Here is a 72,089-nt window from a genome sequence, read left to right as displayed (position 1 = left end):
ACTAGAGAATGATTCTTTCGTGGATACCATAGAGGCCAATGATTGATAGTTGATACTGTATTCCTGAGCTGTAAATTTTAGTAGTAGATTTTGTGAAGCTCTCACTGATCTTTCCACTCATTCATTTTTGTTCCTTTTTCCTTTTTTTCTTTTTTTTGTTTTTGGTGTGGGGGGGAGGGGTTGTTTGGGTGACTGGTTTTGTAGAGGAAAGCCAGGGAAGCATGTAAATTAGTTTGCTCTTTTGTTTTGAACAGAAGAAATCTTTTTCTTGCCTTACGAAATTCTTCTCAAAAGTATAAGAAAAGGTGTCCTTGTGCTGTCATTATTTTCAAATTTTACGATGTAACAAAATCCATCGTAGTGTGTACCTAATTCCACTCAGGTACCAAAAGTGATTGTAGGAGACTTGAGGGTTGTTGATGCTTTACCTTTATCAATTGACGAGTCATGCATTTCTCAATGTACTGCGCAATCTCCCTCTTCATGTTATTCCATCAAAATGTCTCTTTCAAGTCCTGGTACATCTTAGTACTACTAGGATGAATGGAATACAAGTTTTTGTGTGCTTCCTTCAATAACATTTGTTTCTCCACGTCATCATCAGGCAAACCAAGTCTTGTCATATATGCCTTAGGGTGCCTTAGGGACCCATCTGTTGCAACATTGAAATTTGCTCGCTTTCTTTCTTGAATTTCCTTCTTCACCTTGTTCAAGAATGGATCACTTCTTTGTTTCTCTATAGCCGTTCCTTCGATCATAAATTCCAGATCAAACTTCCGAGCTTCTTCTATAAGTTGGTCGCTTACAACCAAGGAAGCGAGAGATGCGGTTTGGGATTTTTGGCTTAACGCATCCGCCACTACGTTGGCCTTACCGGGGTGGTACTAGATCTCATAGCCATATTTCTTCACCAATTCCAACCACCGTGTGTGTCTCATATTCAAGAAATACTTCAGACTGTTGTGATCGCTGAAGATTTCACTCGTTTTACCATTGAGATAATGTCACCATATCTTCAACGCGAAGACTACCGCAGCTAACTCTAGGTCATGAGTGGGGTAGTTCTTTTCATGTTCCTTCAACTGCCTTGAGGCATAGACGACCACTTTATCTCTCTGCATTAACACACCACCCAATCCTGTTCGGAATGCGTCAGTGTAGACCACCATTCCTCCGGTGCCATCTGGAAGGGTCAAAACTGGCGTCATCACCAATCGATTCCTTAATTCTTGGAAGCTTTTCTCGCAAGCATCGTTCCACTCAAACTTTGCACCTTTCTTTGTTAGTTTTGTCATAGGCGTCGAGATGCGCGAGAAATTCTCAATAAACCAATGGTAGTATCCAGCTAAACCCAAGAAGCTTTGGATCTCAGTGGCATTCTTCGGAGTCTCCCACTTGAGAACCGCCTTTACCTTGTCTGGGTCTACTTTGATGTCATCTTTAGTGACACTGTGCCCAAAAAACCCAATTTGGTGGAGCCAAAAATTGCACTTGCTGAACTTGGTTAACAGCTGGTGCTCCCACAATCGCTGCAACACGAAAGTAAGGTGTCAAGCATGCTCCTCTTCGCTCTTAGAATACACCAAGATGTCGTCGATGAATACAATGAGGAACTTGTCCAACACATCACGGAACACTCTATTCATCATGTCCATGGATGCTGTCGGGGCGTTAGTTAACCCGAACAATAGTACAAGAAATTCATAATATCCGTACCGAGTTCTAACCGTCTTATGAATGTCACCGCTCTTGATCTTCAATTGGTGGTATCTGGACCTAAGATCAATCTTGGAGAAAAATTTTTCTCCCTGCAGTTGATCAAATAGGTCATCGATGCGTGGTAACGGGTATCGGTTCTTGATCGTCAGTTTATTCAGTTCTCGATAGTCGATGCACAGTCGTATACTACCATCCTTCTTCTTCACGAATAGCACGGGTGCTCCCCAGGGAGACACGCTAGGTCGTATGAATCCTTTCTTCAACAGATCTTGTAATTGGACCTGTAACTCTTTCAACTCAATGGGTGTCATTCGGTATGGTGCCTTGGATACTGGTGCCATACCAAGAATCAGATCGATTGCGAATTCCATCTCACAATCAGGCGGTAGATGGGTCAGATCTTCCAAAGGCTTTATCTTTGCCTCGGTATCCATTACCATGGCCAAATAGCCTTGACATCCATCATCCAGCAACTTTCATGCCTGGAGGGCGGATAAAGTTATTCTTTTGGGCTTCCTCATCGATTCACTTTGGTAGGTGAAAATCGAGCCATCATCTAACTTGAATGTAATCTTCTTCTCCGCACACATGACGTTCACTCCATAGGAGGATAGCCAATCCATGCCTAGTATCATGTCGAAATCCTTCATGTTGAACTTAATCAGTTGTGCGGTTAAGTTCTTCCCACAAATTTCCACCAGACAGGGGTCGTAGACTTCCTTCAGGCTTACGACACTACCAGTTGGTGTACTGATTACTAAATCATGCCCGATGTCCCTTGGTTGAACAGTCATCCTACTTGAAAAAGTGTTGGAAATAAAGGAGTAGGATGCACCCGAGTGGAATAATACCCGCGCAGGGACGGACGAGACAATCAGGGTACCTAGGGTTTGTAGTAACATTAAGGATGCAATTAAGTTTCTTGTATCCACAGGTTATTCCCTACAATTTAGTCATGTTCAATGGACTTACCTGTCAACACTTCGGGATTTGCCTCTGCTTCCTCATTAGTTAACGCGAACACCTTTCCTCTAGTCCGATTGTCCCATGGCTAGAAAGGTCGAGCGTGGGACTGGTTTGGCGAGTAAGTGTTGTATCTGTGGTGTATGCATTCCCTAGCCATATGTCCTACCTTGTGGCACATGTAACGTCTGTTGGACAACACAATCGGTGATGAGGCCTTGCTCACTTGGCTCATTGCAGGTCGGGCTGGCGAAGCCACAGTTGTCGTTTGACTTGCAGTTGACTGGGCAGGCCAGTTATAAGTGGAGCAAAAAGGGTTCTGGTCCATATCTGGTCTCCGATACAGAGTCGGGTTAGGGCTCAAACTAGTTCCTCGAAAAACCTTATTCGGCCAACAAAAAGCTTTCTCTTTCTCTTTCTCTTTCAATCTGTCTTCCATGGTCTTCGCCTTGTTGACCATTTGTGCGTAGTCCCGAATATCCATGATGGACAAGATGGACCCGATCTCTAGTTTGAGTCCTTTCTCAAATTTCTTCGTCTTACTAGCTTCCCCTTTCAGGTGTTCTGGAGCAAAATGGAATAAATCTTTGAACTGTTGCTGGTAGTCCAACACGGACTTGGTTCTTTGCACGAGTGCAGAGAATTCAGCTTCCTTCTTGTCCCTAAAGCTCTTAGGGAAGTAGTTCTTAAAGAGAATTTCTTTGAATTGCTCCCAGGTGGGATTTGGATGAGTTGCTTCAAGATTGGGCTTGGTTGCCTTCCACTATGTCTCTGCCTCATTTTGTAGCTGATATCCAGCACATGTCAATTTCTGCACATCCGTACATTCAAGTACGTCAAATGCCTTTTCCAAGGCGCCAATCCACCGTTCCGGTTGCATTGCCTTAGAATTTAACTTGGAAAATGGGGGCGGCTAGAGTTTCTTGAATCTCTCTATCGCCTTAGCTGTAGAGTTTTCCGCTATGTGTTGAGGCATAGGTGGTGAGAATTGTATCGGCCGGTTGGGTGGTGGTGGTGGCACTGCTCGCCCTTGCATCATGGTCGCAAATTGTGTAGACATTTGGCCCAACAATTCCTATTGTTGCTGTATGGTCCGCATCATGGTGGTCATGGAGGCGTTCACCTCTCCAACTGTCATACCTGGCTGAGGTACAGCAGTAGTAGCTTGGGCAGCCATTGGTACCCTCAGCGAAGTAACTGACACTTCAAAATTCTGAGCTTCGGCTCCGCCCGGTAGCTCAACTTTTGAAACAAATCGAGGGCGTCTTCCACGACGACCACCTCGGTTGGATCTAGTGTTGACCATGATTGATGTTCTGAGAGAAGCTATATGTTTAATATTTCCCCACACATATATCGGGAACAATATATAATTCCTAACTATCACATGTACATTATCGATTCCACAGTTCCAATGTCATAATGTTATCATCCCAATGAGGTATGTTATTTATTGAATGCTTTTGTTGAGTGTTTTATGTTCGTGGAGTGTTTTATACCATGATATGTTATGCATGATGTTATGTTGAAGATTTATATTAAGCAGCAATTTCTTATGTACCTAGCATGCAAGTCTCTCCAACTTCGTCCTGGTGATAAGAGCCTGTACGTAAAGGTATCCTATATCACCCCTAACCTCGTCTGCTAGGGAAAGGTAGATGGCACGACCTTCCAGTCCACTAGTATCTGCAAGTACCAAGAAGACAATCAGTTGGTTCTCGGCCCGGGACTGTATCTCTCGTATCCAAGCTAGTGTCTTCCTCACTCGTCTAATGTAGAGCATGTTGCTGGGGTCTCCAAGCCCGAACAACACAATCAGGTCCTGCCATAGAGAATTTCTAAGTATCAAGTTACTATGGCTACTTAACTTAAAAATTATGTTAAGCACTATAGGTAAATAAAGTAGCATAGACAGACAATTAAATGGGTCAGCTCGAGGTTGCACACAGTGGGTTCACACACTTCTTAGGTAAGAATAGGTGCAGTGCTTGGGGTTTTTGTTTTACTCTGTAACCTATTGGGTTTAGTTGGGCTAGGTTATGGGTAGAGTATGGCCTACTTGCAAGCACAATGTCCTAGGTAATGCCTAACTTCCCAAGACTCTACAACCACAGATCATCATATGCCTACGTATCTATGTTTGAGTTTTGCACAACATCACTCACACAGTGGTTCATACATACATGTATATAAACATATAGTATTTAAATATAATAATTATACTCAAATTAAGCCTTATAAAGAGAGAAATTTAGTCCCTCAGATCACTTACTTCCTCATCTTATTCTAGTATACACCTATTTAATTTTGCCTATTATTGATTTATTTATTCATTATTGATTATTTATGATTATTATATTTTATATATATATATATATATATATATATATATATATATATATATATATATATATATATATTATTCACATAATCATTCAAATGATGTAGTTATGTTATTCATGCCATTTTAGTGTAAAAACCATAAGTCCATACATCAATAGTTCAAATCCTGCTGAAAATCCATTCTCTGGGCGTTTCACTGGGCGTTTGGCTCCATCGCCCAAAGAATCGGGGCACATGTTATATCAATCCGAGAGCTCACAAATTCATTCCATTTTTCATTCTAAGTGTTCCAAACCCCTAGGGTAGAGCTCCAAAGGCCTATTTAACTTATTCCACACCAAATCCAAGTGTTTCCGCAAGTCTTTCGCGCATCCACGTGAGTCTAGGGTAAGATTTCTTCACATTTTCTTCATCTTGGATTGCTGTCCACATTTTCCTTTTATTTTAGTTAGAATTTCCGATTCCAAGCCCTAAGTCATTTTTGTTTTCCTTTCTTGCTTGCAGCAATTATGTCCACAAGTGGTAGACACAGTACAGTGAGGAAGGCAGTGACCCGCAAAAGCTTGCGGTCTGATCCTGTGCCTTCTTTGCCTTCGGCAGTACCCGCTGCATCGCCCAAAGATGATTCCTCGTCCGAGGAACCGGAGTTTGACCACTTTTGGTTTTCCAGGTACGATCATTCGCAAGACTGGGAGAAGTTCAAATCCAAGAACATTGTGAATGGAAGGGTGGTGCAAGTTGGTGACTTCCATCAGTATGGGCTCTATGGCAAGTTTAATGCCCTAGGCTGGGCATCGATGTTGTCACCCACGCTGCCATGCTACCCGAACCTGGTTCGGTACTTCCACTATAACCTTGTACCAGCCTCTAGGGTGCAAGGGTTTGGTCTGGAGAGCAGGGTGAAGGGGGTAGATATGAAGTTTATCACTGCCATTCTAGTAGAGATACTGGGATTGCCCGACACAGGCGACAGGTGTTACTATAAGCCTCGGGTAGATATTTCTGACATGTTTTCTCCAGAGACCAAGAGGACGGTCTTCAGAGCTTTGACTGGGATGGATGGGATTCCAAGGTATGAGGCAGATAACCTACAGCTAGGATCATCAGTAGGTGCATTTCTTATAACATCTATCCAAAGGGGGCAGAAACCGGGGTAGTATTTCTATGCTCCAGGCATATATCACATATTGTCTACTAGGGGCTGGTAAGAGGGGTCCAGTGATCAACCTCCTATACTTATTGATGCAGGTGATGCTTTACCACGCACAGAACCCATCAGATGGGAACCTGCCCTATGGGACCTAACTCTTTTGTTCCAGTATTTTGGGGTTACACTGGTTGGAGAGTATGAGGATGGTGATAGGTCGAAACCCATCAGCAAGACCTCCATCCAGAAGATGAAGATGCAGGGGGAGCTTGAGAGTGATCCTGAGTTTGAGGAGGAGATGAAGATGGAGCAGGAGGTAGTAGAGCGGGCAGGTTTGGATGAGAAAGAGGGTGATCCAGTGGACACTGGTACACAGTTTGTAGATTTACCTCCCAATGGGCCGATCGGTGCTTCTAGTTCTCAAGTGCCAGAGTCTTATGGGTGGTCTGATATGATGGCATAGTTTCGAGGTCTCCACACCCAGCTGGCGCAGATATCATCGCGGATGGATCAGGGCTTCACTTCCCTGGAGGGGAGAGTAGGTTCTGTTGAGCAGCGCCTAGACTTCTTGGACTCCTACTATTGTGTTGACTCTCGACAGACTCAGCCTCCGCCGAGCGATATTCCTCCTGAGGAGTAGCCTTCCAGCATCAGTTCCTTACCTAGGATCTAGTCCCCTTACTTTAGCCTGACTTGATGTAGTTTTTTTTTTTTTTCCCTCTGCAGATGTAATTGGAAGTAGTACTTCCATTTGAATTTTATGTAATGGCTTCTGCCACAGCTAATCTTTATTAAAGTTTTAAGTGTGTGTTCTATCTTTTATTTACATTTGCCCACTGTAATTTTTAATTATTATATTTTTTATTTTCTTGCAATTTATTAATCCTATTCCACTGTCTGTGAATGTAGAAAGAGCTTCTCACTTTGATACCAAGCTCTGTCACACCCCAAACCACCCCCTGGGAGGATTAGGTAGGTGACCCGAATTGCATGACAACAATCTGCCAAATCCCACGGATCTAGAAGCAGTTATTCCATTCACAGACACACACATCCACCATAGTACATAATGTAAAACTCAGAGTGCGGCAAAAAATTATATTTACATTGAAGCATTTAAAAAGAGTAGCAGTACAGGAAATGAAAATATATACAGTACTATGTTTGTTCATTCCCTCTCCCACTCCCACAAGGAAAACAGTAGTACCTATCTCTACCATATACAACTCTTAAACAAAAGAAATTTATACAGGGCAGGATAACCCGAGCCACAAAAAAAGAAAGCTGTAAAGTAAAACGAGGAAAAACTTCGACAAAAATAAAAGCAGTCCCCAAGACAAAAAGAGTCAGCAGCAACACCCTTCATGGGTCATCCTCAGCCATCATAGAAAACACTCGCACCATCGCTATGACCTCCGTCCGGGTCCATACCAATACAATCATAACCACTATAGCTCGCCTCCAGGTGATAAGTTTCCCTGCCATAGTAACATCCACCTGTAGGATCATCTAACAGAAAAACATATATAACAGAGTGTGAGCTCCACCGAGCCCGTGAATGAAATACATCACCATGCATGCACATGCAATCACAACCATATGAGTCCTACATGAGGTGTAGTTCATTTTATTTATTAGCCACCTAACATCACAACTAAGGCGGGTTAGTGCTACTATAATCCCCAATACATGTATCCCTGGTGTAGGCTTTTAACCCCTTCCCACGATACACCCATTGAGTTGTCGGAGAGGACCGATCAGCTCCCGCATCAGTCACCAAGGTCAGCCCGACCAACGCTCTGGGATTAACCTGTGAGGCATCCATCCTTTTTATCACTTTTCTTTTCTCTGGCTTACAGCCCATAATCACCTTTTCGGTGCAATAACATTTCCTTCATTTCTTTTCTTTTCTTTACTTTTCTTTTCTCATTCATATGGTCACTCCCATAGGCATCCAACACCTTAACCCCTATTGGCAAGGGTATGTAGCACGGGTGATGAAACTCTAGCCCAATGCATCTATATGGCATCGTATGAGTCGGGTGGTGTCAATCGCATCCCATTCTACGGGCTACCACTGGCCTCATTTCCAAGCCGGCTATGACATCTAGTCTAACAATCCACATACAGCATTCAATGTTCATTCACAGATTCCAGCAGTCAACATATCTTTGTTTCAGATTTCAAAATTTATGCAATAAGTAAACAGTATAATATCATTATATTATAATTCATTTCAGCATATTAGTTATGTTACATTTACATACACGATGTAATTTCACTCACCTTGGGCTGGTCCTACTGGTTCAGTTGTTGGTTCAGTTTCGGCCGGCGTTTGACTGTGCACCTCGAGGACGGGATTGATTCGTAATTTATTAAATAAAAAATATGTGTCAAATTATATTTCAAGCTATTTTGATAACCTAGTGTTGGTCTAGGCTCACTGGTTTGACTCGATGTTTAGTCTAGTGTTACTTGGAATTTTCTGGGTCTTGCACTGGGCTTTCGGGTCCATGTCCCGGTGCAACATCCAGAGATGTGGAATAGGATCTGATTTGGTACATAGCAGTAGAATCAATTGTACATGGTCTAGATAGTCATATAAAATAGTACCCAGGTCAGCAGTTTAGCTGGATCAACCCTGGCATGGTTACAGGCCCTGTGGGGCCCACTTGGGTACCCAAGGTATGAATATCAGCAACATATATGAAGAGGGGTATTTTGGTCATTTACCACTCCCACACATAGTACATAGCCCATTGGTAAAGGCCCACAGAGACTAGACATCAATACAGCCCAAAATAAATCTCTGGGCGTTTCACTAGGTGATTGGGCCAATCGCCCAGAGCCTGTTTGAGACGAGTTCTGGGCTATTTTCTTGGATTTTGTTGCATGGGCAGCCATAGGATCGACCATGAATGCATGTATGATGGTCATGGACCATGTTTAAGGTACAATCCACTGGTCCCGATGGTTTTTGGCTTGGTTCACCCATTTGGAAACCAGAAGCTGTCCAGACAACTCAGAGAACAGCAGCCCAGGCTGTGTTCCAGCTCAGAGCCATGATTTGGGCTGCATGCAAGGCTCATTCCACGTATACTTTCATGGTAGGATGTTGTTCCAACATTAACCTAAGCAAGGATCAGCATGCATGTGCAAATCCATGCCTAGACTGCCTGTTCTGGGTGTAACTGGGCAGTGTAGTCTGGCACAGAGACTGGTTTCAGTCTCAACTGTATATCAGTAATAAAATCACATATAAAATGCTCAGATCTTACATGCAACAGCTTTACATGTTAGATATGAGGCACCCCAAAGCAGTTCCAAGGTGTTCTGGGCTTTACTTAGCCAAAAACACCATCTCAGAGAAGGGATCCACAAGGAAATACTAAGAACATTAGCATCAGGTGGTAAAGTTCATTACTTGAGGATGAATGGGCTGCAAGAATAGAGGGTAGGCAGCATCTCAGTGATCCTCCTTCTCTTCTTCTTCCTCTCTCTTTTCTTCCTCTCTTTCTCTCCTTTTCTGTTTTCAGCTGGGGCAGTAAACGAATTATGTACTACCCCCCTTCTATTTATAATGCTGGCCCCTACTGGGGTCTGTTTGGTTTTGGGCCCCTCCTTCCAGAATGCATTTTTAACTGCATTCTGGACCATTCTAGCTATTAGGTGCGGTCCACGTGGCTCCAGAGGTGGGTAAAGGTTCCTAAAATTCCCATCTACCCCTAGAAGGTGTTCATGGTCTGTATGGGTGGTCCCCACATGTCTGGAGTCCAAAATACACAATTTAGCCACTCTGGGTGATTCGGCCAATCGCCCAGTGCATCACCCAGAGAATACAACAATGTGTATAGGCCCTGTGCTTGCACAGGTGCTTGGCCCAGGGCTTGGGCTTTGCACCAACACCTCACCCAAGGTCTAATACACGTTTGTACAGGTGTGGGCCCCACATTTATGGATAAGAGAGAGAATACTTGGGTTTTATGCAGTACATCATGTTGTGGGCAGTGCAACTGCATAGGTCTACAATCTATCTTCTGGCAGGTATGTAGGAGGACATCCTCAGGGGTTCAACCACTGGAGTGATGCTCCACAGTGTGTTTGGGTGACTGGTTAGAGGTCCGTGTCCTTCATCCAAAATTTCAGTTAGTTAGGGGCAGGCTTGACAATGTAAGCCCTGTTTAACTGGTAAGGCCCACCAAAAGCCTTTTCGAAAGGCAATTCGGGCAACCCAGACCCTAGAGCTTGTCCATTCGGACATCTGCAGACCAATGAATATGAAAGCATGTCATGGTGCTTCTTATTTTCTTACCTTCATAGATGATGATTCACGATATGGTTATATTTTTTTGATCGCTCATCGCTACGAAACATTAGATTGCTTCAAACGCTTTGTAGGAGAGGTTGAGAATCAACAAGGCAAGAGCTTAAAAACTCTACATACTGACCGAGAATGCGAATATTTGTTAGATCAATTCAAAGAACTGTGTGAGGAAAAAGGAATCACCAGACAATTAACTATTCCTTACACTTCGTAGCAAAATGGTGTAGCAGAGCGTAGGAATATGACACTTTTAGATATGGTTAGATCGATGATGGCGCAGGCCAACCTCCCAATATCTTTTTGGGGGGATGTTCTTTTGACCGCTGCCTACATCCTTAATCGCGTGCCATCACAATCAGTTCCTTCCACTCCCTATGAATAGTGGAAAGATGCAAAGCCCACTTTAGGCCATATGCGACCATGGGGATGTGCGGGATATGTTCATGACACCTCCCATAAGTTTGGGAAATTTGGCCCTAGAGATAAAAAGAGTATCTTTATAAGATATTCCGATAGCTCAAAAGGCTATGTAATGTACGGTGGATATCAAAATGGAGGAATGACCGAGACTGATTCCCGCGATGTTGATTTTCTTGAGACCGATTTTTCTAGTATTAGAGACACTGGCAGAGATCTTGATCTTTTTGAGATAGAGACTGATGAAAATAGTTCACTTACTCTTAACAAAGGTGGGGAATTAATAATTCATCATGAGATCATCAGAGAGGGTGAGAGTGATCATCAGAGATCAGTGGGAGCGCGCCACTTAGTGAAAGCGTACAACCCGAAGGATAAGATCCCTTTGTGTGGCAAGCTGCTATGGAAGATGAGTTGAGTTCTATGAGTAAGAACCAAGTCTGGGAGTTAGTTGACCTTCTGCCTTGTTACAAAGCCATTGAAAACAAATGGGTCTTGAAGATAAAGTGCAAGGTAGATGGTTCAATTGACAAGTATAAGGCACGCCTTGTGGCGAAGGGATATACCCAAAGAGAGGGTGTAGACTACAATGAGACGTTCTCCCCTGTGGTGAGAATGGCCTCTATACGCCTCATTCTAGCCATTGTCACAAAGTTGGATTTGAAACTCTACCAAATGAAAGTTAAAACTGCTTTTCTTAATGGAGAACTGGACAAAGAGATCTTTATGGCTCAACCTGTGGGTTTTTGCAAAGGAGGGACAAGAGCGTAAAGTATGTCATCTCAAATGTTCCATCTATGGCCTTAAGCAACGTCCAGGCATTGGTACATTAGATTTCATCATGCCATTACTTCTATAGATTTTGAAATGATTGAAGAAGACCACTACGTGTATGTTAACGGTCCAAGGAAGGTTTCCTTATCCTATTCTTATATGTTGATGACACCTTCATTTGGAGCCTTGAAACAACTCTCGCTAGGTTTTGAATCACAGAAAACTTTGGAGAAAGATCTTGATCTTCACATACTTCCCGCTCCTCCTAAAAGACAAGGGTCGAGTTGATCATAGAGCACAGTTGCGTGTTTGTGATCTACGACCACCTTGGGTAAGGCTTTTCTTGTTGCGTTAGCATGCTTTGACGCGGTAGCATAGTAGTTTGATTGCTCCAGAGCCCCTACTCGAGTAAGGCATGTGACTCTCAACATTGAGACCGTGTTGGCTGGTACCGAGGAAGATGGAAAGCGTAAGTAAGCTTTTGAGTTATAGCCAGGTAACAGGAGTAGAAACCAATTAAGCCGACCATTAATGACTAGTTCGAACACCAGGAGCGGTTTGATTCCTTATTTGATAAGACCGCTCTTAGAAACATGAAAAAAACCAAACTGACTCTTGCCTGAGAGCAGTTTACAATCTAACAATTATGCCTCCCCTGACAGAAAAGAATGGAGTCCACTGAAGGAGCAGTCTTGATTGACCAAGCTGCGGACCTACCCTAACTCTTGGCTGGCTTGGGGAACTACAAACTACTAGTTTAGCCTATCTGGCTTACCTAGCTTGTTAAAACAACCTGATTGTAGACCACTAAGATGTTGTTACTCATCCATTCCCGAGGCTGGAGCCTTTGATTAGTAGGGGAGTAGGCGCTTTGCCAAACGCACGTCCTGATTCGAGGTTTCAACAAGCAAGCCACTTCAGAAAGGCCATTCCATGAGGCCTTGGAAGCTGGTTGAGAATGACATTGAGTTGATTGTCGCCACTAGAGAGTGGTTGTTTTCTACTTTTGAGATGAAGGACATGGGTGAGGCCAACTTTGTCGCACAAGGAGACTTCTTAGTTTGTCTCAAGAGACTTACATAATGAAAGTCCTTGAGTAATTCCATGTTAACAACTCGAAACCCATAGACACTCCAATGGACAAGGTATGTACTTTCAACCTAGACCAATGCCCTAAGACTAATGAAGAGAGAAAACAAATGTCCAAAATACCCTATGCAGTAGCAGTAGGTAGTCTGATGTATGCGATGATGTGCATACGTCCAGATATATGCTTTACTGTTGGCATGATTAGCATTACCAAAGCAACCCAGGACCAGTCCATTGGTAGGCAGTAAAGAGAATCCTTTGATACCTATGTGAAACTACAGACCTCTCGCTCACCTTCAGTGGTTCAGACTTAAGACTGAAAGGCTATAGTAATGCTGATTGGGCTAATGATAGAGACGAGCGCAAATACACTTCAGGGTATGCATTTGTCCTAGTAGGCGGAGCTGCTACTTGGAGTAGCAAGAAACAGATCTACATCACCTATCCACGATGGAGTCGGAGTACATCGCATGTTCGGCAGCAGTTTAGGAGGCTATTTGGCTTAGAAGGTTCTTGTAGAGACTAGTGTTTCTAATCACTCAGACAATGCTCTGCTTATACATTATGACATCACGGCAACGCTTGCATTTTTTAAGGACCCTAAGTTTCATGGTAAAGCTAAACACATTGATATTCGGTATTACTACATTCGAGACATGGTCGTGCAAGGTGAAGTCGTTCTGCATCATATCTCCACTGGTAATATGTTGGATGATTCTTTGACAAAACCCATTGCCAGAGATGTTTTCCTAGTTTATGTTAGGAACTTGGGACTCAGGCGGATTTGATGTGTATTTTTTGGAACACTTTTATGGATGGACATTTATTTGTATTACTCTTACATTTATTAATGCGAATATATTTGTTTGAGCAATGTTATGTGTTTACATTCATTATTGTAAAGATGTCACCAGGCATTGAATCGACCCACTCACACGGGTGATTCGCCTCAACGCTTGAGAATAGAGAGCGAGATGAGCCCATGAGCATATGTGCTTGACTGCACCTTAGTCAGAGCTAAGATGAGACATTATCAGGTCCAACTTAGAAGATACCACACTTCTATGTAGCCTGTGGAAAGCCGGATGTGAGGTTTCAGGTAAAAACCATTAGGGTGACTACACTAGAAACTTAGGTTAGGTGCTTGGCGGAGTGACTAAACTAAGATCTGTATGGCGTTTATATTTTTGAAGAGTGACATGCTCACCTCAGTGGGACTTACACCATAGCATACATATCATACTATATGTGCTTATACCGACCGATTGTGAGTGATTGAATGGATCCCTGCTTCATCACTGTGTGAGCCACGTGGATTATATTAATACCACAGTACCCTTATCACCTGAGACAATGTCATGAAGAAGACATCCAATGATGCTACTTTGACATTCTCCTTAGGATCATGAATGATACGGTCTAACGGGAAACGATTGGGAAAGCTGTTTTAGATAATTGGATTGACATGAGGGGCTTAGGGAAAATCATCTGACATTACACCTTTGTTTTTGTGACTCACTACCCGGGCGATTTGTCGTATTTGTGATCGACGTAGTCATGTGTACATTACATACGAAGGATTAGCACTGCTCATCATGAGGGATCGAGAGTGCTAGATCTGGTGTAATTAGATCATTTGGGGTATTTTGAGATTGTTTGTGAGTGATGTACTATGCTGGTTAGATGGAAGCTTGATATAGTACTCCTATCCTGTATTATTTCGATAGGTCGCATGCCCCATTTCCTGTATGAAGAGTTAAACAATTGGGGGAGACTTGGATGCATAGTTAAACTAATGCGCCCCATGTGGGCAAGTGGGAGATGTAAATCAAGCACGGGCCAGAGCCAGTCCAAACCGCCCACAAGGGGCAAGCCGGACCCGACTCGACCCGCTAGGCATGGAGAGAACCAATCACTTAAGTGGATGGGTATCTTCCCCCCTCTTTGGTCGATTCCCAGTGGGAGTCTAAATATGGTCAGGGGTCTTAGGATTTTGGCTTTAGATAGAAAGCCTATAACCCTAAGACCACATCATCTGAGAAACCAAGTTCTCCATCTCTCCAGTGTTTTGTGTTCTCTTTGGGATTCCATCTCTTCCCAGGGATTTGTGGTTTAGAATTCTTTGAGGAGAAACCTATCAAGATAGTGGTGCTTTGTTTGTGTGCTCGTAACCATAAGCTTGGCTTTTGATCCTTCTTCCACTACCTTTTCGTACACATTCAAGTGTGATCCAAACCTTGGTTTATTTGGATCTTAATTTATGTGAACTAACACTCAGAATGCATGACGTTACATGTGTTCAATTTTGAAACTAATTTCATTCTTACTCTTTAATGAACACATGTTATTTTGATGGGAAAATAGTATTTCATGTTAAAAATAAAACACGACCTTCTTCTTCTCCTTATGACCTCACCATCACTACCACCACCGTCGCCACCACCACCACCAATGGCCCATTGCCATCACCATCACCATCGTCACTGTCATCGCCGCCACCATCACCCCACAACCAACACCACTGCCGCCACTACTACCACCACCACTCCGTCACCCCCACCACCCCATCACCATTGCTGCTGCCACCACCACCATCACCACCCGCTTTCCTTCCCCACCTTGCCTTGCCTCCACACCACCACCATCACCCTCTCCCAAAGAAATATAGACAATTTATTCTCAAAAATTGAACTTCCAAATGGATTTCTTATTCTTGAAATATTTCAAATTGATGCAACCAAAACAATTTCAACTTCTTGACCAGAAGTCTATATGATGACTATTTTATGAAATTAATCCGCAATTGAAAAATAGAAATCACACCAAATCTGGCTTTCTCTACAAAAGATAAATAACCTGTTTACCAAAAAAAAAAAAAACCAAAGCCATGTATTTTTGCTTGTAATTTCTTCTTAATACCATTTTGAAAAAGATAAAGTTTGTGAACAAAAAATTTCTTATAAGCCAATAACTCAGATTTAAACTTTCGATAGGAGAATTTTGTAGAATAGCTAGTTGTACTCCTTCAATAGCTAGCTAGTGAGCAACAACAGCAGTGTCAAGTGATGCTTTGGGTAGAGAAGCTTCATTTACCTACATATGTCATGCAGATCAAAGGAGGTACTCCTTAAAGTATCAATGCAAGATCACCACCTGAGCTTGTAAATTCTAAACTCAACTCTACTTTATGTGTCTTTAGCTTAAATTGGTAGAGAGAGCTCTTGGAACATGAGCATATTTCAAGCATGTTCCAAGGGGATGGTGGATTTGAATACATCAAGATCCCTTTAATTCAACTGTTTGCTTTTTTGGTAAGATTTTATTCTAAAGTTACAACTGTTCAGTACTTCATCTCATTTGGTGCTTTACATGTTCATAGCATAACCAATTCTTAGCTATATCTTACATAGAACCAAATGAGTAGACAAATTATTTTGGTTTTTTTTTGGTAGATAGGTAATGATACAACTAAAATTATTGAAACCATTAGTTGTACTTGTACACTTTACAATATTTTAGTTCGAATGTTAGTATTATCGGCCAATGGCATTTTTGCAATATTAGAGAGATTAAAAACTTGAAGAATGACATTTGCCATACTAATATGGTATTTTTGTAATTATTAGTGTAGGAATTGAAGTGATTCTATCTTGCAGACCAAATGTTAATTCTGTTTTCACTATATTTTGGATTCAATTTAAGAAATCTTACTCGAAAAATTCATGGAATCAAAAAAAAATCAATTCCACCTAGAAATAGGAGGGCATTAAAGTCATTTCAAGTGAGGAACACACACACACACACACACACACACACACACACACACACATATATATATATATATATATATATATATATATATATATATATATATATATATATATATATATATATATATTTATAGAAGAGGAAGAGATATTGAGAAAGAGATTTTTTTTGATGAAAATGTAATCACACAAACCACACACCAATCCCAAAAAATTAACCGACATTTAGAGCATAAAGAGGTTATTAGCATTAGCATATCCTCCGTTAATGATATGTTCTTCATCACAGTCAATGATGAACCAGATCTCGGATCTGAACTCTCAAGTGGACAAAATACAGATTGGACCGACCGGCTTAAATTCTGGTCCATGAATGTATTAACTCGCTAATGGCTCTAATGGTTTGTACCGGTATTTTTCTTGATGCATAAGGATATTTTAGTAACTTCATAACAAGTTAGGGTTTTAGGGTTTCTTGACTTTCTTCTGGTATGGGCTAGGATATAAAGACAAATCTCGTAGTCCATTCTCTCCGCCACGAGCTCAAAGAACAGAGAGAGGTGTTTCTCATTACCGAAGGTGAGTACTGATCGCCGTCTGCTTATCTTATCTCACAGCTTCTGTTCTTGAGTTGTCAATTTCTCCTACTTTCTATCTTCAGATTTGCCTCTTCACAATCCTGTAAGTGTGTGATTTTACCCTTCAGCTCTGGATTAAGATCAAACTTATCTTCTACTTTTGGTTAGTTATTAGTATAATAGTTGTTCACTTTTTCTTTTGTCCACTGATGTTGGAGTGGAAAATTCAGTTGCCTCAGTTAGATAAAGATGCATATATTTTCTGCTTTAGATTTCGGAAGAAAACGGTAGTAGATGTAATTTATCTGTCAAATTGAATAAACTGTGTTTTGAGTGAGGCTGTTACAAGGGCTCTGCATGAAGAAACTTCTTTTTGGGCTAATGACTCTTTGTATCTTATTGCGAGGTTTACCCATGTGTCTGGGAAGCTCGTTTAATCTTTGTTTGTTGTATTGTTATATAATTGTGATGTTAAGGAGGCTGTTGTAATTTCTGGTAATGAAGGTCGACTATTTTCTCCGAATTTTTTTTTGTTTTACGGTTGTTTTAGGCGACTATATGATAATGAGAGTTTGCTAAACGTAGACAACATGTGGATGAGTCTTTTATCCCCTTCCTTTATTCTCTTTTTGGGGTTGAATTTGGCTTTTACACTTGGTTTCATTTCTTACTGATTCATTTTCCTTTTTGGCTATAGGCACAGGAAGGAGTTTTTAGATCTGAATTTCTACTGCAAAAATGTCGGGGTATGTGATTCCTTCTTGTTGATTGTTTGGATCAGTTGTTGATTATTATGTTTTGATAATATAATTTGTAATTTATTTGCTATTATATAACTAGAGTGTCTTCTGAACTTTGTTTCTGTTGAACCCTCATTTATGGTTATTTTCCAATCCAGTTTTTCGTATAATTTTGTAGTTGGCAATCAAACAAATTGCAATGCTTATTGCTATCTGAAAGGACTTAAAGAACTAACAGTACATCGTCCCCTCAACCCTCCTAGAGGGATGGTGAAATTTTTGTTTGAAGAGAAGTTTTTGAACACTTAAAAAGTATACTGTTAACCTGTGTTTTAGAATGTAGATCTAGAGTTCTGGAATGAATCTATTAGGAGACGTGAATGCAAATGACAGTAGGCCATTTGAAATCTACCATAGGCTCACAGGTTGTCTACTTTTTGATATGGAAGACCCACAAGTATCTATTATTGGGAACTGAAAGAGAATTTGGTGTTAAAAGTTATTTATTCGGGAATGTTTTTATGGTCTCTGCAATCCAGAGGATATCTCTAGTGTTCAAAAGCACTGCACATGGCAAGTCAGATGGGGCTGAAACTGTGGGCAGGTAAACTGCAACCTCCCCCCTACACACATTCCAACTGTCAAGCTAAATGGAGTTGGCCAAGTGGCAAAACACTGAGAGGGTGTGCATGCTGATACATGTGAGGGTACATGATTGTGTATTGAGTCTGAAATTTGACATGGCCAGACCATTTTTGAGAAACCCGATGATCTGAAATGCCACATCACCCTTCCATATGGCACAAATAGCAATGTGCTCTAGAGATAGCCTCCTAGGATATGCAAACCTGAAAATGATTTTCCTTCTTTTATATATGTATTCTATTTTCTTGAAGTGTTAATCCAGTTCAAGGTTCCATAAAAAATCTGGAGCCATAGCTAACAGTCCAGGATAAATGTAGAATCAATGAACTAATATAGGACCAGAATAGAAGAATGGTAGGAGAAATTATATAACTCTCAAGAATAGAGGAGAATTAGAAAAAATCAGAGAAGAAAATATTAGAAAATAAGAACAGAGAAGAAGAGAGGAGTGATCACACCTGATCTCAGAGATAAACAGAACTAAAAAGAGGGAGATCAGATCTGGAATACCAAACCCTTGTGCGCATAGCTCAGCAGCTCCAAAGCTATTTAGAAAAGTCAAAATTCTTTACTCAAATCATGCTTAAGTGTATCACATACATGAAGTCCTTGCGAAGTTCCTAAACTGACTCATATAGGACATCACTATCAAACATACTGACTAAATAGACTTAAAACAGAACTCTAATCTAGTTAAGAAGTATCATAATCTAACTCTCATACACTATTAATCTTGTGTACTAACTTTACACTCACTTTAAGGACCAATACAACAAATAACCATTATCAAGTAGCCAAAGGCCCATAAAACATATCCATGACAAAAATCTGGACTTTCTATTCCCAATCAGGCAGTCAATTGCAATAAGTGTGTTGTTTAGGTAGGTCACAAGAAATGTGTTAGGTAACTTTATTAAGCATGGAATTGAATTCAGAAAATTTCCTTAACCACCATCTATGAACTATTCAGTTTGGAAATTGCAAATAAATTAGTTCTCTTTTAGCTAAGCACGGGCGATGTGTTTGAAGCATAAGACTCTAATCATTTATTTTCACTCCTTGCACCTAATTTTTATGTTCTATATTTAAACAAGGCTAGTTAATATTAGTAAAAGCATGTTTTTTACTTTTATCCATTTACATTTTCAGTGAAGAGGTTGCAGCAGCAGTTGAAAAGCCTGCTCCCGCTATTGGTGAGCCCATGGATATAATGACAGCCTTGCAACTTGTGTTGAAGAAATCACTGGCACATGGGGGGCTTGCTCGAGGGCTCCATGAAGGTGCTAAAGTTATTGAGAAGCATGCCGCACAACTATGTGTCGTGGCAGAAGACTGCAACCAGCCAGATTATGTCAAATTGGTCAGAGCACTTTGTGCAGACCACAATGTGAGCTTAATATCTGTTCCAAGTGCCAAGACTCTCGGTGAATGGGCTGGGGTAAGTACAATCCAGTCTCAATGTTTCTGTGAGCCATCAAAATCAATCTGCTCTTTTTGTGAGGAGAGTTTCCAGTCACTAGTGAAAAAACACGGGGCATGGAGTTAGTGGCACATTAGAGAGGGCAGAGCACTCTGCTCATCTAGCATCTTGTTCTGTTAGATATTGATGAGGTCATTTGAAATCTGTTTAGCTGGGTAGACGTCTTTGCCAGTTGATTCAGTTACCCTGTCAATTTGACTTGGGGGAAATTTCTTATTTGGGTTTGGAACCCATTGGATAGGTGTTTGAACCTGTATGTGGACTGCATGTGCTGTCAACTTTTCTTTTGCGCATTCATGCCAATAATAATTCATTTTTCTTAAAACTTACAAGGGTGTCTAATTAACAGCTTGTTTCTTTGGCGTTCTCTTTTTCTTATGTAGTTGTGTAAGATCGACTCAGAGGGCAAGGCCAGAAAGGTGGTTGGTTGCTCCTGTGTCGTTGTGAAGGTGAGTAACAAGTACAATGAAGTTCATGTTAACTCATTTGTTGTTTAGGATTCATCTGATGTCGTTTTCTCATATGGTTTCCTATCTTCCTACTGATGTGCAGGACTATGGGGAAGAATCTGAGGGTCTTAATATCGTCCAGGAGTATGTGAAGTCACATTAAGTAATATGTAGTAAGAAGCTACAATATTCAAGGTTTTTGACCTGGAGTCAATCAGTAGGAACATTTCTTTTTATTTTCCCCCCTTCTGTTGTTTAAGAGAGCTCTCTGATCAGCATGTTTAAAAATTTCATTTTTGGTTGTACTTGATAGCTAGAATGGAGGAAATGCAGCAGTTATTGTCATTGTAGTGCAAATATTTTTGGATGTCGAAACAATTTCTGCCAATTATTACTTTTTTTTTTAATTAAAAAAAAAAGGATGAATGGGGTTTAGTTTTATAACTGATTTTTATTTTTATTTTTTGTTAAACGTTTACTAGTACAACTGAAAGTTGATGTGAATGACTAAACAAAATCAGATGTACCCTGTTCTTTAGTTTTCCTTAATAAACTTTATTTCCATAAAAAAAAAAAAAGTTGATGTGAATGACTGCTAGAGCCTAGAAAAGTGTTTTGGTAGACCTATTGACCTTATAAGGATTTTCTCTTACCCCATTCCTGAATTTTCACAAAAGTCTTTAATTTCGGATTTCTCATCAAGTCTCCATATTGGTTGTTGGATTGTTTTGTTTCTGCCACAAAATAACTATGTTGTATACCATCTCATGCTAGCCAGTTTTTTCTCCCCCAGAATATCCTTCTTTGGGTACAATATCTTTCCAAAACCAAGTAGGATTTGATTTTCGGTGCTTTAATGTCCGAACTTTGACAGGAGGACGGATTAAAAAATGAGATGAATTGTGTTGTCTTCAATTAGAATTGCTGGTATTCAATCCCTTGTGGTGGTTAGGAGTCATACCATTATTGCCATGACATCTATATTTTTTTTGGATGGTTGACAGATTTAGTTCTTTTATGGTTTGGGCATCTTTCAAGCAATCTGTTGCACATTTGATTGGGTAAATTCAACCATGAACTGAGCAAAGGAAAGATAGGTGATTAGGATCTGATTTTTTAAATCCTGTTCTCATTGTGCTTATGATCACTCTTCTTTCATTTTAATTATATAATGATTAATACATTAGGACATACTAAAATTGGTCACGAGGGGGGGGGGGGGGTTGGGGTGTGGTGGTTGGGCGCAGCGGTTGGTGTGGTTTGGTTTCCCGTAATCTTCACCTCGGATCTTTGGAAACCCTTCAATTCAAGATCAACTAGAGAAATTTCATGTTTCATCTAGTCATATGATTATGATTAATTCAGACCAATGTGGCATCTCCACATGTTATAGGAAAAATAGGGGGAAAACCCCTGCACATGGTGCAATAGAGGGATTAAAATCCTCTGCAGTACCGGCGGGGTGGCAGTGCATATCTGACGGTACAGCAAAGGCCATGTGTGCTACTTGGCCTCTGTTGTGTCGTCGGATGTGCATTGCCGCCCCGCCGGTATTGCAGAGGATCTTGATCCGCAATAGAGAAGCATCCACGTGGAATGAAATTGTTTCCAAAATTTAGGGTGCAAGATCTTTGTTTTTTTTTTTTATAAAGATAATTTATTAACGTTGGAACAAAGTACTAATAGTCTTTTATCAAAAACAAAAAAGTACTAGTAGAGTCAACATACAACGGAAGGGAAATACAATCAGGGGGGAGAGTCCAAATACAATGAGATTAGGAAGAAGTTGTTAGGGTTTAGGGTTTAAGCACAAGGTTGCTTAAAGCATTACACCCTGAGTATTGAGTTTGGAATATCCAGGTTGTTGCTTCCAGCTAGTATTTATAAGAAAACTAGGGTTTAGGTTAGATGGGCTAATTACTAGATTGTCATTCACAGCCTGAACTTTAATACAAGTAGGATTATATTAGAACATATGAAGGGATATTACATAAATACCCTTACTGAAGCTACGATAGTTGCCAGTCGATTTAACCACACTCTTTGCTTCAAAAAGAGAGAGAATGAAGGAAATCCTAGTAAATAGAGACATCAGATGCCAACAGTCTTTGATTATAGAAGAGATCCTCCAAGGTTTTCAAGAAACCTTATGATTGAGGATATCCATCATTAGAAGGTTATCACTCTCGATGATCAAATTGGATATCCCATGTTTGAGGTTGACAAAAGGTTGAATCGAACTGCCAAAGCTTCAGCGACAAGCGCAAAGTTCCAACCTATGCCGACCGAGAAGCAACAAATAAACGAGGCGTTTGAGGACCTGCAAATACCACCAATGCCCGCTTTTCCAGGGTTACCCTGACTAGAACCATCTACATTGAATTCAACATATGGAGGGGGAAGCCATTCAACAAGCTGAATTCTGTAGCTTCCTGGAGTCTGATCATCCTTGATATGATCCTGGGCATTGGTTGTAGCTCTGGGGAAGATGGTTCTCGTATTAAATGGACAGTTCCAAAAAATGAGATCCCAATAGCTATTCCATATGTGCCACAGAATGTCGCAGAAAATGGAGACTTTTAGTTTGAGGTCCCTGTTCTGAGATGTGCTATTATTTAAGAAACTTACGATTCCATCTGTGATATCACGACCCTGAAAATCATTCAAAATTCCCACCTGTCCCCAAGATTCTTGATTGAAGGGCATTCAAGAAATAGGTGATTGGTTGATTGTAACTGCTGGTGACATTTGAAACATTGGGGGTTGAGATTAAAGCCTCTGGAATTAAGAACATCCGGTAATGGGAGCTTTTGGTTAAGGATCTTCCAAAAAGATGATGGATTTTTGGAATTGTGGGAAGGTGCTAGATCTTCAACCAGTAATTATTTTGAGTGTGGGTGAAACCGTTGATAGCAATGTTGTAGGCTGATGCTATTGTGAATTTTCCAGAAGAAGTAGCCGCCCACACGAATTTATCTTCAGAAGGGAAGATTGGAAGAGGGATTGATAAAATTGAGAAGGCTATGTCTGAAGGCCGCTATTGGAAAATCACCTCTCTACGCCAAGAGGAGTTGTGGGAATCAATGAATTGATCAACCGAACTTGGAGCATTAAGAGGTAGAGGAAAAAGGATAGCAGATGGAGGGTAATTGGGAATCTAGAAGTCTTTCGAAGGATCAATAATTCGCCCATTCCCAACTTGAAAGAATAAACCCTTGCGAAGAATATCTCTTGAAGAACAAATAGATTTTCAACCCCAAGAGGATGAGATTGGACAGTTGGCTTGAAGGAACATGGTGACAAAAAAATACTTAGCTTTCATGAACTTGGACCAGAGGAATATGGAAGGATGGAGAAGCTCCCAACCTTTTTTTGCTAGGAGAGCTTGATTCATTGGGGTAGATAGCTTGACATTCAAACACCCCATTCTTTTCGGTTAACAAATTGTGTTCCAAGAAATGGTGGGAACAAGTGATTTGTTACCACTAGACAAGAGCTTTGTGGATCGACATAGGGAGTTTGAAGCAAGACATAGTATAGAGGGGCATAGCCGAGAGAGTTGATTGCATTAGGACAATCTTACCTGCAGGGCTGAGGAATTGAGACTTCTAGTGTTGAAGCTTTGAGTTGACTCTTGTCATGAGATCTTTGCAATGATTCTTGGTTACCTTTCCACCTGTGTAAGGAGATCTCAAATAACTATCCAAGGAAGAAGTTGGGGGTAATCTGAAAGAATTCCCTTAGTTGACTCTTCCATGATGAATCAACATTGGGACTGAATTGGGCTTTGGTTTTGTTCAAGTTGATAGCCTGTCTGGAATAGTTGCAATAGGTCTCAATGACCTCGTTTAGAGCTCTAGCTTCATTCATGGAAGCTTCACCAAAACGGATCAAGTCATTTGCAAAAGCCATATAAGAGATTCTTTCTCCTCCTCTGTTAATCTAAAGTCCTTGAATTCTCCTGTCTTTCATAGCAATGGTAAGCTTAGTAGATAGCACCTCCGCACATAACACAAAAAGATAAGAGGAGAGGGGATCACCTTGTCTGAAGTGTAGGTGAACTACAGTCCATGGGATCAATAACACATGAATCAATTGTCTATCATGTTGGGTTCACAACTATTGGAAATTCCAGGGTTACCCCATGGTTGCCCATGGGCACCCTATTTAAAATTTAGGGTTTAACCCTACTGTGACCCTAAAAAGGGTTTTGGTATAAACCATCTTACCAAAACCTTTATTTCTTATCCTATAAAAATTATGGGATCCACAAGAGAGAGAAAATTCATCTCCTTTCCATCTCATGGAAAGAGGGATCCATCCCATACTCGAATGTGCAGTGGAAAGATATCGATTCGGATTTCTTTCACATCCCATGATTATCAAAATAATTAAAACACTTAATGAATCAACAAAAACATTAAGATCTGCTAACCTAATGTGTCATACCCCAACCCCCATCCTAGGGTTTTGGTATGACTAGGACAATACCTGTCATCCTAAACCACCACCAGGATCTCGATACAGTGGCTTGAATCACAATCATCTCAATACAAAATCACATGTACATCAGAGTTCGGAAAGAACACGTTTACAACAAAAGCAAATGTAAAATCAAGAGTGCAGAAGCGTTTTATCAATGAATAAAAGGGTCCAAAAGTCTACGTGGTAGATACTAATGTATATTACATTTTATCCCAAAAGTTTAAGTTAAAAGCTATAAACAACAATAATGTTACAGAAGTGTACAATGCAATGATAAACTAAAAAGAATAAAGATGAAATTGTGCCCCAATGGCACAGTCCTTGAATGTACACCAGCATCAACGTCCTAGGTCACCGGCTCCGAACAATTGACATTAAGAAGGAGCACCATCTAAACATCACCTGAATACATCTAAAAAGGTTGCGCGATGAGAGGTAAGCTCTACTGAGCCCAGTGAGGGGATGGGGATGCAAGCACATAATATTTTCAAATAGTCCATGATGCATGTAATTGTTAGTACATTTTTAAGCTAATACACAAACTAAGTCACTAGGTATATGCTACTATAACAACTCGGGAAACACCATGGATCACTTAACCTATCACACAGTGAAACCTCAATTGTTACCATGGGGCCCGTGTCGGTCGTAGTCCCAGACCACCCAGAGCCAGACCCCGATGATCAGAGGTCATCCTTGACCTAGCTGCTCTCACACTCCATAGGCAACAGGGAGCCCTGATCACCTAACACCTAAACCCCTGTTGGTAAGGGTTGTAGCATAGAGAACGAAATCCTAACCGCAATTATACTACATGAAACCTATCGTATTAAGAGGTATTCCGGGTGCATCAACGTTCCATTTCATCTATCACCTGGGTACCAGCACGACACGACGAATATAGACCAATATGACAAGCAATAGCAATTTATATCATAGGGTCCCGATGTCGGTATAACCCGACATCGAAACCCAACATACATAGTTATCTTCAAAGCCACATCACATAAACATCAAAAAAATTCTCAAGCAATGGATATAAGATGCAAGATGCTATATGCTTGATCGATGATGAAATTATGAGTAATGTTATATATAAATACAATCCCAAACAATCAACCCAAATCCACTCACAGTATAGGTCATGTTTCGCTAATTTGATTCGTAGTTTGCTTGTCATTTAGTACACCTCCCCATAAGTGTATTGTTGCCTAGGGAGGTGTGAAAGAGTGTTAGAGGAGGTCCCAAGGGAAGCCCTTTAGATTACATGAGGCTGCAGGCCATAAGAGCATAACCAGATGCAAGTATGGTATCAAGCAGAACCTTGCATCCGCCCTTGCCTCCGATCAAGCCAGCCTTCGTTGATGACATCAAATTTAAGAGCGGTTTCAACCAGCACTTTGTATCCACCCTTGCATCCGATCAAGGCAAGAGCTGAGTTTTGAAGGGTTTCTCCTCCACAATTCCTTCCACATAGACTTTGTGAGGATTCGTTTTCCCCCGCGGGTGACGCGTTCGTAGCGCGCGGAGGGGGTTTTTGGGGATTTGGTGTTTGCTCCTCAAATGGAGAGAGAAGGAATGCGTCTTCTAAGGGTTACTGATTATCAAGATTTATCAGGGGATGGGGGGTCATACAATAATTTAAAATGGAGTCGCCACCTAGGGTTAGGGCCTAGGATCCATTGGTGTAGCCCTAGAAGGGCTACGAAACTTCGGTTGGTCTGGTCATAGATTCGGGATAAGTGGTCAGGTTACGAGAGTGGGAATGTCTGATGTTACACCCTAAACCACCCCCTGGGAGAATTGAGCAGGTAACCCTGATGTCCAACCACATCCGCTACATCTCCAGGATCTAGAAACAAACACCACTTACAAACACACACAAGCATTCACAATAAAACATTGTAAAATTAGAGTGCAACGAAAAGCTAAAAATTTATATATAAGAGCCACCTGTTACATTATTCAGAAGTGGCCCACAAACCCATAGTTCTTTACATACATGTATGGCATTTATCAAGCTTTACATCAAGGTTATAAATAAACAAAAGATGCATCTATAAGCTTTACAAAAAGAAATGCCATCAGGCTATCCACAAAAAGAATGCTTCAAGAAATATCAAAATAAGGACAACCTCTCTTCAGATCAACTCCTCCAAGCTAACTCTGTGCACCCGCATCAGAGGGATCACCTCCATCGGGGTCGACACCAGAAACTCACAATCACTAACACCATCCTGTTCGAAATGATTCTCCCATTCAGGGAGACATTCACCTGCAAAATCATCTAAAAGAAATGTTTCTTGAGGGATGAGCTCCACTGAGTCCAGCAAATGAATAATAAATCATGCATGCAGATGCAACACATCATCAGGATTCTATATGCTTGGATTCAATTTTATTACTCTAGTCCACCTAGCAACACAACTAAGTCACTAGGTATATGCTACTTGCAATAACTCGGGTGGCAACCTCCATCACTTCTCTTTCTTACTTTGGTTGCAACCTCAATTACTGTGGGTGGAACCCCGTGCTAGGCTAGGAGCACCAATTCCCTCCCTTGACAGACCCCAAGATAATCATGACAACCTATCCCGGATTCTATAACTCCTCGGCTTACAGGAGGTCATGGTCACCCAACATTTGCACCCCTATTGGTAAGGGTTGTAGCATGAGGGTATGTTCATCCTAGCCACATGATCTACATTATCGTATGAGTTGAGTAGTGTCAACCATATCCCATTCTACGGGCTACCACACTCCCCATGTCCGAGTATCAAGTGTACAATGCTCGTGTAGCCCATATTACGACTCACCATACCATTCATTTCCAAGCTGACTACGGTATTTAATCTAACAGTTCAATATCATGCATTTCATCATAATGTAGCATTTCAATCATAATAAATTCAACTCCACATTCATATCATAGATCTCATGATGTCATAACAATTTAAAGAAAGAAATGTATTTTATTAGCTTCATCATGTTCAGCAGCATTACATCTACAAGAATGATTCATATCCATTCACCTTGGCTATAATCCACTTGCTCGAAGGACTGTCGGTCCTCAAAAGTACTTCGATACGTGTCGTCGGGCAAGTTGTTATAGCATAAGGTAATTAAATCAAAATTACACATTAATGAGCATTAAATTACTTAAGGAGACCAGGGGTACCCTTGGTTTAGGTTCCCAACCAAGGCCAGACCTAAAATTGGAAAGACAGCAGTAGTGGTCGATCCAATCGACCTATAGGAATCGACTAGTGGTGCTGCAGCAGCAAAACTGCAAAGGATTCATGGATCAAGACATGATTTCACACCAAAGGGTCTCTAGGGTGATAAGTTAGTGGTTCCTACGGGGTTTGGGTTAAGGTATCATCCCCAACTTGGGTTGGTTGCCCGAAACACTTCCCGGGAGTCCATCTATCACCAAGGGGTGGCAACTGGGAAAAAATGGTATGGGTTCCAAATTGGTCCACCCAAATGGCATCCCACATGGAGTTGTAGGCCCTGGGGCTAACCGGGTTTGCATTTGGTCAAGGTTTCTGGTAGTGGTCGATTAGTACTGGTCCATCCAATCGACCAGTGGCAATCGACCAGTTACTATTCAGCTCGAAGAATTTAAAAAGCCTTCACTGTTTGGGCTAGGTTCTACTGATCTATGGCTAACATGGTTTATCAAGAAGCATGGTTAGGTTACTACTATGTCAAACAACATGTTTCAAAGGAAAAATCAAACATGCATGGGGGTTTTCGGGATCCATGGCCTAGATGGCCAACATGCATGGGTTCATACATAGGGATCAATAGATTCTATTTATAAAAAGGTTTAAACTACTCTACAAAAATTCTGTTATTGGAAATAGGCCTTGGATTCAACATGCATTCAAGTTAAGCAAGTCCTACCCCTTTAAAGCTCATTCAAAGCTGGCTATGGGCATGAGGATCGATCATCCAAGGCTGGAATGGTGGTTGCAGTATGTATTTTATCAAGGGAAGGATGGATGAAAGGTCGGGAATGCTGGATTTCAACATGCATGTAAGGATCCTAGTTCCTAAGCTACTAATTCATGAGGATTTAACTAGTAGGCATGATGGATCATGGTTACACAACATGGATTAGAGGCTGATCATGCCAAGAGCTCTAGAACAGCATAGAAAGCTAAGGAAACTAAATAAAGAAAGGATTGCCTTAGGAATCCACAAGCTCAAGGAGGATTCAAGCTTCTCCAAGCTCTCCTTCTTCTTCTCTTCTCTTTCTCTCTTCTCCCCCACGGTTTTGCTATGAAATGAGCTCAGACCTAAGCTCAATCTATTTATACCAAATGTTCCTAAAGCCTGTTTGGCTAGGGGTCCCTTAGGCTTAAAACACATTCTATAAGCACATAGGCTAATAGGTGGGCCCCACATGGTCACATTGTCGGAATAATATTCCCATGAGTTAGTTGGGATGCGAGGAGGCGATCTGGGGTGTGAGACACTGGGCCCCACACACCAGGAGTGGAAATTACACATGAGAGCAGCATTGGTCGATTGAAGTGGTCGATCCAATCGACCAGTGGCAATGGATCAGTGGGTGAAATTTTGTTGTTTTTGCATTTAAAACCCACAAAGGCTTATGCCATGGTTTGGACACTTACCACACATGGTTGTTTAGCAACTAACAATGTTCAAATATTTATAACCTCATTTCAACTAAAGTGAGGAATTTACCTTGGGCCGTACATCAATTGATGCACAGAATAGCTGCATGGGGGTGGTGTCTGCCTCTGAATTGGTATGTAAGATGTTACCATTGGACTTCTTTCCTCTCGAATGATTACCCAGTCAATGCACCATAGGTTGCTAGTGGACATGACCTTGGATTCTTTGGGTTCCGAACCTACATTCGAAGTTCGGGTTAGGATATATCATCCTCCCCCCCTTGAAAGAATTTTATCCTCGAAATTGACATACCTTGTAAGCTGAATAGATGTAGATATTCCCTACGCATTTCTTCTTCACTTTCCCACGATGCTTCTTCGGGTGTGTGGTTCCTCCATCGTACCTTGAAGGAAAGAAGAAGGAAAAACTACTATTTATGGTGGAACGGACGGTCTAGATCGAAAGAGAATCCCAAAAGGCAATATCCCATATTTAAGAGCAGTAACTGCCAGGGACCACGTGACAGGTCCCCATTGCACCTATGTTTTTCAAAATCTGTCGAAAGGTTTAAGAAGGGAAGCGACAGTTCAACTTCTGTTTGAGTCCCATTAATGGCGTAGTAAACGAAGCGTTAATAGGGGCTCATATAATAAATGTTCTGCATTGGAATTTAAAAATAAGCCACCTAGGGGACAAAACCAAGATCACATAAAAGATCTTCTAACCATATAGGCGACTTTCATCCCAAAAGGTTACAAGCACCGTAAGAAGAAATGATTTCCACCTGACCAAGTTAGAAAACCAAGCATTATGAGCCAAACAAATACCGAGTATCAAAGGGATAGAAAATTCCATAAATAAAGTACGCCTGATATTGCCGCCTAGCCAAACAAAACAAACAATTACAAGTATAGGCGCTTGGGACTCCAGGGATTGAGGGGTAGTGGTCCTAGAGCGGTCTTGGGAGGAGGAAAGAAGGGCACCGAAATAGAAGACGGGTCTAGCCTCACCTCTTGCATGGAAATTCTCGGATCAAACGCCAAATTGATCTTCCCCCACTTAAAGTGGGGGGCTGCCTTCTTTATTTTATTGTATAGGAGTTGGGCACCCTCTAAAGCCTTATCTTCACAAAAGCATTGGAAGACCGCTGATTTCAAGAGATATTCGATGGTGAGATTCACCGTGGCATATTTCTAAACCCAAAGATAGTCAGCAACATTGTCTACGATGTCACGAGCAAAGTCCAATCTTTCTATCAAATCCTTCTCCCAACTTGCAACTGACTTATAGTAGTCTAATTCATCCTCAAGACGAGACTTGAGCCTCAACAGGGAAGCATTTGAGTTCGCATATATCGTTATCCGAGCTTGCAACTCCTTTTCTCGCTCCATAGTGTCAGGTTGTATGAAATCAGGCATGGAGGAATAACCCTATATGCAAAACATGGAGGTCATGATCAGATAATATGACTCTCAAGACGAGTATAGAATAAAGAAGCCCAGAAAATGATTGTTTTTCATTAAAGATATGTGTGATGAATTACAAGTGCAAAATAACAAGAAAACACGTCCAATACCAGAAAGAAAAAGGGAGAGGAGCTAAACTAAAGCAAAATTCTTCGGATCCTGAGCATCAGAAGTCGGCATTGTTTCATCCGCAGGTGACAAGGAGATCCTAGTTGGTGGGGCGACGACTTGCTCAGTGTCGTGCTCAGAATCCTTTCCAACCTTCCCAACCGGCTTTGTATCCCCGATGGCGGTCTCTTCAGCCTTTGCCACAGAGGTGGGCCCCCGGCCTTAGTGCTTGCCACATTTGTAGTCCTAGAGGAGGACATGGCATCAGAATTACCAGTTCTCCCCTATTTGAGGTGGGAACATAGGCCCCCGACTTCAACCGAACGAGCATATATTCCACCTCGGGCCTACCTTGAAAGTCAAAATCGGGCTCCTTCTCCGTCACCTGCGCTTAGATAGAGTGGGCCACCTACAGAAAAATCTTGGAAGCGGTCTTCATGTGCTCCTTGGTGTTAGCCTCCGAGCAAAGATAGGCTTCCACGGCCTCTATACCAACGTCCTCTAACTTGGACTTCAAATCCGTAATTTCTATTTTCTGGCTCTCCACCAACTGGTTCTTCTTACTTAGCTCTCCTCCAACCGTTTTGTTGGATAGGCTGAGGGCCGCAATACGCTCCTTAGTGGCAGCAAGACCTTTATCCGCCGCTGCGAAGGCCTTCTCTACGACCATCTTCCCCTCCGTCAGTGACTGTACCTCGGCAACCAAAGAATGGATCTGATCGTTCCTGTTAGCACAGGTTCGCTTTAGCTCCTTACAATCCTCCTCCAGCTGGCGGTAAACGGAGGCGATTTTCCTCTTCCGCTACACCAACCCGGAGGTGAAGGCCAACGCCTGGAACTAAGAAAAAGTTAGTAAAGATAAACCGAGATCATGGAGATCTCCAGTAGAAGAAAGCGTCACCTCATAGGCCCGCGCTAGGGCGGTGTTTTCCAGCGCATCATCCTGCATGTCAGAAAGGGCATCCCGATCAACTGGGGGAATACAGGTCAATGCCAGGTGCCCAGCAACTTCAACATCCCCGATCACTTTCTGGTCAGCTCGCATTGACCACTTGGGGACAAACAAATCCGAGAAATCCTTCCCTTAACCTTTATTTTTCGCAATGCCCTCCAACAGGGGGACACTGTTAAAGACTGTAAGAGAGCCTTCCTCTCATACGGTCTGGTCGGAGGAGGAGGGTGCCTTCTTTTTACTCAGATGCTGACCCTGATTCTTATGACCCCCAGAGCTCAGGGGAGGGACATTCTTCTTGAGTTCTTTCATCAGAAGATCCTTTTTATGCTCGGTTGGAGCTTCCTTCCTTTTCTTCTTCTTATCCAAAGGGGAGAGGACCATATCCCCGGTAATTTGGAGATTCTCCGCCTCCATAAAATTGGTAAGGGAACCCAAATCGAAATCCACTGCACCGAACAGAGAAGAAGGGATTAGCACAAGGTGAAAATCAATGAGGAGACGATAGTAGAAAGAGAAAATCCAAGGACGCTCACCCCTCTCTAACTCGGACATGTCTAGGGTGGCCAGTTTCATAAGCCCCGGAGTATTCACCATCATTTTCAAGGTGGATGAATACTCGTCATCAAGAAGTTGGACCTTGTTCCGAGCAGAGGTGGTCGAAAAACCCAATGTATTGGAGAACCTGGGTCCCACATATGAAGCCCAAAAGAATCTTTGTTTCCAACCGTGGATGGAGGTAGAGATTTCTCCCATAATAGGAATGTCACGTTGACGAAGGTAGTACCACTCAGGGTGACCACTGTTCGAATTCAACAGAAAGCATCTAATGAACAACGCAGGAGAAGGACGTCTACCTAACTGGGTACATCTAAGAACGAAGGCTCTGACACATCTCCATCAGTTAGGGACCAACTGGCTGGGGGCAACTCCATAATGCTTAAGAAGATAGGAAACGAATACTGGAAGAGGGTAGTGGAGGCCGGCCTCAAAGGCATCCAAGATGAGGCCAACCTCATTGGGATGCTCAGTATTTAATCTGTCATCGGAAGAGGCGGCCCTAAGGTCAATCGACTCTGGAATCGAGTAAATCTCTAGGATTTCCACAACATCGGACACTATCAGTATTGAGGGAATTTCATCCACCCCTTTTCCTATGGTAGGATCAACTTGAGGTTGACGAATGTGGTAAGGCTTCCTCCCCAGGGAAGCCAAAGGTTGTTTTGGAGGAATACAACCGGAAGTACCAGCAGAAACACCAGACGTACTCTGCTGAATTGGCGCAGAAACCCTAGGAGCTGCAAGAACTCCCTCAGACAACCTAGGTGGAATCACCCTGGTTCTCCTGACACCTTCCTCATGGTATAGCTCCTCGGATTCTTTGAACAAGGAAGCTACATCCCGATCGAACTTAGGAACCGGAGCTTTCTTAGAGCTCGACATCTCTCAAAAAGAAAAAAAAGGGGGGGGGGGGAGAGAAGAAAGAAATCAACTGTAGAAGTAAAGGAAAGAGAATTTACTTGAATAAGAGAAGTGTAGTTGAAGAAAAAACACAGAACGGGATAGCTTCAAAGGTGAAATGAAAACAGAAAATCAGGAGATTTTTAGGCTCAAAGAACTCAAAGATGATGGAGAAGAGAAGCCCCACGAAGTTTGAACACTTTATACCCTTGGGGAAGGAACGGGGGCTTCAGATCCACCCAGTGATTTTAATTGGACGATCAGGATGGAAGGAAAAGACGGAAGAACTAGGTGTGTAGAGATGGGGTAGGCTCCCTCGACAAGGAAAGCACCGGGAAAACAAGAGGTTTAAATTCAAACTTTACGATATCCTCTCAACTTCCCACAAAAGGCGTGAAATCCGGAAGATATTTCAGACCCACGTGCGAACAACGGCGACTGGTGGTGCGGTTATGAAGACTCTTGGGGGTAAAATCGTCAAGGAAAGAAATACAATTCAAAAAGGGAAGTAATTTGCGCACGTGACCGATTACCAGTTCTGTCGGGCACTAAGCAACATAAACCGAGCAACACCGAGGTATATCGACGGACGAAGATCGCAGATAACCGCACATTTAGGCAAAAACGCCGCTGCATGTGATGAATGAATTCTCCCATACCTCATTCCAGGTAAGGGGAGTAGGGGGCAAATGATACACCATACTTTATCTACCCAATTTGAGCTTGACACGTGGAATGGCTTGGATTGCAAGTAACCGGCCCACGACCAAAATAGATCAGACCATTAACGAGGCAGTTATACTGGCCTAGACACGTCAGCAAGATCAATTGCGAGCACCCTAGTGGATGGAGGCTGGTAACCGTAATTCACGTGCGAGAAGATTCCAGATCCCGAGATCCGAGGAGAGGATCCCTCTTTCTTGAAGGGTTTCCTAATCCGAGCAGAGGGGGACCACCTTACGGGGAAGGAAAGCCATCTGGCGAATCCAAAGGAGGATCAGAGAAAGAGGGCTAGGGAGAAAACTTGTATAAATAAGGGTCTTTGCACCCATGTAAAAAGAGAGTATTCCTTCATCAATAGAGAAATCAAGAAACCCTAAAGAGTAATCTTCGTGTTTCATAATCTTCTTCCTAGCCTAGTCTAGCTTGAAAGTTCAAGTGTTTGAGGATCTCCCTCGAGCATTATTCTTTGTGCAACAGGACGTATTACAGAGTGTGTTAAATGACACTATTGAGCAAGCATTTAGATTGTGGGTAAGTGTTTGTATGGTAGATATAATGGAAAGCTCTGAACCTTAGAACACATTCATCATAAATATTTATTCTTTTTTATGTGACAATTTGATTGCCTAAAAAAGAATCCCATACTATCAGGTATATCCATATACATCGTAGCATCCTATTAATAGTACACGATCCTCAATGGGAAAGAGCTACCTCAAATTTGTTGCCATACAATTATACAAAGAGCAACTCAATGTGCTTAAAGCTGATTTCTACAAAAAAAAGCAGTAACACAGGCTTGACCTGTAGGGGAGGGTTTCTTGGGTGGCCATGGAACGTTTGACAGTGACCCTATTGATTTCGCTAGCTTAGTCACCTTTCTCAGGTCTCGCACTTTATAAAAAAGGATTACAGTTCTCACTGGATGACAGATTCCTGGGTATGCAGTTAGTTGTTCCAGGAACAAGAAGTGCATGTTCTTTTTCGCAAGTCCCCTCCCCTCCTTTTTTTTGGCAGCTTGTGGTTTTCAAAAACTGCATGCAGCTTAAGTTGCAATTGCCTTACTCTTACATCCTGTAGTAAATATGAAATTAAATTTTAAACTTGTATTTTGTGATCTTCGGCAGGATAGTCTTACATCTTGTAGTTAATATGAAATTGAACTATAAACTTGTATTTTGTGATCTTTGGCTGGAGCTTAATTGAATACCATAAAGAGGACTATTCCATACCTTTGCCCTGCTGATATTGTCCAGTCTGTGCTAAATTTGATGTGGATATGTACTGTAATTATTGTGAAACTAGATTTTGGAGGAAAAAAATAACTGCTTAGGTTCTTTGGATATTGTAATAAACTAATGGGAAGCAGTTTTCTGTACGGGAGTGTGGCCTACGCAAGCACTCCCATGTGTCTATCTCTCTCCTCCTTAAAACAAGGGGGTAGAGGTATCTTTTCACGTGGATAGGAGAGAGATAGACTCATGGGAGTGCTGGCGTAGGCCACATTCCCACACAGAGAACTTTTTCCCTAAACTAATATAGTTCATTTTGTTAAATACAATTGTGAAAGAAATTTCAGCATGAGGTTCCAAAGACTGAGTTGTTGCCTGCTTTTGTGTATAATAGATAGTATTAGTACATCCCAGCAATCTAGAAGACAACTCCCAGCGTAATTGATATAACTTTTGGTTATTGTAAATTATAGTAATGTTTATTTCTTATTCTCTTCTATTTTTATAAGCCCTATTCAACCCTACCATTTCCTTGTAGTTAATTAATCCATAAACCTTTCTCTCTCCTATGGGTTATTTGTAAATTCTAAGCTCCACTTGATGGGTCTTTAGCTCAAATTGGTAGAGCACTTGGAACATGAGCATGTTCTAGGGATGGTGGTTTGAATCCACCAAGGCCCTTTTTATTCAATTTTTCATAGCATAGTTAGTTATGGCAATAATCTACATAATTTCAAGTGGTGTGTTTCATTATCTGTTTCTCTCTCACACATCAATTTCTTTATTTGGGATATATGGATCACAAAAAGATATCATTGACGTTGTTCAAAAACTTGACTTCAACAAAAGAGGCAATTAAAACAATGTGTGGCCTTTTTGATGCGTTCGATTTTTTTTTTTTAAGACTTAATTTTACTTGGCCATGAATAATTGATACCACTGGGAGATGGAGAGATGTGTCTCTTTTTTGATTTACTAATCAGGAGGGGGGTGCCCAACTATATGACATTAAGATGCATTTCAAACATGTCAAGTTTTAACCACAAAATTACTTTTACTAATAATTAATAATTTGGTCAATATCCTTTTCACATGATCAACTAATCATTCTTTTATGTAGATTTAAGATGAATCCATTTGACAGATTCAGGGTAACTAAACAGTTATTTAGATAGATTTAAGATAAATCCAACTGACAGACTCAAGTTAACCAAACGGTTTTTCATATAGATAAAGTACGAATCCACCTAACAGACTCAGGGTAACCAAACAATTTTTCAGGAAAAATCAATACATAGAATTAGGATAACCAAACAGTTAAATTTCAAAGTTACGAATCCACAAAAACTGATTTCATGAAATGTGATCCAGAATCAAAATCTAATTCTTTAGATTTACACAACCAAACAATTCCTTAAGTACTTATACTAGATTGCAACCTTCTCTTCACCCAGCAAGCTATTTTATTACGGAAAAATTACTTAGATCCACTAGATAAGAATGGGAATTACAAGATAAATAGGTTTCAAATTTGTTTTACATCCACTATTTTCAATTTTAAAAAAAAATTTACTTAAACCCCAAAGTTGGTTAGTACTCATGCCACGTTAGAATAAAATATAAGGAAACTTCAAAAATTGCCCCGACCTCATTTAACTATTTTTTTCTACCCAAAAATAATTTTAATTGTTTTAAAAAATGTGTAATCCGATGAAAATGCACCTTAATTGTAGGAGTAGAAATCAAAACGGTTATTGTCCTTCCCCCCCCCCCCCTCCTTAAAAAAAAAAAAAAAAAAAAAAAAAAGCTACATCATTGAATCCATAGGGAAGTACATCTTAATTGTTGGAATAAAAACCAATAAAAACATATTAAAAAAAAAAAAAAAAAAAGAGGATAGTTTACCAACCCCTCCTAGGGTTTTGGTATGTTCCAAAATACCCTCCCAAATCCTATTCCCACCCTCCCCCGCCGTGCAATGAATGAGATCTCATTCACAGTTGGTGGAAGGAAACTCGGTAAAAACAAGTGAAAAATAATATAAAAATAAAAAATAAAAAACAAGTAGAGAAAATTGCACTCCACTTTCCTCCTATTTTCCTTGCGTGGTTTAAAGGTTTAAAAGTGTAAAACAGATTTTTGCGACAATTTTGGAAATTTACTTTTATTTTATTCTTGCGTATCATGAGTATTAACCAACTTTAGGGATTGAGTAAATCTTTTCAAAAAGAAAAGTAGTGGATGTAAAACAAATTTGAAACTATTTAGTAGATCTAAAAAATTGTCCCTTTTATTAACAGTTGATTCTTGATGAGCTATACAGTCCAAATTACTTTCATCATTCCTCATTTTCATTTTAGCTGGGTGAGACGGACAAACCCCAACAGGACTTTGGCTTGCTGTGGAATAAAAAGCAATCAAACTCATATCAGCTCTACATCATAAGTTGGAGAAAACCCAGGGACAGAGCAATAAGGAACGTTACCACAAAAAACCCTTGCCCACGCAGTATAGAGTTAAGAAATTCAGATGCACAAACCAGACACAAATATTCTACAAAATCTACTCAAAGATTGGTGCAGAAGTTGCCCGAACTCCACAGAGTGGTTAGTCCCCTTGAGATCAAAACTGGGGTTCTTGACATAAAAATTAATTGATGGAATCTGTCACACAGCTAGTTACCCGTTTCAATAAAATGTGATTCTTTTGCTCAAAGAACTATTGCTTTCACTATCCACAACCAGAAATACTGTCCTGTTTTGATTTTTCAGTGTTAATTAGAGCAGAGATACTAACTCTAATTGGTTCCAGTGACCGGGAGATATACCCCTTCTGCTGCCAACCAAACGTTGTCAGGCCGTTTGTCTCGAACACCACAAACCTGCGTAGGTACATGTCAGCATATAAATTTCTAGGGGAGGAACTGAGGACCTCCCAAAGCAAAAGTATTTTGCATTGATTCTCATAAAAATTTTAGAAACCACACATTGTTTCTTTTTTTGTTTTTTTACCTCCTGTTGACCTCCAGCTATCCTTTGGTATTTCTTGTTGTGACTGTGTAGATAACCACCAGTTTCCACATGCTGAAGCCTGATCCTCTGGTTTTGCTTCCATGTTTTCCCACCACCCTCAATTTCAAGCCTGTAGAGATACTATGCCATCAGCCATCTTTATGAGCAAGGTATTCTCATAAAGTCATTTAGAAAGAATGATCAAGATCTCACCTCCAATAATCCCCAGTATTAGATTCATCTTCTCCTCCAAAGCAGCTCACCTACACAAGAACAAGCTAAAATTTAATGCAAATTATTATGGCAATACAGCTTATAATTATGCAACTATAATAAAAGGACATGAGGTTTGAGAACAAAGAAATTAAAATTCCTTGTTAGGCCCAAGTTTGAAAATGTGGGCATGCTATGAACAGTAAAAACAACTTAACAGTAAGTTGTTAAAGACCCTTTCCTCCCCCCCCCCCCCCCACGGCCTCCAAAAAAAGCGATAAAATTCATTTATCCTTAGAATAATGGAGAATAACGTACAGGCAGGGCATCCCCCTGCATGCATGGCACCCCTGTATGTGTACTTTGTGATGGTGTACAAGCTCAGATAGGAGTGGGATTCAAACACAATTACCACAAGGACAGAAACAAGTCACCACTTCAACTTCAAGATTCAAGTGGACTGCTGCATTCTTAAGAAGATAGATGGTACCATCAGTTAAGATGGTCAAAATTTTATATATATATATATATATATATATATATATACACTAGTAAACATGCACGTGGCCATTTGTTAGGTGTCAGAGAGATAGAATGCATACCCTTAGGAGCAGGCAATAGATAAAATTGGCTGGGTTAACAAGGCTCGAGTGGCCCAAGGCTCCAAACTCAACCCAACTGAACAATTGGGTTGTGATTTGCTCACTCTCAAGTATGCTCGCTAAGTTTTTTCCTATGTAATAATCTAATCATGAATTATAGCAATAAAATATGTGGTAATGAACCGACCATGCTGATTAATTGTAAGCTTCAATTAGCATTTGATTAGTATTTTTCTTTCGGTAGACATTTGATTAGTCATTTGATTGGATAATTTTTTTGATGTACCATAAAAATTCAAGGTTGTGAAAATACATGAGAGCTCAACCTTTATACATCAATATATGTAAGAGAGAGAGAGAGAGAAGGCATGTAAGCATGGGGCAGGACAATAGCAACTGATCAATATTTGTGCATCTTGGCAGTTTATTCAACAAGGTCTACTAAAATATATATGTTGAATCAATAATCAATCGGATTCAATGTATCTAACATAGCACGTACTTGTGCATATTTCTTTCTAAGCTTCAATTAAAACAAATTTATCATTGCCATATTCAGATCAAGAAAATAAGAACCAAAAGCTAGTACAAGCCCAACTCAATTTGATTAAGAGAGTTCATCCAAAAAAAAATCAGATCAAGAGAAGAAGAAGAAGATAAGTGTTTGTACGCATTCCATAGATGAGATTAATAGCGCGACCAAAATGGTTGACTTCTATTATTTTGAAACAACAAAACGTGAACCTCAAGACCCCTATGTATGTAAACATTGTACATTCATCAATGTTGTATAATAAAGACAATCTAAAAGATACAGCAAAAGGTGAACCTCAAAACCCCTACATAGGCAAACATTGTACATTCATCAATGCTATAGAATAAAGACAATCTAAGAAATAAGTGCCTTAAGATCAACAAAGGAAAATTAGACAGACTATGCTTTGAAACATTTCCTTCATGTTCATCTCTAGGTGTTGAGCATCATTCAAGGCACATAGTTGTTCCTCAAGATCCTTCTGAGAACACTTAAGTATCCTAAACTGTATTGCATAAGCATCCAGTAGATTGCCTCAAGCGGTCATTTATTGTTCTAATACAATGATATAATTCTCCTATTCTTTCTACATATTTTAATAGTGCACAATTTCACAATATATGAACCAAATAAGTCTAACAACGTTTGATCCAATCAAGAACTTAGTCTTCTCTTCTATGCTTCTAAATGGCATGAATGATGAGAGAAAGAGAGAGAATCAAATTCTATCAGTACGACACAGATTTAGATACTCAAATGTTATATCATTGACAATAATCTATAAAAATTAATAAAGGAGAGTTTATAGGGATAGCACAATAGAAAACAAAGGAATCATAAAGAAAATTATGTAGTAAGGATTATAACATAACAAAGAAGAACGTACAGTCAAAATTAAACAAGCTAGATGGAGACCCAACTTTGTAAGCTATTGGGTTCCCTATATCATAAAATACAAACTTGGTTCAACTTCTTTCTTTGATGGCTGTAGCCTTTCCATATTTTAAAACTTCATAATATACTCTTAACATATGATCCCTATTCAATTAGAGCTTTTGTCCCGAAGGTCTCTGTCAGTTCCTTCAGTTCATCTACTGGTACGGCAGGGACATTGATAGGCTGAACTTTCATAGTCTAAGCACCCTTGGGGCAATGGAGATGGAGTGCATGCATCACATTTTATCCAAGAAACGGTTTATAGAATTCAACTTAAATTAAGAGAGAGAGAGAGAGAGAGAGAGAGAGAGAGAGAGAGAGAAAGATTGCTTCTCAGAATCATACTTACAGCAATTTTCACAAGTAATGCAGCCCCAATAAAATGAATTGGTATGGAAGCAATTCCAAAACGCTGGAAAGCCATCAACGTTGTGGTGAAATAAGAATTTGATGTGATGAACGATACACCAACTACCGTGAAAATAATTGGAAAAAATTAATCATTCACTCCTCAAAAGCAAGATCCCAACTGCAATGCCATCCCAGTTGCTGCTGCTGCTGGATTTAAATGTTTCGGTTCCAGTTCTAATGAGTTTATTATCTTCAATTATGTAACAATGACCTGTCAGGAACAACCTTCATGTTGGTCCTGTTCCTACCAGTGTAAGTCAAAATCTCCAAGCTGGTACAATGAGTTCGGCTTCCAATCACTCCTATAAGCACATATTAGTCTATGTGAACTCCCTTGATCGTCTCTCTCAAAATGTATAACTTTTGAGAATCTGATTCAAGAGGGGATGATACCATGTAGTTCCTTAGTAAGGCTGGAGACATGGTGGAAACTAATATGCAGACAAAGATGGTAGAGAGGGATGTTTTCCGTTTTAGTGGATATTGGATGCCTTTATAAAAAAGATATAATTAAGTATTAATCATTCTTTCTTTATTATTAATATCATATATTAAAATTCCTTTCATTAAGAAGATTCAATAAAATATTAAGATTTTTTTTCTAGATTGGGAAATAGTTAAATACTATAATTGTAGATAAAACTCCCCATTTTACGAGAGAGAGGTTGAACCATTGAAGGAAAGGAATGAATGAGATTAAAGAGGTTGAATGAAATAAATTTAGGAGTCATATTTCTTTTTTATTTATTAACCTTAATTATAATTAGAATTCCTTATTAATATTGGATTTCCTTTTATTAAGAAGATCAATAAAATATTTAGATTTTTTTTCTACAATGGGAATTAAATACTATAATTGTAGATAGAAAGTATAGAACTCCAAAATGTAGCGATCTAATTAGAGAGAGAGAGAGAGGGTTGGATCGTTGAAGGAAATGAATGAAAGATATTCAAGAGGTTGAAGGAGAAAATTTAGGAGTTATGTTTGTAGGGTGTCTTTAATAAAATTTCCTTTATTAGGGATTGATATGAGAGAGAGGCGTTGAATTTAGGATGGGAAAGATTCTTATAGAATATATGAGTTGGATTTAAAGATAGGAAAGAAAGGGTATAAAATAAATAAATAAATAAAAAGGGTACTAACAATTTAGGCAAAATAAAAAGAAAGACAAAAAATAAGGAGCGAGAGGCTATTTAAATAAGAAAGAAGGGTAAAATTGTCTAATGATAATTTTGCCATGATGCATGCATTCGTGCTTTTATATAATAGTATGATCTATATATATAAGTACGAACTCAAACTTTTCATTTGACGAAACTGCCCTTAATTATACTCTCCTAAAAATGTTCTTTCCTATTACCCTTTCTAATAGAATTTATCCTTCTCATGTGCCTCTATTCATAAGAAACCATAAAGTTACCTCCATTCTTATGGCTCTCCGATTCTGGGAACCTACAAAACCTGAGCTTCACGAAAGACATCGGTTAGGACCAACTGGTCACACGACAGGTGCACGATCGACTTTGCACGCTCCATCCTTCGGCCTTTCACCTCTCAGCTTGGCAGGCCAGCTACCTTGGTCCGTCTTTGGCTTCAATTTGTTATACTCACTACTCCGCAGCCAACAACCCCATCAGTCTCTTGCCGCTTAAAACTCTGCCAAAAAGCACTGCTTTACGTCTGATCCTATGTGCCCAGAGAATGCTATGCGTTCTCCACTTTCAAACCTTGCAAAGAGAGAAGGTGTTTTTTCCTCTTACGTTCTCTCTCATTTGCGGAGCGAAGAAAGCAGGATTTGCCCCAGCTACCGCTATACTTGGGAAACCAAAAGACCTACAAAACCTGTAAAGTTACCTCCATTCTTATGAGTCTCCAATTCTGAAAGCGTACAAAACCTTGATGTCACCTCTCAATAGGCACATCCCATTTTTACAGCCCTTATGCTTACACCTCCTTTCTCTCTCCTCTTTCCCTTACAAGTTCCCTTTTTAAACTCTCCCATTCTCTCCCTCCCTCTCTCACGTAACCTATTTATTCGAAATACAGGAAAACATTCCTGTCCATCCACCAAAAAAAAAAATACTGATTCTGGTAAAGTTACCTCCATTCTTATGACTCAGATTCTGAACGCCAACAAAAACCTTGAAGTCACCTCTCAATAGCCACATCCCATTCTTACGTCCCTCTATACTTACACCTCCTCTCTTTCTCCTCCTTCCCTTTCAAGTTCTCTGTTTTTTTAAATTTTCTCTCTCTCTCTCTCAAGTAACCTTGAAGTTTCCGATTTATTCAAGACATAGGCCCTCATTGCACACATAAGTTTCTTAACATTAATGAACTACCAGCTATGATTTCTTAATACAAGGGATAATTTCCTACTATTTCTTTCCTCCTCCATTCCAACAGCACTTGGAATAAAACGGAGACTCGGAGAGGGAAGAAGGATAAAAGAAAAGGACAGCTCCAGGTATAGAGAAGGGGAGCAAGTTCGTGAAAGGATAGGAAATTGTGACTTTTTCTTATCCTAAAGAAACAGATTAAATAAAAAGGAGAGACTGAAGGTGATCCATATCGAGATCAAAGGATTCTATTGCTTATCAGGTATATGAAAAATACCTTTGTGAATTGACATCAATGGCTCGCAGGGTATGAGATGTGCAGCTTATTATGAGTTACAAATCAAGATGTTCCAAGGGAGTAGATTTAATGAATTTTATGGATCTGGAGCCTCAAGGGAAGAGGTTCAAAAGGCTGTCCACAAATTCTTTGCTTTCTAGTATTTCAACCTGTAAATAATAAAGAAGAAGAAGAGAAGAGAGGAGAGGAGAAGAAAGAAGAAGAGAGAGAGCTGTTACTTGGGAGTAACAACCTTTTGTTGAGACTCCCACTTCATTCAATATATAATTAGACATAACCCTATTAAGGGCATAAAAGAAAATACATTAAATAATAAAATTATTGTTCACGAGAACAGTGCTGTAAACCCCTTAATTGATAACTTCTAACACTCCCCAAGCTGAAGCATAGATGTTAATCATGCGGCGCCTAGCTTGTTACAAATATAATCAATTCTACCATTCCCAAGAGACTTAGTAAAAACATTTGCAAGTTGTTCTCCTGTGCGAACATGACTTGTAGAGATAACTCCTTGCTGTAGCTTTTCCCAAACAAAGTGGCAATCGGCCTCATTATGTTTCGTTCTGTCATGGAACACTGGATTCGATGCAATATGTATAGCAGCTTGGTTATCACACCATAATTGCATAGGGGACACACTTTCAAACCCAAGTTCAGTCAGCAACTGCATAACCCACATCAATGCACAGATGACAAGTGTCATGGCTCGATACTCAGCCTTTGCACTAGATCTAGCCACAACAATTTGTTTCTTGCTCTTCTAAGATACAAGGTTCCCTCCAACAAAAGTACAGTAACCAGTAGTCAATTGCCTATCAATAGAAGACCCAGCCCAATCAACATCACAAAATCCTTCAATACGTCCATGTCCATGATCATAATATACTAAACCACGCCCTGGAGCCTTCTTGAGATATCACAAAATGTAAGCAATAGCATCCCAATGGGATGTCCGAGGAGAGGACAGAAATTAAGTCACCACACTGACAGGAAAGGCTATATCAAATCGAGTCACAGTCAAATAATTCAATTTTCCAACTAACCTCCGATACTTCTCAGGGTCATCTAGAATATCACCACTTTCAGCTGTAAGCTTCACATTGGGATCCATGGGAGTATCCGGCTTGGATCCTAACATCTTATTTCTTTAAGCAAATCCAACACAAATTTTCATCGAGAAAGCGAAATTTCTTTCCTTGATTGAGCAACTTCAATACCCAAAATATACTTCAATCTTCCCAGATCCTTCCAACAACAACTATAACCTTATCCTAACTAAATGGGGTCGGCTACATGGATCCGATTAAGGCTATGACAGTAAAAGTAATAAGAGAAGTAAAAAGAAGTAAAAGGAAGAAGAGTAGAAAGGAAGAAGAGTAGAAAATAAGTAAAGGAAAAAGTCAACGCATTAGTCAAAGCAGCATCCCAAGAACATTCCCCTACACGGGTCCTTGTCCTCCAAAACACTCTATTTGCAGTCATACTAAGATCGAACCCTACTACATGCATATCCTTTCTTACCACTTCTCCAATAGTCATCTTAAGCCTGTCCCTACCTCTTTTAGCTCCGTCAAACTGAATCTGGTCACTCTTCCTTACCGGTGCATCCATAGGTCTCCGTTGGACATGACCATACCACCTCAAGCGGCTCTCACGAAGTTTATCCTAGATTGGTCCAACTCCCAATTCGGTTCTAATACAATCATTCCTTACTCTCTCTCTCTCCTGGTCTTACCACACATCCTCCTCAACATCCTTATCTCCGCTACACCCATCATACCTATATTTCTCTTCTTAACTACCCAACATTCCACTCCATAAGTCATGGTTGGTCTTATAACTGTCCTGTAGAATTTCCCCTTAAGCTTAACAGGCATGCGTTTGTCACATAACACTCCCGATGCACCTCCCTACTTCATCCATCTTACTTTAATTCTGTAGGAGACATCATCCTCTATATCACCCTCTTTGTTAATGGTTGACCCCAAGTATCTAAAGCATTCACTTTGTGGTAGCTCTCGCTCCTCAAGTTTCACCACTTCATCACGTCTCCTGGTTTGGCTGAAATTACACATCATATACTCTGTCTTTGTTCTGCTTAACTTAGAGCCTCGTGATTCCAAGTTTGATCTCCATAACTCCAGTTTTGCATTAATCTCTTCCCAGATCCTTCGTTTGAAATTTTTGTTGCAAGTACATCTTTAAACGTTGAATACCTTCAACATCATCACCAGTGATGACAATATCATCAACATAAACAATAAGGAATATCTTCCCTACACCAGATCGTCGATAAAATATCGAATGATCACTATTACGCCGCGACAAACCATGCCCGAGTAACAACCTTTTGTTGAGACTCCCACTTTAGTGAATCTGCCAAACCATGCCCAAGGAGACTGCTTCAAACCATATAGAGACTTTAAGTTTGCACACCATACTAGACTCCTCCTAAGCAACAAATCCTGGAGGTTGCTCCTCTTCATGGAGATCACCATGAACAAAAGCGTTCTTAACATCAAGCTAATACAAAGGCCAATGATGAGTGGCCGCCAGAGAGATCAAAATACGGACCAAGGAAAGTTTGGCAACCAGAGAGAAAGTATCCAGATAGTCAACACCATAAACTTGGGCAAGTAGCAACCAAACGGTCCTTCAACCGAGCAAGAGAGCTATCGGGGTTAACCTTAACCACATAAACCCAACGACAACCACTAGCAGATTTCCCGGGAGGTAAGGGAACAAGATTCCAAGTCTGATTTTCCTCCAAAGCCAATAATTCATCCTCCATAGATGTCCTCTAGCCAGGACTAGATAATGCCTCTGCAAATGACTTAGGAACAAGATGACAAGAAATAGTAGAAAGGCAAGAAAAGCAGAGGATAAACCAGAATAAGAAACAAAAATAAAAAATGGGGTATTGAGTGCAATGTCAAACACCCTTACGCTTAGCAATAGGAAGATAAAGGTTAGAAAAAGGAATACTTATCTTAGGATGAGGTAGGTGGAAGAGATGGGGGTTGCTGGACCATCCCGAGGGCGACAAAAATAAATCTGCCGAACCAAAGGTGGAGGTGGTGGTGGTGATGCTGGTACTGCAACTGGTGGTGCCTGCAGAACAGAAGAATGCACAACATAGATGCGGAGATCATCATCTAGGTCAAACACAACAAACGAATTGGCTGGGTAGGAGGTGGACTCAAAGAAAGATACATCAGCAGTAATAAAATATTTTTGCAGGGTAGGAGAATAACACTTGTATCCTTTTGAGGTACAGAAGTAACCAAGAAAGATACATTTAAGAGCTTTAGGATCCAAATTTTGAAAAACTTGGACGATGATCACGAATAAAACATACACCCAAAAATATGGGCAGAAAGAACAAATAGGGGATCAGAAGGAAATAACAAAGAATGAGGAATACCACCCTTTAAAATCGAAGAAGGCGTGTAATTGATAAGGTAGCATGTGGTCAACACAACATCAGCCCAAAAATACTTGGCCACCTTCATTTCAAAAAGAAGGGCCGAGCAACTTCCATAAAATGTCTTATTTTTCCTTTCAACACCACCATTTTATTGAGGGGTATCTGAACAAGAGGACTGATGTATAATACCACAGGCAGTCATAAACTGAGAAAATGGGGCAGAAAAATATTCTTTTGCATTATCGCTTCGCAAAACTTTGATAGACACATGAAACTGGTTCTGAATTTCAGCAACAAAAAAGCACATAATATAGAAAACAAGTCCGAACGACTTTTCATTAAAGGAATCCAAGTGACGCTTGAGCATAGTTGTCAAGGCATCGCCTTGGCGTCCAAGCAGAAACCCATGTATTAAGCGAGCCTACGCTTAACAAGACTCGTGAATGGCGGCTGACTTGACCATCTAGGCATCGCCAAGGCGGATAAAGCGACGCCTTGAGACGCCATGAGGGCAAGGCGGACACCAATATGGAGTGTGTATTTGTTTTTTGATTTTTTTCATGCAATTATATATTATTCTTTTTGTTTAATTGGTATTGGTTGGTGTATAATTATCTCACGTACGCTGCTACATGGGATAAATAGCCTTTACAACTAAAAATCTAAAATCCCTAAATTCCTAAAGGTTAAAACGTAAATCTGTAAAAGGCTAAAAGCCTTAAACTTCTTCTCTAAGAAATTATAAGTAAAACCCTCGACTCCTCTACGCAAGAGATTGTGCGACACTGCAACCTTCCTCCTTCCTTTCCGGCTCCGGCAACGGCAACTCGACTCAGGCGAAGGCAAAGTTTCCTCCTACCTCTCGAGTCCTCTATGCAAAAGGCGAAGCTTCCTCCTCCTCCTACCTTTACGGCAAGGTAAGTCTCTACTCCCTATGCTTCTTCTTCTCTGTAACGGTAACTTCTTCTGATCTTCTCTTCTTTTTTTTTTTGCTTGGTAACTTCTATGGTTCTATGATGCTTCTTCTTTGTAGTCTGTAACGGTAACTTCTTGTCTTTTTTTTTTTTTGGCTTCATTGCTTTGCAACTTCTATAGTTCTACTTCTATGCTTCTTCTTCTCTGTAGAGTGTAGTCTGTAACGGTAACTTCTTCTCTGTTTTTTTTTTTTTTTGGTTTGGTAACTTCTATCGATGCTTCTTCTCTGTAGTCTGTAATGGTAACTCTCCTTTTTTTTTTTACTTGGTAACTTCTTTACTTCTTCTGCTTCTTCTTCTCTGTAGCTCTGTAATGCTGCTGCTGCTTTTTTTTTTTATAAGTCTCAGAATCGTAACTTCTAAGCTTCTTCTGCGCTTCTTCTATGTTGCTTTTTTCTTTTTGGCTTGGTAACATGGTTAACTACTACCTGCTTGCTTCTCTGTAACACACTAACATCCTATCTGCTGCTGTCGTTTCTTCTCTGTTTTTGCTTTTTTATTGGTTGACTGCTGCTTTCTTCTTCTTCTTCTTCTTCTTCTTCTTCTTCTCTGTAGTACTAACAACTACAGCAATTGCTCAAGAGATTTGGTTCTGCTACTTCTTCTCTGCTGCTTTTTTTTTTTTTTTTTTTTGGGCTTGGTAATGGTATTATAGTAACTTGGTAAACTGCTGCTGCTTGCTTCTACTGTAACACTCACTCTAACTGCTTGCTTCTTTTTTTTTTTATTGGTTAACGCTTCTTGCTGTTTCTTCTTCTTCTCTGTAGTACTAAGTACTAACAGATCTAACACTTCTTCTCTTGCTTCTTCTCTGTTTTGATGTTCTCTTTGTAATGGAGAATACCTGAATCACTAAAATAGATAGTCAGATACTAGAAATCTAGAATATTAGATACTGATGTAGCTTCCCTGCTTCTCTATTTTTTTTTTTCCCCCTTTGCAATGACATGATGTGATGATGAATTGATGTTAAGAGTAATGGATGCTGATGCTGCTTCTCCTTTTTTTTTTCTTTGCAACATTTTTTTCTTTGAAAGTATGAATCAGAGATTTAGAATCATGATGATGAATCAAAATCATGATTTCCTTTTTTTTCTTACCCTTCTTGCTTCTATGTTTTTTCTTTTCCTTTTTTTGTAGTTACTTTTATCCGTTGGCAGTTGACACATTGCAAGCCTGCAAAGTATTGAATATTGATTCATTACACAATAGATAGCAACGGCGAGGGTGGTAATGTTGGCATTGCTAGTAGTGGGGCTGATAACGGCAGTACTGCGGGGTATGATCCATTCAAAGACCCAAAGAGGAAGGCCAAATCAAATGACCCAAGGTGGAAGTATGGGTATTGGCCTGACCTTACAGACAAAAATCTTGTCAAATGCAGTCTGTGCAAAAAAGATCTCAGAGGTGGGATTAAAAGGATAAAGCAACATTTGGTGGGTGGATATGGAGATGTTGCGAAGTGCACCAAGACAACTGCAGCAATTGCTCAAGAGATGAATGCAGCTTTAATGCGTAATAGGAAGAAGAAGTTAGCAGATATATTGGATGATGATGATCATGATCATGAGGGAGGAGGAGCAGAAGAGACATATGTAGAGGTTGAGCAGATACAGTCTCAATCTGGTCTTGGTAGGTCCCAATCTTCTTCCAAAGTTATTCCAAGCTCTGGGACAGCAGCAAAGAAAAAGAAGAGTGTCATAATTCAGCCACCCAATGGATGCTCATGTGAGACGGACCCCTAAACAAGTGGTTGCTGACAGGAGGCTTAAAGGTCATAACCAAACTACAATAGAGAACCGGATGAGATCAACTGAAGAGAAAAAAAGAGTTGATAATCATATTATAGATTGGCTTTATGAGTGTGGGATTCCATTCAATGCACTAAAGTCAAGAAGTTTTGAGGTGATGATTGAATCCGTTGCATAGTATGGGTCAGGATATAGACCCCCTACTTATCATGAGGCGAGGGTGCCTTCGTTAAAGTCAGCAAAGGAGAGAACTGCAGAGATGAAAAAGACCTATGAAGGGTATTCGAAGCAGTATGGATGTACACTCATGTCAGATGGGTGGACAGATAAGAAGGGAAGACATTTGATCAACTTCCTTGTCAACTGTCTGGAGGGGACTTATTTTATGGGTTCTGTTGATGCATCAAGTTATGTACAAGATGCAAATACGTTGTTTCAATTACTTGATAGCAAGGTAGAAGAAATTGGGGAAGAATATGTTGTACAGATAATGCTTCCAATTATAAAGCAGCTGGTGCATTGTTGATAGAGAAGAGGACTAGGCTCTATTGGACTCCTTGTGCAACCCACTGCATTGACCTTATGTTGGAAGATATTGGTAACTTGAAGGCATACAAGAAGGAGATAGTGAAGGCTAGGAAAATAACAATATTCATCTACAGACACACACGCCTTCTAGATGCCATGAGAGTTAAAACAAATGGGAGAGATCTGGTGAGGGCTGCTGTAACTAGATTTGCAACTTCATTTCTAACACTCCAGAGCTTATTAAGGCATAAGGATGACTTGAGGCATTTATTTATTTCTGATGAATGGAAGCATTCTAATTTGGCAAAGACAGAGGCAGGAAAGAAAGTGGCTGAAACGGTCTTTGCTATTACATTTTGGAATGGTGTGGAAGACTTGTATCAGAGCATCAAAACCACTTATTGTTGTTTTGAGGATTGTAGATGCTGATGAGAAGCCCGCCTTGCCTGAAGTCTATGTTGCCATGGAAGAGGCTAAAAAGATGATGAAGACAAATTTTGGGGATAAAGAGAGGTTGTGGAAGAAAGTCATAAATATTGTTAATCGGCGATGGGCGTGTCAAATGAAGTGCCCATTGTATGCTGCTGCATTGTTTCTTAATCCTGGGAAGTTTTTTCAGTATTCAGAAGCTGAGGATTATCAAATGAGACAGACTCTACAAACGGCTTTTAATCAACTCACTTCAAGATTAGTGCCTGATCCATCTTTACAAGACAAGATATTACATCAAGCTGGGGAATATAGAAATGCTCGAGGTCCTATTTCGAGCAGTATGGCCATTAGACAACGAACAACTATGAATCCTAGGAAGTAGCTAATTGCCTAATTATTTTATATTATTTAGTTATTTTGTTTGTAGGTTGTACCTACTTTGTATGATATATTAATCCAATTTTTTTCTTATATTTGTACTTTATAGTTCTTGGGTGGGATACACATAGAGGTGATGCTTTTGAGTTTTCAAGGATTGCACGGCGTTTACTGGGCCTTTGTTGCACCTCTTCTGGTTGTGAGCGCAACTGGAGCACATTTGATTTTGTAAGTATTTTGTGATTACATTTATTTTTTTTATTTTTAGACTTTTAATTTTGTTATTAGTTTATAGAAGAATAACTTGGGATCATCTACTGAATTCAGATTCACACCAAGAAGAGGAATAGACTAGAACATGAACGTTTGAATGATCTAGTCTATGTTCAACACAATCGCCGCCTTCAAAAAAGGTTTTGACAAAGGCGTGAGGAGAACAGAAATTATGATCCCCTATTGCTTGATGAGCTAGACTGGACTAGTGAGTGGATGGTTAGCCAACCAATGGATGATTTAGTCCATCCCCAGGATGATTTCACATGGGGCGCTGCTGATAGAGCAATGGGGGCATCTACATTATTTGAAGGCCAAAACCGAGCAAGGAGAGCTCAACCATCAACCTCTGGAGCAATCAACTCTTACACACGTCGTAATCGAGGGACAGCCCAGACGGCTATTGTTGAAGATGATTCAGGATCAGATGGAGATATGGTAGAAGAGGAAGATGTGAATGACGACGAGGATGTCGTAGATAATTTTGGAGAAAGGACACGTGGTTCCATGGAACAACAACAAGAAGAACATGATCACCTACCAGCTGCTAATTTACTTGATGATGATTTTGATTAAATCATTTGACATTTGTATTTGGATCTTATGGATATTTTGAGTCTTTGACATTAACACTTAACTTGACTCTTGAAGTCTTGAGTATTTAAGTATTTGACTGCTTAAACTAGGATACTTTGAGTCTTTCATATTCTTCGTCTTATTTCTTTTTTCCCCCCTTAATTTGATTTATTTCTTCTTTCTTTTCTATTAATTATTTTTAACAATTAGCATGCTTACTTGCATTGTTAATTTTCAGGATTGATACATGGAGTCATGGACAACATGAACATCCTGATTCTTGACAGTTGACATCTCTTCAATTTTTTCATTTTCTTGGTAGCATCCTGGTTAAGGTATGCTATGCAACTATGTCTTTTATGAAATGATGATAATAACACATTTTTTATCTAGGACTTAGTGATTATTGATTAGTGATTAACTGATTACTTAATAAGAGAATGTTGATTAGTCATTTGTGATTTTGTGCTATGTCTTTTAGTTTTTTAATTAATTTATGATGTTTGATTATTTTGAATTTTTATGTGTCATGTATGATTTTTCATTTTGATGACTTGAGGTGGCTTAAATTTAATTTTTAATGATATAAGGTATGATACTGTGATGCATCATGCCATCATGTATTGACTATTGAGTGTTTTGGCCTTTGGGGGGGGGGGGGGAGAAAACTAACACTAGACCGCCTTTACCGCTTAAGCTCCGCTTAGGCAGCCGCTCTACTGCCTAAGCGCTTAGACAGGCCTCCACCGCCTTGGACCGCCATGCCGCCGTGACAACTATGCACTTGAGTAGTCATCAACAAAAGTAACAAATATTTAAAATCCAACTTAGAAGTAACAAGACGAGGACCTCATACATCAGAATGGACTAAAGCAAAAGGGTGCGTAGACTGTTTATCGACATGAGGGGGATAACTCACACGATGAAGTTTTCCAAACTGACATGACTCACATTCTAAACTAGAACGAGAACGAAAACTAGAATCCAATTTTTGTACTCTGCAAAGATGGATGACCCTAGCAGTGAATCTGATGAGGTGACAAAATACTTGAGCATGCAACGGAAGGAGAATCGTCTTCAAGAAGAGACAATCCCCCTCCCCCCAATTCACGGCCCCTACCAATCATCTTCTTCGTTGTAAGGTCTTGAAAAACATAAGAATCTTGATAAAAAGTTACGGAACAATTATAGGCACGGGTAAGCTTGCTTACATATAAGAGATTAAAAGAATTTGTGGTAAATGAAGGACAAAGGATAACGATAAAGAAGTAGGATGAACGGTGCCAGTACCATTGATCTTTGCTAAAGAGCCATTAGCCAAAGTGACACTGGAAGAAGATTCCCGAAAAGAGGAAAAAATACCTGAAACACTAGACATGTGATCCGAAGCACCTGAATCAATGATCCAGTAACGAGAAGTGGAGAGACATGCAATGGCATTACCTGTCTGGACAAAGTAGCAGTGGAGGACTGAGTAGGCTGAGAAGTCTAAAATTGATTATACCGTGCAAATTCTTTATCGGTCATCATAACCATCTTACTCTTAGGTTGGACAGGCTGAGGGGAAGACTCATTAGTTGTTGTTGAATTAGCAAACTACTTTTGAGGAGGTTTGCTATGAAGTTTCCAACAAAAACGCTGGATATGTCCTGGTTTACCACAATGGTAGCATGTATAGATGGGTCCCGAACCATCTGAAGAGGTGGAGTTACCAGTAGGTTGCCCTTTGTTACTCCCATTACCAGTGCTACGTGCATTACCACGATTATTGTTCTGAGAAACAAGGGTTGAACTGTCCACTGGTGTAGGAACATGAGAAATCTCTTGAGATACCCTTAAAACTCGGGAAAAAGTATCAGCAAGAGAGGCAATCTTGTCCCTGCCAAGGATTTGAGAACGAACAGAACCATACTTTGTTCCAAGACAACCAGAAAAACCCATAAATGTGAGTTGTTCTCGCTGTTACTGCATCTTCTGCACATCACTACTAATAGGAAGTAGACAATTTAATTCTTCGTACATCCTCTTAAAATCGGCAAAGTACTGAGTCAAAGGGAGACCCTTCCGATCAACCCGATAGAACTCCTTTGACAACTCGAAGATACGAGAAAGGTTGTTCTGCCCAAAATAGAGAACAGTCTAATATTCCCACAACTCCTTCACAGTGTCGATGTGGGTAACAAGATCAACGGTCGTGCCTATCAATAAACAACTCCCTCGTCAAAAAAAGATAAAACTTGTTATTTAATTGTTTTCCTTATCTCATCAAGTCTGCCCGGCGAAAGACATCAACGCTCTAATTTTCTTTTCATGATTCTGTCTCTTGTTCGACAAATGATCCATTCATGTACAATAATCACATTGTACGGTATAGTGGGTCAGCCTCATGGTGTGCCTGAGTGGCGAGTCTGCTGTCTCCACGGCTTTCCCTTTTGCGGGCTGCTCTTCAAAAAGGCCTTAGAGTGTCGATCTTCGCTTGGGCAGGCTCCGAGGCTCTACCCTGGCTTTTCATTGGTTTCTCCCAGGGGCCCTTTATCATATCGTGCGCGCAGGCCATGTGAGAGATGGCCTAGCTGTGCCTGGAGATTTTAATGCCATGGATTATCTGCTGCTGAAGAGCAATGGCCAGATGAGAGGATAACACTTCCTCGCTCGAATTATCCATCGAATTCAGAAGCTGCCCGAGAATTCGGGCATCAACATGCTTCATCTTGGTGAGATGATCCTGTAGTTCACAACCAGTCAAAACCAAATGCACAATTTTCTTCCATTGTTGAAAATTGGCAGCCCCAGTAAGTTTCTTTTCTATGATTCGATGAGAGGATGAGGTTACAACCTCAGCCACCAAATTCTTTCCCTCAGCCATGAACACAAAGAAATCAGCAAGCAAATCTGATTAACAATCAAGTCTAAAAAAAAAATCGATCTTCCAAAATCTCACAGTATCGATTTGAGATAAAAACTCAAACAGCAGCACACCTTCCAAGTAATAGTACCATCCAAACAGCAGCACTCCAAAAAAAAACGATTCCAAAAACCTTAACACGGTGCAGAAACTTTGATCGATTCTAGTAAAAAATTGATCTCCAATCTCCAAAACAGAACCGATTGATCAATGGGACATCCCTCTTGAATTGGTCCCTCCAAAACATTGATTGATCATCAATTTTAATTGATCAATCAAGCCTTCATTGCAGTTGAGCCAAAAAACAGCAAACGAAGGGGTGAAATCACCTCCTCTAAGCGTAGCCGTGACCTGTGATGTAAACCAGTAGCAACCAAAGAAGAAAAGAAGTTGTGCTGAATGTAGGGATATCAAACTCGACTTGGTGTTTAAGGATCGAGCTCTGATACCATGTAAATAATAAAGGAAAATAAGAAGAAGAGAAGAGAAGAGAGAGAGCTGTAACTTGGGAGTCACAACCTTTTGTTGAGACTCCCACTTCATTCAATATATAATAAGACAGAACCCTATTAAGGGCATAAAAGGAAATACATCATGAATATTAAAATTACTATTCACGAGTTACTGTACATGACACTGTTCACGTGAACAGTGCTGTGAACCCCTTAATCGATAACTTCTAACACAACCCAAGGAAACAGACTTCTTTTTTTTTAAAAGAGAGAGAATGAAGCTGATCCATATCGAGATCAAAGGATTCTATTGCTTATCAGGTATATGAAAAGACTATTGTGAATTGTTTTCAATGGCTGACAAGGTGCGAGATGTGCAGCTTATAATGAGTCTCAACTCAAGACGTTCCAAGGGAGTAGATTTAATTAATTTGATGGATCTGGAGCCTCAATGGAAGACATTCCAAGGACTGTCTACAAATTCTTTGCTTTTTAGTTTTTCAACCCCTCCCCTAAAAAAAGTTTATTGAATTTTTATGATGCAGTGTTAGTCTGATGTGATAGACTCAATGATCTTGGTCAGATACTGATGGTTAAGCGTTTGGAGGCTAGAAAGCTCTGGTTCAGCCCAATATAATTGGACATGGACAAGCATGCAGTGTAGATATACTATATTAAGGAGGATATGGAAGGTTTTATATTGGTAATCTGCATCACACCATTACGAATATATACTTCATCAAGTTGGGGAAATATCTTTGATTTGAGGCTTTCAGTTATCAGTTTGTGAACCGATTTGTCCTGTGGAGCTGGTGGCTGTGTAGTTGCCTCTCAACCCAGAGACTGCTCATTGCAAAGGTTATGGGTTTGTCTGGCTTGCACGTGTTGAAGATTCCAGAGATGCACATAATTTAAACGGATAATTCTCTGGTTGGATTCCATTCATTCCGTAAAGAAAGTTCCTAAAGTTCATGGTTTTGGGTGGGCAAGAAAACAGCCAAGGTTGCTCTTTCTTCCATCTATCTCTGAAATACTATTTAATAGTTGATTTGATGAAAGATTTATTAACTGTTGTTCTAGTTATTTTGATTTATTAGCCCTTAATTCCCACAGGAGATCCTGACCGATTTTTTGTGATTCTTCAGTAAAAAGATTCATTCTCTTCATAAAAAATAGGAGGTAGAACCAATAAATCTTTCCTTTTTTATTCATCCCTGGCAGACTAACGGCTGGGGATCCAATCCGTAGGAATCAATAGAACAGGCAAATCCCTTATGATACACCAGATTCGGGCCTTCTCTGCCCTCGACCAAAGCTACGCAGGAAAGGCCAAAGCCAATCCAAGGGAACAGTAAAGCTTCATAGGATCTTTCTGTCCCGGAACAGATAGTCCGCATCTTCACAGACATGTCTATTTCACTGAGCCTCCACCTTAACAGCAAGGTGCAAAAAAAACTTCTCCTATAGCTTCTACTTCTACTTAGCAGCCCAAATAAAGTACCCCTGTAACACACAAGCACGCTTTTTTTTTTTTAATTTAAAATAATGTATGGTAATTACAGAGATGTGGCTTATCCTTAAACTCATGTCATATTCTTCCAAGAGTGTGTCCCTTAGGTCATGGTGGGTGGTTTATCCTTGAGCGCCTGAAAGTGCTAATATAAAACCATATCCTCTTAACATAATCTTACCTATTCCTAATGTAATTTGAGCTACTTATTAGTGGAAAAGTTAAGGTTCACTTTATTGGGCATTTTGAAAGTTGGAATTACTGGCTCATGTAACACTCAACATGCCCCTTGATGTGATCACAAGTTTATTGAATTTTATCACAATTATAACTTCGCAAAATCTTGGGGTTGAAAAGTGACTGATTATGTGGAAGCCGAAATTGTGTTTGGTATTTCATGTTCAGCGTACCTATGATTTGGAGTCTACAATCCTAGCTCTAGAGTTTTAGTCTTGGCCTATTGATATCGTCCTTCGTCAACCATGTTTAAAAGCCCAGAATTACTGATTATAAACATGGTGAGGGTATATGAAAGTTACAAGGACCATACAAACTTTTAAGTATATAGGCACTGACAAGAACAGGAACATGACCATCAATTCCCCTATATATATATATATATGTATGTATGTATGTATGTATGTATGTATATATATATTGGTACAACAAGATCAAATATATAGATGTGGGTTCTTTGATGCTAAACTTGATTCGCTACCGTCACATCATGCCAAAATTAATAAAAGTACTAATATTTGCAAACATCAATAAAAGGATATATTCCAATATATTGATTCACAGATTTGCATTGGCAAATGAATAAGAAGGTACTTAAAAGTGAAAAGATATAATTAAAAGTACAAAAGATATAATATATGAAGGTACTTTAGATATTAATATTGTATCTCAGTGCATTAACATTGTCTGTTGAAGAATTAAGTTATCATTAATTCTCAGACCACAGGCCAGATGCTATTCGTAAAAAGTGGAGTTGATGGGAGTGCCCAAAAAAATAAAAAGAAAAAGAAAATACAGAAACAAGGATTTGAATTGGCAATGGATTAGGTTGGGATGATCAGTCAAGCCTGCAAAAACCAGTCTTTACGAGTTTTGCATTGGTCATGATGCATTTAACCATACAGAATCAAACCTAGACTAGCATAATGCTTCACATAAAAAAAAAAATTTGTCTAAAACTACATGTGTCATTCTGACTGAAAAATATTTTATCCCATTTTCTTTCATCCTCTTCCCACTCCTCCCCCCCCCCCCTCCCTCGTGACAAAGCATGATGAGTCCTACAGCCTAAAGGTTGAGTGAGGTTGGCAAATAATTACCACAGAAGAAGGCGAATGCCGCCGTGAGGCCTAAGAATTTCCTAAATGCAATAAGCACGGAGAGGACAAGATGCATTATGGAAGTGAATGAGAAGCGATCGGGAACATTTGGGAGTATGTTTCCCTACACTAGATTACAAGCTAGGCCTAAAATGTAATATCTTTTTCAATTATTAGAAGTGCTCGCTTAGGAATTCAGAAATCCCTTACAAAACCAGAATCGCAGGGACTAGGAACCAAAACCAGACTTGGGAGAATTTAAAAAACAGAAAAATCAGAAGGTCTGATCTGGCTACGAAGCAGGTCGAGCATTCAATTTATGTAGGAGAATATATCAAAATTTTGTAAAAGTACAAAAGAAAATAGAAACCCAGAGTTACAACTCAACTAGGAATTAAAAAAGAGAAAAGAAGCGAATTAGAAGGAGCCGAGATAGGAGAGAGAGAGAGGATTCCACAAAGGAGGAATCCTCTTCTATCGTGGTTACATAACCACGATCTCAACACTAATGATCTAGCCGACACATTAGTTTGATCTTCTAATATCATGTTCTGTCCAGTATTTGTAGCCTTCAATCAGCCCTAGACTTGTTTCTTTGTTTGGGTTGTTATGTTGTTTAATTTCTCTTTTCTGATTCTGTTATTCTGCTAGGAAGTTCCTTTCTGATTCTCAGTCCAGATCTAACCTTTCATATTGGTCCCAATTTTTTATATGATATTCACCTATCTTTGATTAGTAACTGTTCAGAATTTTACTCACATCTGATCGGTTGGTTTAATGATATCAATCTGCATTCAAATCTGGGGACTGATATCCTTGTCTGTGATTCTGGTTTAGCATTGGTTTTCTGAAACTTCATCGTAAGTATTTGAGCACTTATATTTTCAATTAATGTTTATTTTAGATTTGAACAAAGTAATCTCGTGCCATATGTTCACCTACCTTGGAGCCCCCTGTGTTCGGGAAGAATGAAGATTAACCTCTTTGATGGGCTAATAGGAAAGATCAGAAGTAAGGTGGCGGGGTGGAAGGGTAGGTTACTGTCCTCTGGGGGTCGTGTGACGCTCTTGAAGCATGTACTCTCTTCCATGCCAATTCATGTCTTGGCTACTCTGGACCCTCCGAAAGCGGTCTTGCGCAATCTGTACAAGATCTTTGCTGACTTCCTTTGGGGCAGCTCTGAATGGGGCAATCGCAGACACTAGGTAAGCTGGAAGAAGGTTTGTAGGCCTATGGCGGAAGGGGGTCTTGGTGTTAGACTCCTACAGGATGTGGGGACTGCTCTAAGGTTGAAAGGATTTTGGAAGGTTTAGTGTGAGCAAACACTGTGGAGTGAATTTTTCAAGGCCAAGTATTTCAAAAATTTGCATGTCACCTTGGCAGGGCGGATTGGGACAGGGACTAAATCCTGGCGCAGCACCATGGAGTTCAAGGGGTTTGTTATGGAGAGGTCCAGGTGGTTAATTGGGGTCGGCAATATCTCCTTCTGTCTGGATAACTGGGTGGGAGTTGGCCCTCTCATAGACTTCGTGGATAACGGTTTGCTTGTGGATGTGAACCTGAGTGTTAAAGATGCAGTTAATGAGGAGGGGGCCTGGAAGGAGGAAATCCTAAGCCTCATCGATTCAGAGGCAATCAGGGATAGCATCAGGTCAGGGGACTTTACGCTCTCTAACAGGGATGACTTGATGGTTTGGACTCCGGTGAGTGATGGTCGTTTCTCCTCTAGATCAGCATGGAATGAAGTCAGGCAGAGGGACCCCGTCCTTTGCTAAATGGATCTGGAATCAATCGGTGCCTTTGAAAGTGGGGTTTTTTGTGTGGCAGCTTCTTGTTGGTAAAATCCCACTGATGATGCTCTTATGGCCCTGGGCATCCCCTTAGCATCAAGATGCAATTGTTGTGGACAGCCAAGGAGGGAAACCGTAGACCACTGTTTGGGTGCTGGTGGAACGGCAACGAAGGTGTGGAAGTATTTCTCACGGCTTTTGGACATCCCTTATTTGCCCACATAGGATGTCAGAAGTCGGATCTTATTCTGGCAAGGTGCAGGAAGTCACAAGAGCCTCAGTGACTACGTCATTGGCATTTTGCCGGCGCTGCTTGTCTGGGAGCCTTGGAAAGAGAGGAATAACAAAAGGCTTGAGGAGAAACGACGTAGTGCAGCCTCCATCATTGAGCGTATCAAGGGATGGGTAAGGGAGGTTCAGTATCCCCCTAAGGTTGGTGGATTGGGGTCCCCTAGGGATACCTTAATTCTCCAGTGCTTTGGTCTAGTGGACCCTTGGGCAAGGTTGAAACAGCCCCTTCCGATCTATTGGTGTTCCCCTTTGCGGTCTGTGAAATTTAATGTTGACGGAGCTTGTAAAGGAAACCCGGGGCTTGGTGCGGGAGGAGGGGTGATTAGGGACCACGATGGTGTGGTGCTGGCAGCCTTTGCAAATTTCTATGGAGAGTACACTAATGCCATAGCGGAGCTCAGAGCGTTGAGGGATGGCTTGAAATTATGCCAAGAGCTAGGACATGCAAACGTGGTGGTAAACTCCGACTCGGCTACTACTGTAAGTATGGTCAACCTCAAAAGATGTAACTTATGGAAAGGATGGTACTGGTTCCAGGAGATTTTGGCACAGGTCATTCAGACTCGGGCCACAGTGTCCTTCGCCTTTCGGGAAAGCAACAGAGCGGCAGATTGGCTGGCTAGAGAAGCTTGTGATACAAGCGCTTCTCGCACCTTCTTCCAGGACAGCTTGCCTGGGGGGAGCTTTGCAAGGATCATTAGGGAAGACAAGGCTGGGTTGCCGGTTTTCAGGTTCTAGCAGGTCTACTGTTTGCTTGTATGGGTTGGTTCAATGAGGTCGTACTTGAGTGTTTATAAGATCGGGAAAGGGGTAAGGCGGGATGTCCCCCCCTCTTGTATTCTTTGATTCTTTGGATTGATTAATAAAATTCTAGGGGCTGCCCCGGGTCCCAGTTAAGTTCAGGTTAAAAATGAAATAAAATCTCGTGCCGTATGGGTTCAGCCACGTAGCCAAACCACCTAGTTTGAAGGTGCTCCATTAGGCATTACAAAAAAACTGCAGGAACTAATCTATTTATTCTAGAATAATTCAGACACCCAAAAAAAATATCAAAAACATAGGATTATCCATTAAATAAATAGGGTCAAAGAAGTTTGCCAGCTGGATCTATCTAAATTCATGGTTTGGCGTAAAATTGTAGGCTATTGATGGGTTTCTAGAAGCCTAAGAAGTTCGGTTCTGAAAAAAAAAATTGCCAGAATCACAGTGAATATGAAATAACGAGATGTAAAGAGGATTTAATAACTTGAAATCAAATAGATGGAAGTAGCTCAAATTCTGGTCGAAGGTAAGTCTTATGACAAAGAACAACTCTTCAAAAATGGAGTTGATTCAATGGTTGGATCTTAAGAACCAGCACTGTTACAGATTTAGTAAGTAAAGATTTTAAAACCAGGAACTTATATATCTAAGCAAATAATGAACAGATGCAGATCTGGTTCTGGTCAACAGCAATTCTTATACCAGTAAACAATATATAAAAATATGAGACAGATCCGATGGTTAGATCGGCACAACAGGTCTTACTGCAATGCCAGAAAACCCTTCAAAACAGAGTATCACAGGTTACCAAAGAAAAAATAAATTCAGATAACTGTTGAGAACAGAATCCAGATTTCAACCTCAGTCTAGAACTGATATGCTCAACAGAACAGGGACTAAATAATGTAATACCAGAGAATAATCTCAGGAGCAACTTTCATGCAGTAGCAGAAATCAATGGAGGTAAAATAAACCAGGAAATAAAATAGAACTGATCTGAGTTGAAGAATTTATCAGTAGAGAATAAAGTTTAAGAAGAAAAGATATGATCAGATATCCCACCAGCAGTATTGGAATCTCACCAATAGGGTAGTTGAGTCACACAACCAGAATCTGAATCACACAGACCATTAATAGAAAAGGCCATCTCTTTATTCGTCAAAATCATTGGGTAGCAGTACCCTTACATCCATATAAAAAGAGATGAGTTTTTAAAGTCCCACTCTATGAAGTAAACATGTCGTAAACAGGAAAACTAAAGTAAGAAAACAAAACAAAACTCTCCAAACCATGGGGAGATAATAAGGTGTCTTTACTACATAAAACAATTAATGAAAGGAGAAGATATATAAAAAAAACAGAGTGTCCAACTGCACGAGGCTCCCACTACTGCAGGATCTGGGAGGGGTAAATGTGCACAGCCTTACCCCTGCTTCGCAGGAGAGGCTGTTTCCAAGTTTTGAACCCACACCTAGCGCAACTTAACAGTTGCACTAAGGCTCACCCACACGCATAACTAAATAGAAGTAAAAAAAATAAATAAATAACCTAAAAGGTGCCCCACGATTTTGGTTTTGGCCCAATCTTTAAGACACGGCTGTACAAAAACTGGTCCAAACTGAGTCAACTCAGAACCACAAGGCTGAGTTGAGCTGAACTGCTACCATGTGATGCAGGTTTATCACCAAAATAGGTTTATTTCTTTAGAAATAAGTCTAGGGTTTGGCTGTTGGGTCTTTGATCCCATGGGTTTTCTATGTAATAGGCTCATTTTAATGGGCCTAAAATATGGCTACATAGGTTGCATACGGGATTAGCCATATACTTAGTTTATTTTCATGTTTTTAAAGTTTTAAATTGAACCAGTTCAAAGCTGGTTTGAACCAGTGGTTCAATTTAAGTGATTTTATTAGTTTTGGTTGTTTAGTTGTGCTGGATTAGGACTCTATTTTGAGCCTATTTCAGTTTCCTAGTTAGTTTAAGTTACCTGATAGGTTGGTTAGGCCTTTCCTTTTTAGTGTAGGAGTCTAATTTTGAGTCTTTTATATAAGGTGGTAAGAGGGCAAAGTATGGTACACGAATTTGATTAACAAAAATAGCTTTTGCTTGCTGCCATTGCTGCTGCTGCCCTGCTCTGTTGAGTGTTGCCTTGTGAGTCATATCAAGGTGAAGGGGGACTGGTGGATCTCCAGTTGACTCCTTGCGTCTTGTGGACCGGGAGGATCTGTTATTAGGTCCAATCAACTCCTTGCATCTTTTAGATCGAGAGGATCTGTTTCTAGATGTCTTCAAGCTGCTGCCATTGAAGACCTGCAACTCCAAATAAGTGTTTAGCATTATTCATCATCCCCCCTTCTTCTCCTAACCCACTACAACCTACCCTAACATCCCCCTTCTATTTTATTTGAATTCCCTAAACCCTAATTCACTTAAACCTTATTACCTTCCTCCTCCACCATTAAAACCATAGATCCATTAGAATCCTAAAACCTGCAACTATTCATCTTCCCTTCTAAAAGGTCACATGCAAGGTGATTTTCGCGAGAATTCTGCCCAGCCAAATCGAACCGTTAGAACCTACTAAAATTTTGATCGAATATTCCTCAAACCCTAAGAGACTCGATCCAAATTTCAGTACCATCCACCCAACCAATTGTCTGAAATAACACCCCTCTTTCCTATCTCTACTAGGAAACCTCCATAACTCTAAATTTAACCATCTGATTTAACTGTAACTTTCAGCATATATTTCCCTCCACCCTACCCACACTCAACCTAAATATTAAGCCCATTCAACCACCTAATTTCCTGTTACTATAAACCCTAGATTCCATCATCTTCCACCTTTCAAAACCCCCTAGTTGCTGCCCAAATCCATCTAACCTATTTCTACCCATCCAAAACCCATAAAACCTAGTTCATTAGACTCCCCTACACCTGCCTAGCTTTACCGTATAAGACACACCTCCATTACCCTAACCCTAGCCCTAAAATTGACCTAAACCCTCAATTCTACCCCCATAGAACCGGCAGCTTAACAGATCCTGGTTGTGTTGGCTCCTAGTAGATCTCCTATCTATCTAGGACTACACTACCGAGACAATTTGTTTCTTCTTGTATGGTACTTTTTAAAGTACCTATCTCGATGCTCTAGAGGATGATCTGCATCACTTATGGAGGTAGAACCATTAATGACAATGACATGGAGCCTCATTCATGTTTCCTCAAATTAATGTATAGAAAAACAAAAGGCAAAAGAAATTTTTAATCAGAATAAAAACAATACATTAATAGGTCTACAAGTACTAATTACAGAGGTAAGACACAAATAATCCAATGCGAGAACAAAATTTGTAAATAAATTAATAATAACTTATTCAGAAAAAGAGACATTGAAGGATTCTGCCATAAGTATGGTTACAAATTTACAATAATAGAACCAGTTCCAAGTCTTTCATACTAAGCATGATTGAATGGTTTCATGCTTTATTGAGCATCAGAATTAAATGTCAATAAAAAGACACAGTGTTTCAGCTAATGTCAATAGACAACTCACAGTTTTTCAAATGCACATACACACTGCAAAATACTGCAACCTCTAGAATCAACACACTAGTTTCAAACGAACAATTATGATGTGCCTCTAATAGTATATTTCATTTCTACTGCCCAAACACACTACTATGTAAGGCAACGGTCCATTAAAATGCAAGTGATAATTTAGGAACATAAAACAACAGACGCAAATTTTATTCACAATTAAGCATTCAAATAGTCAAAATTGAAACATGAACAAAATTGTGAAGTAAATTGCCATCCAACCTCCAGGTTGCCCGATATTGGAGATGCGTGCAGGTGGCTGTGCAGCCATTTCCGAGTCCTCATATGCTGCAACCTGATAATAGTTCCAGCTTTGATTTTATCACCTTGTTTGGCAGATGAGTCCAGCACTGGCTTAGCGATCTGCACAAGAACCAAAACCAATTAAACTCCGAACATGATCAGGAGAAAAAATAAATATGCGTAACGATCAGCACAAGAACCAAAACCAATTAAACTCCAAACACGGTCAGGAGGGTGGAAACTGAAATTTTCATTCACATTCTTATCATCATCAAATCAAGATCGCTCAAAAGGGGGGGGGGGGGAGGGACTAAGAAGATACCCAGTAGCTATTCGAATCGTCAACGCTGGGAAAACCAGTCACTGACTGCTGTCCACTGCCGGAGCCGTAAGGGACATCATGTGAATGCAGCCGGAAATTTGTCCTCTCATGCATCAATTTAAGCACCGACCCATACGTAATCTGAAACAAGGATAAGAAATTAACGAAAGTTTGAAATCTTTCTCCAACGAATTTTGGAAGGAAAAAAAAAAAGTGGAGATTCGGGGGATTCACCTCAACACCTTCGGAGGCGGCGGCCGAAGCGGAAGAAGGAGCGCTCTGATCCAAGTCAATGCCGACGTAGAGAAAGAGAGCGAGAACCAAGAAGGAGATCGCCATGAAAAAGAGGAAGACGATGAACCAGTTCTGCTGCCAAAAAGGGAGATCGGACTGAGAAGGAGGCGATGTTCCACTGTGAATAATCCGCGTCGGCCTTGAAACTGGGGTTTGTGGTGAGGAAGAGGTAGAAGAGGAGGGTTTCCTTCGAGATAGGCTCTGTGGCCCTGAAGGAGCCACGATTCGCTCAGTTGGGCTATCCAGAGCGAAGCTCCAGAAAAGATGTGGATCTCAGACCCACCGTCTTCTTCGGTGAAAGCGCGCGCGCGAGAGAGAAGCTTGAATTGGATCTTCAAAGGTTCGTAAGTTTTGGGTTCTGCTTCTTCTTCTCTTCTCTTCTCTGAGCTCCGATTTGTTGATTTCAGTTTTCCATTTGTTTCGAGGGATTGAGGGAACTGGTCTTTTCTTCCAACTCAGAAGGCCCACAGTGGACAGCGCGACATTTTGAAGACGTTTTTTTAGAGGCTTAGAGGGAATGAGATTGGTACATGTGGTGTGAAAGTGACGTGGGAAGGCCTGGTTGGTTACCAAAGCATTCGTTGACGCTGTCGAAACGTGGACGGTTTTATTCTTGTGTCTAGGGCTGCAAATTTGGCCTTGTCGGCCCGAACCCGCCCTGGCCCGCCCTGAGCCCGAACAGGGCCTGGGCTAAGATTTCTGGCCCTGAGGGCAGGTTAAGGCCAGAAATTCCTGGCCCTGAGTCAGGGTTGAGACCTCGGGTCAGCCTGACCCTGATTTTGGCCCTGAAGAAATTTCTTTATTTATTAGAAAATAGAAGCTATTATTCATATTGGTAGTTTGTGTTGTGTAAAAACCAATTACTACCAAAAGGTCTTGGGTTCATGCCTCCTCTCTCACATCTGTCATAGTCTTGTTATTTTAATTTAATTATTGCAGGGCCAGGGCCAATCAGGGTGGGCTTGGGCTGGGCTTGGCCCGTCAGGGTCAGGGTTAAGGTCAAGGTATTTAAGCCCTGAGTCAGGATCAGGGCGGGCCTGGGCCCAGCTAAGGGGACTCAGGGTTGGGCTAGGGTTTTAAAAAGCCCGACCCAACCCGACCCTGTTGCAGCCCTACTTGTGTCATCTTTCATAGCCTTCATAAGAAATAAGGGTGTGTTTACCAACAACCAAAAAAATAAATTGTGAGTGTATTTCAGTAGCTAATTCCTCTTTCATGGAGTACTTCAATAGAGTTTCTCCTCCATGGTGAGTGTATTTCTCCTCCAGTGTGAGTGTAGCTCTGCTGTAGAGTCGTCTTCCATGGAGTACTTCGACGAGGGTTTCATTCGTGATTTTGTAGATCCTTTGATCCGACATCTTCTTATCACTACCTTAATCTTCACCCATTATTGTTTAGAGATGTTTGGGGCGTTGGTATTCTTGATTGAATTTCTACTGTGAACCCTCTGTCAAGCTTCTCCCTCCCATTTGTAGCTCCTCTGCAGTCTGCTAACCTTAAACTCCTCCGTCTCCTTCCCCTTTGTTTTCGTCGTAGCCTTAACCTGCTTTAAGTCGTAGCTAGGTAGCATGGATCCACTATCGCTACCTGCTCCTGGTTCGATATTGTCACCCTCCTCAAACCCCCCAGTTAACCACCCAGAGCATGACTCACATAGTGACGATGACGGTGAAATCACCATACATGAGGTCACAGAGGAGCGTATTTCAGTCGCATGGGAGAAGATCCTTGTGGGTTTCATCATAGAAGGACGCCCCTACAGGAAACAAGCAGTCACTGATGCTCTTATTGCGGCATGGAATCCGAGGAATAAAGTGGAGATCAGACCTTTGGAGGCACAAAAATTTCTATTCCAGTTTCACCACCGTATGGATCTTGAAAATGTGATAATGGAGGGCCCATGGGCTGTTTCTGGTAACTTGCTCCTGCTTGAGCGGTGGAACCCCTCGCAGAACTGGGAGTTTAGATTATGTGAGTTCTGGATTCAAATGCATGGCATACCCATTGAACTTAGGGAGGAGACCATCCTGGTCAAGATAGCAAGAAAGGGGGGTGAAGTCAACAGAATTTTATGGATTGAAGGTTTCCAATTTGGTGAGAAAGTCTGCTATGCTAGAGCACGGGTCCGAGTGGATGTCACAAAGAGCTTGCGTGCCTCCATTACTATCAAACGCGTCAAGGGATGCAACTCTGTAGTAACCCTAAGGTATAAGAAACTCCCACTTGTTGCTATTTTTGTGGTTTGATTGGTCATGAAGAGAAAAGATGCACGGCAAGGTTTGAAGCAATGGGCTCGCAGAGCAAGTCCCCTGGAGAAGCAACCCACACATCTGGAAACGCTGTTCCAATACCTAAGTGGGGGCCAGAGGTACGAGGGATGAGTCCAGATGATCGTCTCCTAAGACAAGCAGCAACCATCTTCGCAGAGGAAGAAGCCGTGGCCGGAGGAGAACCCTGCTACTTCCAGAAGCTGGGGGCGGAGGAACTTGGAGAAGATGATCGTACTCTATGCGGTAGCACGTGAATCCCCAACATGAGCGATACGGGCCTGATCCCAATGTCAGAACAGCAAAGATATGCCTATACGGCACTTGTCACAGATCAAGGTACTGATCCTTTTCGTGTTACTCCCATTAGCCATTCATCTCTCGTTACCTATATGCCTGAGCCTCCACCTCTTATTCCTTGTCGTGACACGAATACCACTTCCCCCACTCTCTCCATATCACCAGCTAACCCCACCTTTTCAGACCAATCATTAGACCAATTAATTCCATTGCCGCTACCCTGATACAATCCAAACCACAGATCATGGGTCTAGTCTACATGAGGAGGGAGTCCAAGGTGATACCATACAACTCAGGTCCAGAGAAGGCTTGCGTAAACCCAAGTGGTTAGAAGGGTTCATTTAGAAGGATTCTTCCAGCTCAGCTAGGACAGTTGTTGTTGTAACAGAAATTGGTTGTAAGGGTATCTATAAAGACCCAACACGTGTAGATGGATATGAAAATACAATACTCCTTAATTCCTTCCTTCTTTTCCCCAATTCTGGAGCTTGCTCTTGTGCTCGAAACAGGAGAACCCCTTCTTTCTTAATTCTCTCTGTTTTTCCCCTGCGTTAGCTCTTAGATTCTGAATTCTTGAAGAATTCACTGTCATTGGTGCTTTCATTGATCTGCAACTTTGCCGTTAACCATGGCAGAAGGTCTTCGATCAAAGGAGAGGTCTGCAAATCTTTCAATGGATGTGATCGTGACTAAATGCTCAGAGCTCATTCTTGAATCAAAGAAAGATGATGAAGAGAGGATCCGTTCTTGGATTCGTCAGGATATGGAAGCCATTAATACGTCCTTTCAGCAACAATTGGTGGAGATGATAGCTTCTAAGTTTGACTGTCCTACGGGTACTTTCAGTCCAGATGATCATCATCCTCGTCTTCAGCAATTTCACCGTGCCAACAGAGGTATTAAAGTTGATTTTCCTCGATTTCTTGATGGTGATCCCCTGTTGACTGGTTGTTTAAAGTCCATCAATATTTTGATTATCATGATATACCTCAGAATCAGAAAGTTAAACTTGCATCTATTCATTTAGACGGTCCTGCTTGTAGTTGGTTCCAATGGAAATTTCATAATAATCAATGCAATACCTGGACTGAGTTTGTGAATGGGATTCAAATCCGTTTCGGACCTTCAAGATATGAAGATCTTAAGGGGGCCCTATCCAAACTGGTTCAAGAAACCACTGTTTTGGATTATCAAGTTAAGTTTGAGTCTCTTTCTAGTCGTATCTATGGCCTCAGTGATGATATGTTAAAGAGTTGTTTCATTTCTGGCCTCAAGCCAATGCTTAAAAGAGAGGTCCTAGCATTACAACCTGATTCTCTGCAACAGGCCCTGGATCTTGCTAGATTGCAGGAGGACAAATTCCTTGATTTCAAACCTTATGCTAAACCCTGGCAGCAGAAACCAATATCTATCAATCCATTGCCTTCAATTTTGGGCCCTAGTCCTACCACCCAAATTTCTAATCGAGACTCCCAAATAACCAATAAGGAGGTTATCGGGGAGCAACGCAAAGGAGGCAAAAGGGCCTTTGCTTTAATTGTGATGAAAAGTTCCATGTGGGTCACAGGTGTAAAGGTCGGTCCACTCTTTTCTTTGTTAGAGGGTGATGAGTTCATGGATGAGGTGTTACCCAATGAAATTGAGGAATCGCAAGAACCTAATTCGATCCGGCAATCGGTCTACATGACTTAATGGGCCATAGGTCCCCTAAATCCTTGCGACTCAAAGGTCGGATCAACAACTCCAGTGTTGAGGTGCTAATAGATGGGGCGACGCACAATTTTATTCAAGAACACACTTTGCTAAATTCTTGGGTTTGGCATCACGCCATCAAGTACCTTCCAAGTTCAAGTAGGCAATGGGGAGCATTTGACTTGTGTTGGTATCTGCAGAAATGTTTCATTTAATTTGAATGAACATTGCTTCACCATAGATTTCTTTGTGCTATCTCTCCATGGTGCAGACCTTATTCTCGGGGTTCAATGGCTAGAGACTTTGGGCACCATTGCAACTAATTATAAGGACCTTACTATGAAGTTTATGTGGCAGGGTAAATTGGTGGTGATTACACAGATCGATGCCATACAATTTCACCTTTGACTGTAATCAACTCACGAAACTTTCTCTTGCTCACTTGTTGCATCGTGTTTTACGCTTTGGGGTTATTACACACTTGATGCCACCGCCTCACCACTACAGCCCATATTCCTTTACTCATCCAAACTGTTCTTGACACTCACCAGTCTGTATTCGATACTCCAAACATATTACCTCCTCAGAGACTAAATGATCACCGGATCTCACTTGAGTCCCACTCAAAGGCTATATCTATTAGACCTTATAGATACCCTCACTATCAGAAAGCTGAAATGGAGAAAATGGTGGCTGATATGCTGCCAGATGGGATTATCCAACCGAGTGTCGGTCCCCTACGAGTAGCCTGTCTTTGTTAGTAAAAAAAAAAGATGGCAGTTGGAGATTCTGTGTTGATTACAGAGCTTTGAACAATGTAACAATCAAAGATAAATTTCCTATCCCTACTGTCGATGAGCTAATTGATGAACTACATGATGCAACTTGGTTTTCTAAACTAGATCTCAGATCGGGTTATCATCAAATACGAATGCATACTGTAGACATTCCTAAAACTGCTTTTCGAACTCATCAAGGCCACTATGAGTTCCTTGTGATGCCATTTGGCCTCACAAATGCCCCAAGTACCTTTTAAGCAACTATGAACATAATTTTTGAGCCTTATTTGTGATTATATTTTTTGATGATATACTGGTCTATAGCAAGACGGTGGAAGATCATGCAAAACACTTAGCTTTGGTCTTACAATGCCTACAACAGAATCAATTTTATGCCAAGCTCTCCAAGTGCAGCTTTGCTCAGTCTTCTATTGGTCACTTGGGCCATATAATCAGTTCTACAGGGTTACAACTAGACCTAGAGAAAATTGATGCCATTGCTAACTGGCCTGCCCCAACTACAGTGAAAAGGTTGCGGGGTATTTTGGGTCTCACGGGCTATTACTGGAAATTTATACAAGGCTATGCTTCAATTGCTTCTCCTCTTACAGACCTCCTTAAGAAGGATGCTTATAAATGGACCCCAACTGCAGAACAAAGCTTTCAACAGCTGAAGGCTGCATTGTGTTCAACCCCTGTTTTGCAACTTCCCAATTTTGCTTCTACTTTCGTTTTGGAGACTGATGCTTCGGGGAGGGCCATTTGAGCAGTATTAATGCAAAATTCTCATCCTATTGCTTTTTTCAGTAAGAAAATGTCACCTCAAATGCAAGATAAATCTACTTATATCAGAGAGCTTTATGCGATTACATGTGCGGTGGCCAAATGGAGACAATATCTTTTAGGTTCTAAGTTCATTATCCGGACTGATCAAGAAAGTCTCGGAGGGCTTATGTCGATGATCCAGTCTCTGAACAATGACATTACCTTTGTAAATTGCTTGGTTATTCTTATACGATATGTTATAAACCAAGCCCCGACAACAAGGCTGCCGATGCACTCTCTAGGAAAGACACAGCTGATTGTCTTCCAGCCATGAAACATTCATGGCTCTATCATTACTGAATTTTAAATTCCTTGATGATCTTAAAGCTAACCATCGCACTGATCCCCAGATACAAGAAATCATCACAAAATGCACTTCCGACACTGCAATTGCTTGGCCTTGGTCTACTCGCAATGACATGTTATATAATAAGGGAAAATTATTTGTAGGGGATGATGCAGCCTTACGACACACTCTTCTTTCCGAGTTTCACAGTTCTCCAGCTAGAGGTCATGATGGTATTTT

The 72,089-nt window shown here is 40.6% G+C and overlaps 4 protein-coding genes and 2 long non-coding RNA genes across 6 annotated transcripts in view; 5 read left to right on the top strand and 1 right to left on the bottom strand.

Moving 5' to 3' along the window:
• LOC122646542 (chaperone protein ClpB4, mitochondrial-like) overlaps window positions 1–133 on the top strand; it is a 15,158-nt gene extending 15,025 nt beyond the window's left edge. Inside the window, 1 exon segment of the mRNA XM_043840111.1 lies at window positions 2–133. Within this exon segment, the coding sequence (XP_043696046.1) occupies window positions 2–46 (45 nt within the window). The 3' untranslated portion in view covers window positions 47–133.
• A 17,622-nt stretch (window positions 134–17,755) lies between these two features.
• On the top strand, window positions 17,756–20,827 carry LOC122646898 (40S ribosomal protein S12-like). Its single transcript, XM_043840534.1, has 4 exons — window positions 17,756–17,867; window positions 19,656–19,944; window positions 20,370–20,435; window positions 20,539–20,827. The coding sequence occupies exons 1-4, from the start codon at window positions 17,860–17,862 to the stop codon at window positions 20,596–20,598; spliced, it is 423 nt and encodes a 140-aa protein (XP_043696469.1). The 5' UTR covers window positions 17,756–17,859; the 3' UTR covers window positions 20,599–20,827.
• A 13,876-nt stretch (window positions 20,828–34,703) lies between these two features.
• Window positions 34,704–51,028, top strand: LOC122646755. The gene is made up of 3 exons (XR_006330690.1): window positions 34,704–34,714; window positions 49,664–49,787; window positions 51,017–51,028. It is a non-coding gene; the product is annotated as an uncharacterized LOC122646755 (long non-coding RNA).
• LOC122646753 (stromal cell-derived factor 2-like protein) lies at window positions 38,015–66,001 on the bottom strand. Its single transcript, XM_043840354.1, has 6 exons — window positions 65,641–66,001; window positions 65,407–65,547; window positions 65,064–65,204; window positions 38,734–38,783; window positions 38,521–38,650; window positions 38,015–38,390 (listed from the first exon to the last, which is right to left on the bottom strand). Exons 1-6 carry the CDS (start codon window positions 65,743–65,745, stop codon window positions 38,307–38,309), a joined length of 651 nt encoding a protein of 216 aa, XP_043696289.1. The 5' UTR covers window positions 65,746–66,001; the 3' UTR covers window positions 38,015–38,306.
• Window positions 51,538–51,729, top strand: LOC122646754. Its single transcript, XR_006330689.1, has 2 exons — window positions 51,538–51,573; window positions 51,673–51,729. It is a non-coding gene; the product is annotated as an uncharacterized LOC122646754 (long non-coding RNA).
• A 1,267-nt stretch (window positions 66,002–67,268) lies between the features above and the next one.
• On the top strand, window positions 67,269–67,946 carry LOC122644788. The gene has a single exon (XM_043838173.1). It carries the CDS (start codon window positions 67,269–67,271, stop codon window positions 67,944–67,946), a length of 678 nt encoding a protein of 225 aa, XP_043694108.1.
• Window positions 67,947–72,089: the final 4,143 nt, after the last annotated feature.

Source organism: Telopea speciosissima, chromosome 11 (genome assembly GCF_018873765.1).
Source record: "Telopea speciosissima isolate NSW1024214 ecotype Mountain lineage chromosome 11, Tspe_v1, whole genome shotgun sequence".
In the NCBI taxonomy this organism is placed as follows: domain Eukaryota; kingdom Viridiplantae; phylum Streptophyta; class Magnoliopsida; order Proteales; family Proteaceae; genus Telopea; species Telopea speciosissima.
This window is presented reverse-complemented; position numbering and strand designations above follow the sequence as displayed.

Excerpts from the sequence above, each read along its gene's own strand:
- LOC122646898 (XM_043840534.1), top strand. Across the intron at positions 19,945-20,369 it reads CTCTCGGTGAATGGGCTGGG|TTGTGTAAGATCGACTCAGA; the intron begins GTAAGTACAATC and ends TTTCTTATGTAG. Across the intron at positions 20,436-20,538 it reads GCTCCTGTGTCGTTGTGAAG|GACTATGGGGAAGAATCTGA; the intron begins GTGAGTAACAAG and ends ACTGATGTGCAG.
- LOC122646753 (XM_043840354.1), bottom strand. The coding sequence starts at position 65,745 with ATGGCGATCTCCTTCTTGGTTCTCGCTCTCTTTCTCTACGTCGGCATT. Across the intron at positions 65,548-65,640 it reads CCGCCTCCGAAGGTGTTGAG|ATTACGTATGGGTCGGTGCT; the intron begins GTGAATCCCCCG and ends TCCTTGTTTCAG. Across the intron at positions 38,391-38,520 it reads TAGCTGGAGGTCAACAGGAG|GTTTGTGGTGTTCGAGACAA; the intron begins GTAAAAAAACAA and ends GTACCTACGCAG.
- LOC122644788 (XM_043838173.1), top strand. The coding sequence starts at position 67,269 with ATGGATCCACTATCGCTACCTGCTCCTGGTTCGATATTGTCACCCTCC.